The 60,948-nt window shown below is 34.1% G+C and overlaps 2 protein-coding genes across 10 annotated transcripts; one reads left to right on the plus strand and one right to left on the minus strand.

The window, feature by feature from the left end:
- Positions 1–32,167: 32,167 nt before the first annotated feature.
- LOC18422707 (uncharacterized) lies at positions 32,168–37,897 on the minus strand (the record flags this gene model as incomplete). The annotated part of the gene is made up of 5 exons (XM_006878571.4): positions 32,168–32,699; positions 33,192–33,328; positions 34,490–34,571; positions 35,441–35,518; positions 37,709–37,897. Coding segments are annotated over 5 exons (693 nt in total), but the record flags the coding sequence as incomplete, so codon positions are not given.
- A 12,184-nt stretch (positions 37,898–50,081) lies between these two features.
- On the plus strand, positions 50,082–60,556 carry LOC18422708 (pentatricopeptide repeat-containing protein At1g77360, mitochondrial). 9 transcript variants are annotated; one of them, XM_088860637.1, is made up of 4 exons: positions 50,299–50,456; positions 50,592–52,352; positions 53,013–53,076; positions 60,256–60,556. In XM_088860637.1, exons 2-3 carry the CDS (start codon positions 50,875–50,877, stop codon positions 53,068–53,070), a joined length of 1,536 nt encoding a protein of 511 aa, XP_088716763.1. In that variant the 5' UTR covers positions 50,299–50,456; positions 50,592–50,874; the 3' UTR covers positions 53,071–53,076; positions 60,256–60,556. The 9 variants fall into 9 exon arrangements, with proteins under 9 accessions (XP_020523564.1, XP_020523573.1, XP_020523586.1 ...); XM_088860636.1 differs by having other exon boundaries at positions 50,300–50,456; positions 60,146–60,556; XM_020667905.2 differs by having other exon boundaries at positions 50,082–52,352; positions 60,146–60,556.
- The last annotated feature ends 392 nt before the right edge of the window (positions 60,557–60,948 follow it).

A 60,948-nucleotide genomic window follows, 5' to 3' on the forward strand; every position in this document is an offset into this window, starting at 1 on the left:
TTACTATGACACGATATGTACATTAGCTAGCATTCGGGAAGCGGCCCTTTTGGATAAGAGTTTGTGACGTGTACAAATTCAGAAGAGATGATTTCCTGCAACATTGGACAGTGTTGGAAGGACCCATGGAGTATACTTCTGAAATGGGATCTAGACTTGTCTTCAGGGAGGGACCTGTAATCCATGGTCTAAAATCATATCTCATTCTCTTTATTGACTGACTTTGATAGTCCAATCATGAACCTCTACGAGAGTTTGTGGGTCATAGGAATTGTTGGTTCAGTTTGAGAAGATGCAGTGAGATACGGTCTCCGGTGAGGATGAAGTCCTTAGTATATTTATCGTAGTCCTAACTTTATGGATCTAATTTCTATTAAATCTTCTTAGATATGTTTAAATATATTTTATTTATTTTTTAGATAATTAAAATGAATTTTTAAACCTCTTTGGTATTTTATTTTATTGAGAAATGATTTTTAGTTAATAAAAAATCAAATTTAAGGATTTATTTTAATCAGAGAGAAAATTTATTCTATTTTATGAAATTATGTTTAAAGTATTTGGGAGGCTATTGGGGTACATTGGGCCCACCATATAATGGGGCGTAGGGCCCACATGGCCATGCTATGGGTGGAGGAGACTTTGGGAGGTGTGCTAAGTCCTTAGGGTAAGCTTGAGGCAAGGTATTATGTATTCACTTGGTTTATGCTGTCTTTATTTCATTGCATCTTTTATTTTCAGATCTGTATTTTTCTTTTTAATAGTAAGCAACTGAGACTTCTTGGCAATATAATTTGGTTTATATTGTATTTGGACACTTGTGAGTGACTCAGATGGCAGCATAATAATAAAAAGGTAAAAAAATTTAATCGGTGTTGATTTGCTTGGTCACATGGTCCACCTTTCATAATCTAATTGATAAAACGGGTAGGGCCCGTCTTTCCCTAATGAATTACCCAAAGAAACAAGTTTTATGAAATAATATTCAAAACCAACGAAACAGAGATTTAAGAAAAATATATTGATCATCTATGTCATACGAAAATAAACAACCTCTTCATATTCTATAATTGGAAATGAGATCTAAAAATACCACAGCCACAAGGTACATAAATATACCATGATTATTTAGGTAACCACCCTCTCAAATAGAAGGCATGCCACTCCTTTCGAAACACACGTGCTTGCACGTGCACACACACAAACCTATATATAGTTCTTCTCTCATACATCAGAGCAAAATATCTCCATTTCGCCCCACTGGCTCCGGGGAACATTCAGTGCTTTCCAAACAGCCGGAGACCCATCCACAATATTGTTCGCACATGGGGGGTGGTAGTCAAGGGTCGAATCGCACCCCATTGTCGAGTCACACTCGTTCACAACCTTAGCCCAGACACTCCTCCCATTGCCTTTAATCATTATGTTTCTCAGGCACCTTTCCTTGTGTTTGATCCATCTTATAGAAAGAGCAACCACAGGAGTATGGTCTGAATGGTACTCATTATCGGATTCCGCGGGGCCCCCGCCATCCCGCCTTTCTCGAAACTATGTGAGGATTGCACGTGTGTGGCTTGTGATAGGAGGTAAGCATGTGTATGTCATGTAAAGTTTGCCCGCTTCACAACATTCAAGAGTCATTCGCTTGGTTACATTGTCCTTTGGGTGGCTTCTTGTCTCTTACTTTGCCACCAGGCTTGCAAGTTTGCCCTCGTACTTGGGCCATTGTGATGAGCAAGTGTTTGGTTAATGGGTACTGGATGAATATATATATATATATATATATATATATATATATATATATATATATATATATATATATATATATATATATATATAGGGAGAAAGAATCAAGATAGTGAATCAGAAGAACTGTCACACTTGGATATTTCTTATGTTGTTATTTAGCACTTGAATATTACAAGTACTTGAATAGAAAATAAATGTAAGATTTGTGAATGATGCATGTGCTGTTGGAAATTCAGGTGCTTTTGTTTGGTTGTTGGGTCTATAATTTTCTCATTTCATTGACTTTTGAGAAAATTAAGTACATTCCATATTGGGGGGGGGTCAATTACAAAATGGGAACACGTTGTTACCAAATTGCAAACGACATCCCCTTTTGTCTGGTAAACCGAATACCGGATAGACGGGGTTTTTGCGTTTAAACGAAAAGAAGTTGTTGGGGGTTCAAAATACTGGATAGGGTTTTGGCTCCTTTTAAGCTAAAAAAGGCCCATTTTGCTACTTTACTGGACAGGGGTGCCTTTTTCTTCTTCTCTCTCACTCTCACTTTGCCAAGCTGAAGCCGAAGCCCATTCCAACACCATTTCCGCTCAATCTTTGGTCAAGTCTAAGCACAATCTTCTCAAACCTCAATTGAATCAGGTATGTTTGAGTGCTCCCGCGGATGTGTTCCTATGAAATGAGCACTAGGTCTCCGCCATGTCCCTCTTGGAAACAAGTTGTGACATCCTCAAACTAAGGATACCTCAAAATATATGGATCTAGTCAAACATTTAACTCAAATCTATTAAAAGCCCTTGATACCAAAAGATTGGCCATTTTTTTAAAATCAGCCAACGAACTCGAGATTGGTCGTAGGCCGATCCTGATTTGGCCTGATTCCCATGGTCATGTATGCAGCAATTTTTTTTGGGTACACTAATCAGCCGATTAGTGTACTAATCAGCGATTTGTTCTAAAAATTGGCCAATAAGTATTTTGTTACAATGCAGAGTTTGCAAAGCTGTCCTTATAACATTTTTTATATATTACTCTTTTTTTTTTTTTTTTTCCTGTTCTTCTATGGACACAGTTTCTATGCTGCTAGCCTATGGTTTCTAGGCGGCTAGCCCGTATATCGTAGAAATGTTGGCTTGGCAATAAATATATTTTTTAAATATAATTTGATCCTAATTTTTGGAGAATATATAATCTTTAACATGGAGATCATAAATATGAAATAATAATAATAATTTGAAAACTAGAAATAATAATTGTATAGATCTGAGAATATTTTGAACTCATAATTTAAGCGATCCCACTTTCTCTACTTTTTTCAAAATTAACTGAATTTTACGAAGATTTGAGCAGATCTCAACCCAGAAATCAACACAAATCTGAATATAAACATATAGGGCTCCAATAGGCTGCCCGTTTACCATAGGAGCGGTCACATGCACCACCAAAAGTCAAAAGTTACACGCACATCCTTAACTCGCCCTTGACTCGTCGGCCTCCATTTCTTCAACGGCTAATGATCGTGGATGTCTCACGCGAGCCATGCTCACAAAAAGATATCGAGCCTCGAGACCGACCCATACACATGCTCGGGCGAGAGGTGTGTCAAAGTGCGACATCAAGCGCCCGTACGCCCGTGTCGTACATGCATCATCATTCCCTTCGTTGTTCTTAAGAGTATAATGCATGATAATGTCTATACTTAAATATCACTCAATCTGCACTCTCATCTTCAACGTGGGACTAAAAACCCGTAACTTTCTCTTTTTACAAAACACAGATTAAGAAACCCACAAAAAACCATATTATTATTTTGAAATATGCAGAAGTATTTTTCAAAATGAAAAATACTAACACTATAAGGGCCCGTTTGGATACCTAGAAATATATTGTTTGTGAAATAGATTACTGGCGTAATACATTACTGCGTAATACATTACCTGCAAATGGATTGTTACTATTTGGGTAGTATTTAAATGTAACTTGGGAAATATACTGTTATTGTTTGGTTTTCTGGAAGAAATATAGGAAATGCATTACCAACATTTTACCAGCACGTGCCTATAAACTATCATTTCTTTCTTTTTTGTCACAAAATTTCACTAAAATACATAATTATCATTTCTTTCTTTTTTGTCACAAAATTCCACTAAAATGCAGAATTATCATTTCTTTCTTTTTTATCACAAAATTCCACTAAAATACATAATTATTATTTCTTTCTTTCTTATCACAAAATTCTACTAAAATACGGAATTAAAATCATCATCACACCATTCCAAAAATATTTCTAATAATAACATCATCACTATTCCAAAAAGATTTTCTAATAATAACTTGTACCATCATGACACTATTTCCTACTTATTTTACATGCTTTTGGCACTTACATGGAATCTAACATGACATTGGTTTCAACATGATAAGTCATTGGAACAATATGATTGGAATAACATGATTTTGTTACGATAAGCTTTATTTTTATTTATTTTTAATAGAAGTCTTTCAAATATCTTTCTATATAATTTCAAATAAAAAATAAATTTATGATACTAAATTCAAAATCTCTATGGTACTAGTAAAAAAATGGGAAGAAGTTTGATAAGCAAACTAAAAGGTTTGATAATTGCAGTATAAAATTTTGAGGTATTGGAGGTGACTAAAAATGTATGTTATTTCAATTGAGATTTTAGTAATCTCTTATTAAAATTATGTTGGGTGAAATTTTTTATTATGACTGTGTTGTGTAATTTATCATTGATTACTAATTTTTATTTTTATTATTTTTGTTTTTATATGATAACTGATAGCTTCAGATAAGGGTACGAGCTTAAAAAGTGAGGAATCACCTAGGCTAGTTATTACACGAAATTATTATTTTTTACCTATCACCGGCCGTAATGGATTTTTTAATATTTAGGGAAATTTTACATAATCTATTTCCATTTTTTTAATATTAAGTGTATCCAAACAGTGAAAATGTCATATTTCCTTGTAATCTATTGTTACGTAATAGATTTTCAAGTACCAAAGGCCTTAACGAAACAGGTACCAAACGCCCCTAAAGAAGAAATCGGAGCAATCTGTTGCACAGAAAGGAGTTCAGACCGAAACCGGAAGGTTATGTAATCTCCAACTGATCTTTGTACTTCTGGTTTCGTTATTCTTTTCATTGCGTTGCTATAAGCTAGGGTCTACAAGGATAAAAAGATTGTCCATACCACTAAGGATGTAATGCTTCTTTTTTTACTAGGCCTCTTTCGACCCAAAATAAAAAAATAAAATAAAAATGCCAATACCAACAAATTTTACCAAAATTAGTTGGGTGAGGTTTTGTATGAGGTGGCCACTTTATACTATACAAGTAAGGCACAATTCTAAATTTTTTTAAAGATTCACGATGGTTTGAAAATAGGTGTAGAGCCCTAATTATTAAATTTACAATTTAAAAAACAATGCAAATTGAGCCGATCTAAAAACATATAAAAATATTAAAAATAGACGGTCCAAATAACTTGTTATAAGATAAGCTATGCTTAAGACTTGAAATTCTAATGCTAAGAGCTCCTAAGCATTATACAATGTCTTAATGCCTATGATAATGGGAGACCAATCCTAATAATATATACTTATATCTAAAGTAGAAATAATTGTGTCATTTTCAGAGTATTGTAAACAACAGCTGTTGTTTTGAGAAAAAAAGTCTCCTTTATTTCTTTAATTTTTATTTTATTTTACTATTATTATTATTTATTTATTTTCTTTCTAGATCCATTTTTCCAGCTCGCTACTTTGTACCTTTTTATTGGGTAAATTAGTGGCTTCATTTGTCCTTTGCTATTGTTAGAGTACGGTAACGGACCAGCACAGTTTTCTAATCCGCGATAAATAAAGCAGAGAATAGAATAGGAGTAATATAAATAGTAGGGATGTTATGGCAACAACTAGTGAATATTTGTACACTACTAAAACTATTTATTTAAGGAAAGACACAGAAGTGGTTTCCAAAATGGGAATGGGCAAAAAAGAATGGTTCATATTCCCCGACCCTTGACCACTAATTTGTTAAGCCATTGAAGAGATAAAATAAAGAGCTAGTGCCAAACATGAGGCCCCCCAGTAAAAAGACAAATCCAAAGGGGATAGGGCCCTATGAAATGGCGTTTTTTTTCCCTACTTATTCGTTTTATTCCTTCTTACTATATATATTTGTGTTTTTTTTTGGACAAGAGATGTATATTTGTTATCACTCATTGAATTTAGTAGTTTTTTAATAATTTTGCCTCTTTTAGTTAGTATACTTCTTTAGTTGTTTAGTTGTTACGGTGGTGTTGGTATAAAAGGTAGAAGAACAAGAAAAAATGTATAAAGAGACCATTTACTTTTAGTATAAGGAGGTCGCAATGACTATTTCTCCTTTGATTTTATAAGGGACGGTGGTAAGTATGTGAATGACCTAACTCAAAAGTTTAAACAAAAAAAAAAATTGAACTTCATGACATACCTCAAATCATCAAATTTCACATTTAAAGGTTAGGAGTGATTGTGAACTCTTTGTAACAATAGTAAATCGTCTTCTAGTATAAAATCCCCTCAATCATTATTGCTTTTAACTTTGGGATTTGGGATGGTTTGGGTAGTGAGGTTGTAGTTAGCATAATGTCACACTTTCCAATTAGACCTCTTACCTACCAGGGGTCAAAAAAAAGATCTTTAAACTATGAATTATTAAAATATTAAATGAAGGGTATGATTTGTATAACGTTACAATAGGAGTAAAGTTGCAATACTCAAAATCATCCATTTTATTCGAACGGTGTAAATTTGACACATAAGTTAAGACAATGTTAATGCATGACATGTTTTTTAATATAGTCTCTAATCTACGCTGTTCAAAAAAATGGAGGTATAGATTACTGCAACTTTATTTCTACAAACAAGGGTGAAACCTTATATAAAAAATTTTGTCCAATGGAATAACTAAATTCTTTAATGGAATAACTAAATTATTTAATGTCTATATTTTGGGTGAAACCCGGGCTATGCCATGACCACAAAGCCACATTGTTTTGGCTTACATGAAATTTATTTTGTTCTTATTTATATTAATTTACTGAAAGGAAAATTTTATTTAAGGTTGCAACCTTATTGAAGTAGGCTAAAAAAATCCTACAAAAAATTGATCATCTCAAACTCGAGATGTGTAGACGTGAATAAAATAAGAAAGAAATCTACGTTAAAAAATAGTGCATCTTGTAACAAGTTATCTAGACCATCTATTTTCAATATTTTCATGTGTTTATTGATAGGGATTATATACAATGAGACCATTTACTTTGATACAAGAAGATCACAATTACCTAAAACAAGCTGATATGAGATTTGATAGCATGGGTGTATCACAAAGTTTGAAAAAATTTATGTTGAACTTTGAGCTTGGTCAATGAAATAAATGCAGCCACCCAATTCACAGCCAATGGTCAATATTAATTATGACCACCTTATGTCAAAAGTAAATGGTCTCATGATATACTTTCATTTATTAATATGTTCAATTTGTGTCATTGTTTAAATTTAAAGATTTATAACTAGGTATAAAAAGAGATATTCAGGTCATCATAAGGTTTTCGACACACGACATCTCTAGAAATTTTTTTATAAATTTGTCTTACTTCTAAAATATAAGAAAACAACCATATTCAAACCTCACCCTAATTAACTAAAGTCAAGACTTGCATGATTTATTTGTGTTTCTTTTTTCCTCTCATATGTTTTTTCTGCTTATATTTGTATTTTCATTGCCATTTGATTAGAGTGAGCACTGTAATTCGTCGAGAGGAATATTCTAAAGGGTATGGTTTGTATAAGGTTTGAACACTAAACAATCCAATTATAGTGTACCTCCAAAGCACATTCAAATATGTAATTTTGGTTAAAAAATTTCAATAATATCCTGAAAAACTACTTTACATCTAATTATAAAATTTAAAAATAAAGAATGGATATAGATCGAGAAGATCTATGAGCACATGAAAATCTTGAGAGTGGATGGTCTAGATAATGAATTACAAAATGTACCATTTTTTATACTTCAAAATATATCTTTTCTTCACATCCGTACATCTCGAGGTCAAGATGATCAATTATATGATATTTTACCATCAAAGCAATATTCTTCGATGGATTTTTTATACGTATTGCAACCCCCTTTTTTTTTTTCAAGGGGTAAGTCAGTGGGGGAAAGGCCCCTACTAACGGAAAAAAAGTCCGGTGGACGAGAACGCCAAACAATGGCTTGTAAACGATATGCAGCTCTATTTGTAAGAATATCAGCAACCACGTTGGCCTCACGAAAAAGTAGATAATGGACCACTCACGATTTAAAAGATGTTGTTTGCAATATGCTACAATCGTATATAACTTCCAAGAAGACCGATAACATTCATAAATAACATTAACAAGCCATGTTGAATTACTCGCAATCCGAAGAAACACTCTAATGGAATGGTCAGAATCAGGCATTCTTCAAAGGCAGCAAATTCTGCATAATTATTAGAAGTGATTCCAAAAGGTTTTGAAAACCCTGTTATAAAAACACCATCACAGTCTCTAATAACACCACCCCCACATGTTGGACTTGGTTTATGCAAAGAAGCCCCATCAATGTTTAGCTTGAAGTCATTAAGGCAAGGAAATAGGAAATGACCATGTTACCGGGATAGCACACTGGCCCCACTGTTGATACCAAGTGAACTGTATATTATCAATAATCAATTTTTCTGACAAATGAAATGCCCAGGATTTAGCATTAGCAAACTCTTGAGCATGAAAAAATGTATTGCAACCTTATATAAACTTTTTCCTTATTGAAAAAGAAGAAAAACCAAAAAGAAAAAAGGAACCGCAAGTTGAAAGAGAAAAAAAAAAAGAGAGGTAAAAGGGAAAGAAAAGCTCTTCCCCTCCATGCAACCACACGTGCAAACCCCTTACTGAGACAAAAAAGGTCCATATGCACACCCTACCGGAGAAACATTCGTATTGATTTGAAAAATAAGAAATATATGTGGAAAAGGGAATTTTCTCCATCCGTGTGCTGAGCACTAAGGAAATGAAATAATAATTGTTTAATGACTAATATTATTATTTGAATATTTAGTCTTTAGATGGACGTTGTTTAATTTTTTTTCACTTTTTTGGGGCCTATAAAAATCTTTAGCTGTAAAAAGCCTTTTTATTACAGTATAATGGAATCGTTGGGGACAAGCTGCCGGCCAATCCACTGTTCTTTGTATTACCCAAATATTTTAATTTTCGTATTTTTCTCAAAATTGGAGAACCTTTTCTGGGAACAATTAAGACGGCCATCAAGAATTCCAAAGATTGGTTGAGATCAAGATTTTATAGCCTGGGGATCGATTCCGAGTCAGCTTATCCAACATAACCGGTTTTGAGTCAAATTGTTGCAAAATACAATGAAAAATGAAATATTTTTGTAAAACCAAGGAAATTGGAGGTTCTCTGATTTTGCTTCAACTAGAATTGTCCCCAACCCAATCTGAGCCAACTCGAGTTATTCTGAGCCTCTTTGGTTAAGACAAAATTGCCTTTGCATCTGAGACGTCCACCTACGATCAGAACCACCAATTCCGTTGCATCTGATTAGGCCACATGGTCCACGCGGCTCATGCCGATGACTATGTGGGGATTGCGATCGACCAGCAATGGAATTCATGATGTCTATAAAATAGTCAATGCACTTCAATTACCTTGGCTTTTATGATGTCGTTTTCAATATTAGCTTTTTTTAATCATAGTGAACATTTTATTTAATGGCTGGTTTGGAAGCAAGTACAAAAGAGGATTATTCTTTGTGATTTGAAAATCTGTTGGGCAAATATGGTTGGATCCCAGGAACTAGCTTGGTCTAAAGCAGCAGTATTTAGCAAAAATACACTTTCATATTCCTATCACCATTATTTTATAAGTAATGCAACTTTTCTTTTTATTATTTATTAATCACTAATGGGAAACAAACAAATTGCCGCAAATACGCCTAATTGAAGTAAAATATTGATGACTGTGTTTAGAGCTGGCAGAGTCCGGCCCGGCCGTACAAAAGTGGAGCTTCGGCCACGGATAGTGGCCTGAGGGCCAAACTCGGGCTACTACTGGCCTGGTTCAGCCTGCGGCCTTTTTTTTTCCTTTTTTTTTTCTTCTATGTTTTATTCATTTTGTTTTTGGTCTGGCCTAACATGTCCAGGGCCTGGCCCTAGCCCACTCTATGGGGAGAAGGGTCAGACTAGGGCCAAGGCTGGTGAGGCCCAGACCCGGCCCATTGCCACCCTTAAGCGTGTTTATCTATTTGTACAAGAGATGAGCGGTTTGGGGCATAGTTGATGAGGTTGGCTATTGGTTTAGAAACTTCGAAGATATAGAAGTTATGCAACATTACAATGGGATTGTTTACAAAGAAATCATTTACCTTTTATACAAAGAGGTCAAAATCATCTTTGTTTTTTAGATTTCGAAATGGGTTGTTGTAAGAGTGTCATTGATTAAACACAAAATTCCAAAAAAAAAAAAAAAACTATGAGACTTCGTAACTCACCCCAAATTATCCATTTTGATATCTAATGAGTAGGGATAGTTGCCACCTCCTTGTACAAAAGGTACATGGTCTCTTTATAGACAATATCATTACAAATTTAGTGGTACGTCATTGTCTTTAATAGAGTTCTATAAAGGAAATATTTATTAAATTGGGTGGAAAATAGTTTCACAAATTTACAGCGGTGTGCTTGACTATAGTGGGATGATTACCCAAGGGAAAATATGCAATGACGACTCAAAAGGCCTTGATTGATATTTCATTAAATATACGGTGTAATAACACACCATATGACAGTTATTGAGACAACTTGTTTTTGTGCAGTACTCATCCATAAACCTTAATTAACGGTCAATAAATGTTAAAAAGGGCAACTACGTAAAAGAAAAAGGAATGATCCTTGGTCTGCCACAATTTCTTTTAGGTAAGTCAGAGGTGTGCCACAATTGAATTTGTTCTGTCCCTTTTATATACGAGTTTGTTGTATTTGATATCCTATGATTACCTAGGCAAAATATGGTAATTTTTTTTATGTAATTGTGCTCTACTACTAAAAACTTCTATAGAGGGAAAACATATGGTCCGCCTAAAGGCGGACTAGGGGTGGCGATAGGCCTAGTGGGCCAACTCGACCCGGCTGGTCCAGCCCTAAAGCATTTGCCACAAAATGTGGCAGGAGGGCCTGGCCAAGGCCGGGGCCACCACATCCTGAGGACTGAGTTGGGTTGGGCTGCCAACTTGGTTCAACTCGACCGGAGCCCTTTTGTTTTATATATATATATATATATATATATATATATATATATATATTCTTTTCTTTCAATTTGGCCTAGCCCTAATAGGGCCTGGGCCTTAAGCCTCTTTGGCCTTAACAAGGCCGGGCTGGCCTAAGCCCTATGGGGATCAAGGTTGTGCTAGGGCCAAGGCTGGCCTGGTCCGTTGCCAGCCCTAAGGCAAATCAGAATAGTACCTATTTTTTCCCATTTTGGGGCATACACATCCTCTTGGTATAGATCAAAAAGTTGATAAAAGTAGTTTTTTTTTCCCTTTTTCTTTTCTTGGAGTTTATTTGAGGAAAGGGCAGGTTGGAGGGTAGAGAAATATAGTGAATATAGACCATCAATTTCTAAAATAAAAAATATTTAAAATTGAGGCCTTAATGGAATTTGTTTAGGGATTGTGAAAGTTAGACCTATGTGATCTTTTTGTTGAAAAATACAATTGTTTTTTTTTTTAAAGATAATAATCACCCTTTTTGTATTTTGGCAAAAGGAACACTTACATATGGCTTTTTTTTTACAATCAATAAATATTTCAAAATAAAGTAGGACAACAATAAAATAAAACTCAATCACTTGATGCCATTTTTAGAACTTAACATTATGCTTGAGAATATAAAATAAAAGAGAAAAGTAAGTAAAAGAGAAGATGTCGAAGATTACCTCAACCAAAGATGCCGAAGACTATCTCAACCGGGCTTATTATACCCCCACACCGAGTCACCACATCCAATGGCTCGGGATCAGCGATCTAGCTTCAATCTCGAACCGAAAAAGCTAATTTCGGTCAAACTAGGTAACCACGTTTAAATCTCTACAAAACCCTAACTCCAAAATAATTAGGCTCAAACCCTAATTTTCCCAACTCTTAAATTAGGTCATGAGAGAGAGGGAGAGTCTCCAAGGTTGGGGCGTGCCTTAGGGTTTCTAGGAGAGAGAGAGTTAGAGAGAGAAAATCAGAGAGGAGAGAGAGGGGGTGGCCCCTAAGGAGGAGAGAGAGTTTATGGGAGGGAGAGATGTGTCGAGATGAGAGAAAGATCACCTATATTTATAGTGAAATTTAGGTTTAAGGTTTCTCATAGTTTGCCTATTTCTTGAGATTGAATATAGACCGTTGATCAAGGTGACTTGTGGGGTGAGAGATCTGAGCCATTTATTCCATAGATGGGTCATCAATATTATGAAAGGCATATGAACCATTATCCCCCATTTCTTAAACCATTTTTCCCATCAATATATTTAAATAAGTTAAATCTATTAAAATATCATGCATTACATAAAATTGCATAATCCATCTCATATATTCCATAAGAATATATCAAATAATATCCAGTTTATATATACCATCAATAATCAAGATAAGATATGGTCAATATTTACTAATCAATATTTGACCATATGCTACAAGATATAGTTATCATATTTAATAAACTTGAACACAAAGCAACAAGAGAAGGTATCCAAGGGTGGGGTGTGCCACCCATGTATGGCATGTGAGGGCCGCACCTAATACCCACATGGTGGGCCTATGTGCACTATAACCCCCCATGTATTTTTAATAAATATTTTAAAATTAAACAAAATTAATTTTAAAATATTATAATTTTATAAATTAATAACTTCATTTTTATAAGTCCAAAAATAATAAATAAAATATCAAATGACTTATAAAAATTTTAATAATAAATCTAAAATAATTTAATAATAAAAAGAAAACAATTAAATTAATATGATGGGAAGTGGATCTATATGGTTCAGGAATTCAATCAACGATCACAGGGTACTCAACCTTCAACTATGGACTACAGACCACACTTGTTTTATCAAATCGACCCATTGTTTTCCATGACCCATAGTCTAAGCAGTGGCTCATTAGCGAGTCACCAAAGTCTGACCTATACACCAAGGGGTTGCAATCCATGTTTGTGGATTACAAGTCCTCCCCTAGAGACGAGTCACAGTCACCCCGACCTGATGCGCCCACAGCTCTATGGTGCATAGGGGTATCTCTCTCGCACATGCATACGCTTCACCCAAAGGTGGATAACTGGTTTATCCAAACGATCTATCAATATATATGCCATGTGATGGAACATGGATGAGGATTTGGCCCCCATCTCTGTAGGCCTACCATCGCACACAAGGATCACACAGTCCCTCGGCTCACTCATCCAGGCATAAACTCCGACTTCATCAACGGCTAACCCAAAACCATTCTCGGTTTATTTTTTATACCCAGGTACCTTAGGTTTTCCAACCAACTGGCCTAGATCGTCAAGCACAGTCTGGTATCAGAAAAAATGATTTGCTTAGTATGACCCTCTAAGACCACACTCCCACTGAGTTTATGTTGCACTATAATAAATGCTTTTCATTACACACTCATTAAGCCTTTAAAGGCCACATAAACCCAATCGATTGTATATTATGAGACCATTTATTTTTTGCATAAGAAGATCACAATCAACTATAGCCATTAGATTTGAAATTTGGAGGCAAAGCATAAGTCAGAGAGTTCAAGAAAAACTTTCTTGAACATTTTCCTCAATCATTAGTGCATCCCTAGCCGTCTAATTTCATATCTAATGGCTACAATGTGGAGAAAGACAGATGCCATAATACTAGAACAACCCACTTTTCAATAATATAGTAATGTCACACTAGCTCAAGATCCACCACTAACGAGATAGAAGAAGAACAATCAAGATAAGGTGATAGAAAAATAATCTCTCGTTCAATGATGAAAAATGAGGTATACAAAAGCATTAGAAACGTAATACATGTAATCTAATTTTTATACCACACGTATCTCTTTAAATAGATATTTTTTACAACTATATTTGTTGCAATAACTACTTACTAACAACAATAACTACTAATCATCTAGTAGTTTCATAACTTCTCATTACACAAAATTACAAATACAACCTCACTACACCCTTCAAAACTAAATAACATAAAAATTAATATGATTTTTAGAAGATAAATTTTAACGATTTTAACATTTTCCCTTAAAGTGATTTTATAGAAAGAAGATCATGCCTAGCTCTTAAGTTTGATGTGATTGTATCCAATCATTTGATGGGCTACCAATGAGATTCTCAAATTCTACCAAAGATAGCTGCGTAGCCCACCCTTGAATAAAAGTGACATAGGGACTCTCTTTAGCTCACGAATGATGTGTCACTTCAATCATGCCTTCGAAATAGATTCTTCCAAATCAACAAGAGAGATCCTTGAACAAAGATTATCGATCTTACTGAAGAATTAGGAAATAGAAAAATAGCCTTGAGTTGAGTTCCCAACTCAACACTAAAATCATTTAACCATCCATCCAAATCGATCTTCTTCACCAAGGGAGTCAAGAAAATATTAACACCTCCCTTGTGGCACTGATACCATGTGGGGAAAGACAGATCCCCTAATGCCGGAACGATCTGCTTCTCAATTAGTATAACAATGTCATACAGAATGAGACACACCATCAAAGAGATAGAAGAAGAATAATCAAGATGAGGTGGAAGAAAAATAATTTCTCATTCAACGATGAAAATGAAGTACACAAAAACATTAGAAACTTTTTTTTTTTTTGGGGTAAGTAAAAGTGTTTTAAACTTGAAACATATGACTCAATTTCCTAGCGGACACCTCCTTTTAAATAGATCTTTTTTACAATTATATTTACCATAATAATTACTCACTTACAATAATAACTACTAACCATCTAGTAGTTCTATAATTTCCTATTTCAAAAAATTACAAATACATCGTTACTACATCATTCAAAACAAAATACAATAAAAACTAATATGATATCTAGAAAATATACTTCAACCGTTTTGATTTCATGTGTCAAAAGTCAATAATCTCATTATATTCTTGCTCATTTGTTTAACATCAAATATTTAAGACAACCTCATTATCACTAGATGATATTTAAAAAAACAAAATTGAATTTAGAAAAAATTAATTTCGAGAATTCCTATTCAAAACTATTTTTGCATGGGTTTCTTTAACGGGCGAAGAGGATGTTTATGGCAAGGTCGAGGAAAAATAATGCCCGTGATCCCCGAATATAGGGGAATGTGGACCAATCATCCGCATGGGGACAAACTAAACAATCTCCTTTGCCAAGAGATATTCTACTCCGTTGCGAGTATATTGTCCATTTGCTTACTTGGATAAAACCTCTCTAGGATTAGTTTTAGGACCCAAAATTTGGAAAAATAGCCTCTTTAACACATAGATTAATCTCAATAATAAAAAATAATTTTTAGTTGCACTTTCTAAACACTCTAAAAAACTAATCTCAATATCGAATAGAAATAATCCAATTTCTAGAAGGTGAGATCTAAGCGTTAAAAAACTCAAATTTTTTTTTTGTTAAAAAAATAAGCATTTAATAATTGTAATCAACCCCAAATAGTTGAAAAAAGGCTCTGGTGAAGATGACGAATCATTTAGTGATTTTACAATGATTACCTAAAATTTTAAATTGAAAAAATCCTCTCAAGTACGTCATCTGACGTAAGGAGTAGAAGTAAACTATGCTCCTAAGGGAGCTTACTATACTTGTTCATCGCCTTTATTTAGAATGTACAAGAGTTGAGTTATCTATAAGATGATTTTTTTTTTTTTTTTTTATGTTTTTAATTTTTTTTATAAATTAGTCACCCACTCTACTTTTTCATGTATTGCCAACTATTTTGTTTTTGGAGATGTCTGATTAACACAATTGGGTGCATACACAATTAGGTGGTTACACAAAGATTGGAAGCTATGGCCACATCATTATGTACTCTAAGGGAGATCATGATATTCTATGTGGTTACAATTCCATCCAGTCTAGGCACTTGATCCATTCAAAATTTATAAAACCATCACAGCATCAAATAGTGACCAGTAACTTCAAAATTCGAAGATATTGAGATCCAATTATATATGTTATTTCACTTATTTACCCTAATAGAAAATTTTGAAGAATGTATTTGGGCATGGATGTTTTCTGGAATTTGTTAGGAGCAAAGAAGAGAATATCCTAAAATGTGAACGTCAAAATGTATCAATTAAAGAGGTTTCGTTTTATATTATGAGAGCGTATAGTATGCTCCAGCGGGAGCACAGTTCACACTTACACCCTTTAGGACACATTTCGTAGGTATGATTTTCCTCAGAATGTCATCTTACACATATTTGGTATCCAACAATACATATAAAAAAAAAATTCATTATGAAAATTTTTACCAAAATTCAAGGAGAAACTATACCAAATTTTAGATAGAGAAATCACCTAAAATTTTTTAGAGAGAGAAACTATCTCAATATTTTTGGAGAGAAAATAGTCTAAAACTTTAAATTTGATATAGTTTCTTTTCAAATATTTTGAGATAGTTTCTCTTTCTAAAAATATGAAATTTCAGATAATTGAAAATTTCTCTCTAAAAACCTGACCATAGTTTCTTTCTCAAAAAAATTTCAGGTAGTTTCTCTTTCTAAAATTTGATATAGTTTCTCTCACTAAACTTTAAGATGCTTTCCCTCTCTAAAACTTAAAATTTGAGAAAGTTTCTCTAAAATTTTGAGATAGTTTCCTGCTCTAATTTTTTTTAGCTAATTTCTCTCTCTAAAACTTGATATAGTTTCACTCTCTAAAGTTTTAAGATACTTTCTCTCTAAAACTTGAAATTTGATATAATTTCTCTCTATAAAATTTTTGAGATAGTTCTCTCTCTAAAAAGTTTCAGTTTGTTTCTCTCTCTAAATTTTGATGAAGTTTCTCTCTCTAAAACTTTAAATTTTAGTATTATTTCTGTCTCTAAAAATTTTAAGAAAGTCACTCTCTAAAAAATTAGGTAGTTTATCTCTCTAAAATTTGATGTAGTTTCTTTCTCTAAAATTTTAATACACTATATGTCAAAAGCTTAAAATTTCAGATAATTTCCCTTTAAAAATTTTGAGATAGTTTTTCTATCTAAAAATTTAGATATTTTATCTCTCTAAAATTTTATGACACTTTCTCTATCTAGAACTTGATATTTAAGATAGTTTATCTCGCTAAAAATTTTGAGATAGTTTTTCTCCTTAAATTTTTTTAGATAGTCCTCTTTCTATACTTCATATATCTAAAATTTTAAGATACTTTATCTTTCTAAAACTTGAAATTTTAAGATAGTTTCTCTCACTAAAAAATTTCAGATATTCTCTCTCTAAAATTTGATATAGTTTCACTCTCTAAAATTTTACAATTCTTTCTCTCTAAAACTTGAAATGTTTTGAGATAGTTACTCTATCTAAAAATTTAGGTATTTTCTCTCTCTAAAATTTTAAGATACTTTCTCTATCTAGAACTTGATATTTAAGATAGTTTATCTCGCGAAAAATTTTGAGATAGTTTCTCTCCTTAAAATTTTTTAGATAGTCCGCTCTCTATACTTCATATCTCTAAAATTTTAAGATACTTTATCTTTCTAAAACTTGAAATTTTAAGATAGTTTCTCTCACTAAAAATTTTCAGATATTCCTTTTTCTAAAATTTGATATAGTTTCACTCTCTAAAATTTTACAATTGTTTCTCTCTAAAACTTGAAATTTGAGATAGTTTTTCTCTCTAAAAAATTTTAGGTAATTTCTCTCTAAAATTTGATATAGTTTCTCTTTATAAAATTTTAAGATTTATTTTCTCTCTAAAACTTAAAATTTGAGATAGTTTATCTCTCTAAAATTTTAAGATAGTTTCGCTCTAAAAATTTCAAGTAGTTTCTATCTATAATATTTGATATAGTCTCTCTCTTAAATTTTGAGATACTTTCTCTATCTAAAACTTAAAATTTAAGATACTTTCTCTATCTGAAAATGTTGAGATAGTTTCTTTTTTAAAAATTTTCAAGTAATTTGTCTTTCTAAAATTTGATTAGTTGCTCTCTTTAAAGTTTTCATATACTTTCTCTCTCTAAAAATTCAAATTTGATATAGTTCTGCGTTCTAAAATTCTTGAAATTGTTTTTCTCTCTATAATTTTATATATCTTATCTCCCTAAAATTTTAAGATACTTCATTCTATCGAAAATTTACAATTTGATATAATTTCTCTCTTTAAAAGTTTTGAGAAGGGTTCTCTCTCGAAATTTCTTAAGTAATTTATCTCTATAAAATGTGATATAGTTTCTCTATATAAAATTTTAAGATACTTTCTCCCTCTAAAACTTGAAATTTGATATAGTTTCTCTCTCCAAAAAATTTGATATAGTTTCTCTCTCTAAATTGTTTTAGGAGTTTCCCTCTCTAAAATTGATATAGTTTCTCTTTTTTAAATTTTAAGATATTTCTCTCTCTAAAACTGAATATTTGAGGTGGTTTTTCTCTCTATTTTTTGTGAATGTTTTGGAATAATTCATTTTATTTAATAAAGAGAAAGGTTTCTATATTTCTCCTACAGCATAGAAGTTCTATCCTCCCCCTACCATCCAGCCATCCAATTTTGATCAAGAAAGCCACTCATCATTTGATCTTAGATCCGACGTCTCAAAGTATTTTAGTTTTTTTATACAATTTGTATGTAAATGAAATTTGGTACGTGCCATCTTCTCATTGGGGTGCACCTATAAAAAAATATTAAAAATATTTTTTTCAATAAAATATAATGACCAATATACCCCTTGAAACTTTCAGGGGTATTTTGGTCATTTTATTGAAAATATTGTTTTATATTTTTTGCTAGTGCGAGTTTAATAGAGGAATGTCAAAATTTGGCGTCAAAATAGTTTATAGAAAAAAATTAAAAATAAAATAGTATAGAGATGTGTCATTGTGATTGGGGCAATCTTAACCCTCCATTCAGAATGGACGGTTGGATAAAGGGGGGGATAGAACTTCTATGTTGTAGGGGAAGCATAGAAAGCTTGCCCCTTTAATAAATTGGGCAGCTCTGGTGTGTGAGAAGTGAAAATAGTATTCTCACAAGTTGTATTCCCTCTTTCATGCTTACACAAAGCAATGTTTGGAAAAACCTAATTTTTTTCTTGGTTTTCTATACCCATATTTTGGCCCTCTTTTTTGGTTATAGAAAACGTAGTTATGTATCCAAAATAGTTAGCTAAACATGTTTTTATGCAAGATAACCTGGGTATACAAAATATGGTTTTGGCTACCCAAGGATCCAAACGACACCTAAGTGTAACAGTGATTTCGGTTTTCAACTGAAATTTTGGAGACCACCTCAAACAACTAGATGATTATAATCAAAATGAAAACATTTGAATTTTGAGTTTTCTATCCAGTATGCAGAAAATCAACTCGGCCAAGGTACTTGGTGCTTGGCCGAGACGAGTAACTCAACTGAATTAGGTACACCAAACAAAAAGAAAAACAAGCTAGGGTAAAAAACCTTTAAAAATAAAAAAAAGTTCGAAGGATTAACAGATCACTTGAGGAGATTGAATAAGATGAAAATAGAAGAAGCTATAGAAGATGAATTGTTGCAAAAGTGGATATATAGCTTGAATATTTCAGAAAATTTCAAAAATGGGAACCGTTGAAAGTTCCCAAATGATATTAGAAACTAACAAAATCTTTAAAGAGGTATTTCTAATGTAGTATTTTCTTCTTCGTATTTTTTTCTTTCTTTTTTTTTTTTTATTTGGGCCCGACGAGTTGTACAACTAACTTGAATTCAAATATAATGGTCAATGATAATTGTATCCTCGCTGTATGAAATCGCTGTATGAAAAGTAAATAGTCTCATTACACAAAAACAACACCTGAGGTTTTATAAAATTTGGTAATGCACCACAGTTTAACCACCATCAGAAAATACAATTTTGGCACCAGGAAACCTCATTATGGGTTGTTAATAAACTAGTGCCAGAATTTGAAACTTTAAAAATAGCAAGTATTTTGGCATATCTGTGAAGCATGGACGATCCAAGAGAAAAGTGGGTGCTACAAGATGAATCATTTTAGAGCTTGAAATAATTTCCCTCATGCTAGACTTATATTTGGTCCATAGTTGTCATTCTAGGTATACTTTCTATTTCTAGGTAATTAGTCGCCCTCTCTTAGATGAATTGAAGGCTTCAACAAAATTTTCATGAGGATTTGATATCTATTTTACTAGTGGAGGTGACCCCCTTTTTTGTCACTCCCTTCTAGAGATGCTCGCTCTCTCTCTCTCTTTCTCTCTCTCTCTCACCTCACTTCCCCACCTCAAAGAAATGTTCTCTTTCTTTTCTTTTGTCTTGTGATTTTTTTTTTATATTTTTTTTAATCTTGAACATTGTGCTAGGCACCTTACCTCTCCATGTTTAATGTTTATTGGTGAGATTGGTTTCTCATTCATGACGTGGGACCCACTAAACCTGCATAAAAGCAGCTTCAGCATCACCCACAGCCACCAGTCTCCACAAAGACACTTCAGTTGAGATTTCTCTGACCCAACCTTTGCTCTCCTTCCCCCCCCCCCCCCCCCCCCCCCCCCCCACCCCTATTACTCTTCTTTGTAGTTGCATCATACATGGCTCAACCCTATAAACCTCTAAGCTTCTCTAGGGCCCTTGCCCTAGTCCCCCTTTTTCAGCTTCTCATCATGGCCCATGCAAGAAAAACATTAGGGGAGTTCAACTCTCCAGCCATGAGTAAAGGTCACTTCTCTAGGCCTCCCCTTCCTATAAACTCCCCAAGCCACTATGTTGCTAAGCCATCTTCATGGAAAACACTCATGGCTGAAACTTCAATGGAACTAAAGAGTGACGATCTCATTTTCGAATCTCGAAAGGACACCCCTCCCACTTCTCCTGGTCATAGCCCTGGTGCTGGACATGATAATCCTCCAGGCCTACCAATGAGTGAGGAAGTGCATGGCCAGCCTTGACAATCTCCCATGCACCGACCGTTGTAGTGCCGGCATCTATATACTAGATGATTTTACCATTACATAGTGTTTCTTTGTTCTCATGTTTCTCTTTTGGAGTAGTTCAGTTGGGTTCAATCGCAAAATCTCGGGGTTGTGACGAACACGCCCCCTACTTGAGCCGTGGGATTGAACCCAATGCACAGGTCTTGAGGGAGATGATAATAAGGTTTGAATGTAGCTTGGAGTTCTTTACTTTGGGAGTGGTTATTGGAATGAAGTATTTCTTCCTCCATTTTACTGCAAGATGGAGTAGGAACTTGAGTATGGAAGTGAAATAGATAAAGGGAATCAGATTTGAATAAGACCTTGGTAGATGGCTTGAAGATGGAAGAAAAGATAGAGCTATAGAGTGAGCTTGTTGCTATAGAGAGTGCTCTTCTTTTTATTCCTTTTCTTCTTTTTTCTTTCTTTCTTTTTCTTTTTCCTTGTCTCCAAATTTTCGAGGTCTTTATGCACTTCTCTTTAACTAAGTTTTAGATTTCATGAGATATTTTTTCTTTGTGTAAACACTTTGGTGCACGAGATAATGATTCTAGTCTTGATAGTTTATGGCCATGTGGGGCCTCAATAGATAAGAGTAAAGAATTGAAGTGCGCCGGTTAGGGTTGGGGAGAGCAATTTGTTTGTCCTGGTTAGGGCTCAAGTTGTAACTGGATAGGCATCTATCCACCAATTCCAACTGTCCCTCCTCCTCAATCAATTATCCTTTTTTTTTTTTCTCTCTCTCTCATTTCACAATTCTAAATTAATATTGATCCTTCCCAACCCTAAAATATTATGGTTGCTTATGTTCCAGCTATAACAATCTCATGTATTATGAATAAAAATATATAAAATCAGACCATTTACCTTTGGTACAAGGTGGTCACAATTAATCTTGGCTATTGATGTGAAATTGGGTAGTTACATTGACCAGGCTCAAAGTTGAAAGTAAAATTTTTCGAACTTCGTGACACATCTAAGACGTTAGATTTCTAATCGGAGGGTTCTATATAATTGTTACCACCTTGAACCAAAAGATAAATGGTCTCATTGTATACAAACCCATTCTAAATATGTTTAAGCGCATTTAAATGTGGGAATGGGTACAAGGCTAGGTGGTCAAGATGGTGAATCGTTATAACACGACGCCTTGAGTATCATTTTTACTACCGATAGAGGACCCAATCTCCACTAAAAAACAATCAGTCGTGATAGCTATTAGGAGTAGGGTTTCATGGAGAACAACATGTTAGGTTTCATGAAAAATGTAATGCCTTAAACTCTTACAATGACCTAGAAATTTATTTCCATCTTTAGTTAGGAAAAAGTTCCAAAAGTGATGCACATGAATCATATATATAAACATTTAAAAATTGTGCTTGAAAATCTTAGAAAATAGCAGTCTTGATAATATGTTACAAGATGCATTATTTTTTAACTTAAAATCCTTTATATATATATATATATAGGAAAAAAATAGGGTGTACAGCCTAGCTTAGATACGCTAAATGCGCCAACGGCCTATATTGAATTTGGGACGATATGACGATCACGGATGTCTGGTAGTATTTGAATTTTAATTTTTTTCTAAAATTTTAAATCATTTAAAATTTTAGGTGTGTGTTCATCAAAAATAGGTGAATATTCAAAAAATATTAAAAAAATATTTTACATGAAAACAATTGACCAAAATACCCCTATAAAGTTTGGAGGTATTTTGGTCTATTATTTATTTGCAGATAATTATTTTATATTTTTATTAGGTATGTCTTGATGAGAAGAATATATATCTAAAATTTCAAGTGATCTGAATTTGTAAAAAAAAAATTAAAATTCAAACACTACTAAACATCTGTGATCGTCAAATCGGCCCATATTCAATCTTGACCGTTGGCGTATTTAGCTTATTTAAGCTATGCTACATACTTTAGCTTTATATATATATATATATATATATATATATATATATATATATATATATATATATATATATATATATATATATATATATATATATATATATATATATATATATATAAAATGTCGAGATGATTGATTCGAGGGTTTTTTTACATAAAAACAATCATTTTTGTTGGGTTTTTAAAGTGCGCCTTGTACAAACTTTTTCCGTGCTAAATACCTTTCAGAGGTAATTTGTTTGGGAACATATAATACGAAATCTAATTTAAGAAAGGCAATTCTCCTCTTGATAGATACTTTATTTTGGTTCAAACTTATGGCATGTTTGGTTCGCATGAAAATGTTTTCTTTCACATGAAATATTTGATCATTGCGGTCAAGTGTGGGAGTATTTTCATATCAATTTTTCTAGTTGCATATTTTCACACCAATTGACAACTAATTGATGTAAAAATCACTTGACTGCATGAGGGAATTTTTTGATGTGAAAATGATTTCTAGAAAACATTTTCACAATAACCAAACATGTCATTAAAGAGTAAATATTTTATATGTAATTAAAGAGAGATTCACCTTATTTTTAGTAGTTCTCTTCATCTCAATAATCAATCCCTCCAAAAAAAAGTTCAATTTAAACTCTAGATATAGTCAAATTGAATCCCTTTCTAAAACGAATCTAGACCATTCATTTTGTGAATTTCAAGATCTTAGCTTTTATAAACTCAAAATCATTTTTTTCTTTTTTAACATTGTTCATCTAATGATGATAAAGCCATCAAAAAAACTTGAAAATAAAAAAATCTTTCTAAAGTCTAGGTCTAAGCATCTCACCAAAATAAACAGTCTATGTTAAAAAAATACTTTCTAGGTTGTGTTTTCAATTTTGTCTTTTTTTGTGATTGTTCATTAGAATGAAAATAGTTTATATTTCAAAATTTGGATCAAATAAATGACCATAAGAAGTTATTACATCATATTACTGTACAACGATTGCATGAAATCATTACCCTTTGGAGTATTATTAACTTTATTGGAGATATAACTCCTAATCCTCAAAATTTAGGGAATATATTTTTTTGGGAAACAATTTTTTTTTTTTGCACCTTTTTGAGATTTTAATCACTCTAGTTGAATTGGGGATGGTACGATGCCTCTGGCAAGGAATACCTTTATGTTTATTTTATTTTATTAAAGATCTACCCACTTTTACTATTATTTCTTTTAGATACTTCAGTAATACAGATAGAACCTAAGATACAGTGTCTAATCTCAACGGCTAACCACTCAAGCCCAAACTTGAGTATAAACTGTAAATTACACGACAAGGCATCTGTCACCCGTTACAACTATGGACGGTGGAGATGAACGCATTCCATGACGACATGCATTTGTAAGGAAACAGTTAACTGAGAAAATATGGCAAAATGACATGCTTTCTCAGTTGCCACATTTTCTCATGTTCAGGAATGGGGAAAAGCAAACTTTGAGCCTGTATTTCTTTGCGTTACATGCTTTTACCCAAATTTTAGAGAAAATTGTAGCACTCTACTTTTTCTGGAAAAGGGGGGATACGTTTCTTTTTGATTTCTCTAACCTCATGATCACTCTTCCATCTCAATCTCTTTGCCCAAGCCTTTGGCCCCAGCTTTCACAAACAAGTTGCCAAACAATAGTTCTCAGCTTCCGGCTCGGGGTGGGGTTTTTACTCGTACCCTTTTCTAAGGCTTCCGTTTCTGATAGATTCTGTATAAAAATAATTTTTTCCAATTACTACACAGGGCCAAATCTAAACAACTTTTTCAATTACTGCACAGGGCCAAATCTTTGTGGATGCCGCACTGGTGACTAGTACTCTCTCTGTATCTTCCTCTATTTTATGTCTCATCATTAGCGTCTTTTGCTTTAATCCCATGTTTTTGGGATTCATAATTAATATCTTTGACTTTATCTTTGGAATTGTGTTTGACATAAATAGAATGCAACGTACATTAATAAACCAAATATTTGCCCTGGCAAACCTAATATGGACACATTTTCAAAACTTGGTTATGAAGCTTGTGTTGTATGGCCGCCACCGTAAGGCCAATGGCCAGTGTGGAAATTAAATAAGAAGATGCTTTAGCAATGATAAAGATGATTAGGGTTTGATACTACTTTTAATTCTTTAATACAATGTTTTAAGTGGCACTAGAGATTCCTTTAATATCAATAATTTTATGCTTAGTAAGGGATTGGTTGGTTCAAAGCATTTTAAAGGCAAAGGCCTTTCTCACTCTACTTTCTTTCGAATTAAGCCTCTTACTCTAACTTATCGGCTTGATGATCACTTTCGAAAGGAAAATATACCATAAAAAGAAGAAATAAAGCAAAAACAAAAAAAAAAAAAAGTAATAAACACATATGGACAAGGTTTCTACGAGTCCTAGGACAACACATGGAGATACACTGCCCCTCTTCTTTAACTATTTTTTAGGTGGAATTTGGACCTGAAGTTTTAGATATGTAGAGTCTCTAACGTGGAGATCATTAATATGTACAAAACGAAAAGAAAAAAAACTTAAAAGTCATAAAGATAAATTTGGGGATAATTTTTTAACAGTAAGATTTTATTGTTTTAGGAGGGACCGCATCTTCCCATCCATCTTAAAAATAGATGTTTGATGGCTCGGGGGACCCAAATGTAGAAATGCGCCCTCCAACTCATAGGCTGCTATGGTTATGGTGTGGCTAATTTTTGGAGATAAATATTTTAGGGATGAGTTAGAAAACATGGAATCTTGATTCCGGTCTCTTCTAAAGTGGTAAGACCATTGCTAGATATGGGATGAAAGTTGTGAGGCCATCTAATCAACTTAATGTCCGTTGGCATTTTTATAGGAGTTACACATGCAACACTGATCATGTCTCCAAAGGCTTTCTAGCATCCAAGTGATAATTATCTTCAATAAATTGAAATTATTTTTATTTTATCACAATGAACCTTTTGTCGATAATTATTGATTATGTCCTAGTAAAATGAATTTTTCATGATATTTTAAGACGCCCCTTTAGTAACATGCAAAAACCTTCATGCAATATCGAAGCAAAATTAGCAATTTAAATCTAAAGAAACATGTATTTTACCAAAAAGTTGCTCATCTTTTCCTTGTTATGATTTTTAATTAAAAATATATGGTAAGTTCGTGTTGATAACTTGATTAAGAGATAGAAGATTATCGCGAATGTGTGCTTAATGTATAAGGAAGATGGTGAGTCAGGAGCCCATTTGTTTATTCATTGCTCATTCATATCCAAAATTTGGTGACGGTGTTTTCAAATGATGGAGATAAATTTAACATTACCGCAATATGTTTGGGAATTGATAACTCATGGATGTGCTTCTACCGAATGGTGTATCTATTTGGAACATCTTACGAGGAGTTATCTTGTGGGAAGTCTGGTTGTAGAGAATCAAAAGACATTTTGAGTTTTGATAGGGTGTTAAATAATATTAAACTATCTATGTGTTCTTGATTGTATGTTACAAAGGAGGGTAAAGGTCTGTTTAACGTTGATATTATTATTAATCTTTCTAATATTTTTAAATTAGATGTGCCTAGACATAGACCATGTGCCAGATGGATGTACCACTATACCAAGGTTGCTTCAAACTAAATTTTTATGGTAGCTCAATAGGTAATCTAGGCCTAGCTGGTTTTGGTGGGGTGGTTTGAGATCGGCAAGGGAATGTAATTGTTCCATATACTAGCCGATATAGGGTAACTACGGCCAATCGTGTAGAATTATTAGTTCTTTTCCATAGTTTGAAATTATTAGTGGAGAGGAAATTTGGAGTGGGTTTTTCTGTTAAGGGGGATTCACTAAATGTTATTAAGTGGTGCAATAGCCTTTCACATGGCAACTTAAATTGATCGGTGTACAAATTTTTGACGTGATGTCCTCATTGACCTTATCTTTTATACATGTATGTAGGGAGACCAATGATATAACCAATGGTTTAAAAAGCGGATCGGTGACCCGGATCGGGCACCTCAAAAATTGATCCGAATCGGTGAATCGGTGATCCGGATCGGGAATCGACTGAAGCAGTCGGAGTAAAGCTTCAAAAAAAATCCGAAAAAATTATTAAAATTCATTATAAATGTTGTTTTTTAGGAATCCAATAAGAAATGAGGGTACTACATTATTAACTTTCATTTTTCTTCATCAATTTGTGAATATTGAGATGCTCTTTCCCTGTATGAACTTATGTTGACCATTAAATTTACATCACACAAAAGAAATCATAGAATTATCATGGATTAAATATATAATCATATATGGACTACAATAAAGAGTAGACTAAATCGATGAAAATTTGGCCACTAAAATCTCGAATTGGCGGAAAACCCTAATCCGCTAAAAAAACCCAAATTACTAACTATAATATTATATACCAACAATATTTTATAATTATTTTATTATATAAATAATAACAAATCTAAAATATTTTATAATATCATCTAATTTAAAATGTATTATCGACAACTATAAGAAAAATAGTACACCACATTATTTATAATACAAAAATTAATAAATAAAATAAAAGATTTGGTTATCAATGTAGAAATTATTAGAATGCGTACCAATTTTCTTTAATTTTTTAGGTTTCTAGAATAAATTAGTGGAATAGATTGTTAGTAGAAAGAGAGAGATTTTCAAATGGCCTCATTGTATGAATCCTATCTTTAAATTAATACTACTAAATTTATGTTAAAGACCATCTTGTTATAAAAATAAAAAATATAATTAGACCATTTATTCCTAAGTTGTATGAAGAAATACCTTTTATTTTTCTGACAAGAAATACTTATTGTGTTATCTTTTTTTTTTTTTTGCAAGAAAAATATGATACTTGTGGGTTATCCTTGTTTTTTTTTTTTGACAAAAGAAGAAGATGTTGTACTATATTTTATTTTACTCGTTGTATTACTTTTTATTTTTTTTTACAAGAAAAATAAAAAAATGATGCTGCCAAAGTACATTTTTTTTTTTTATGTTTTTTTGTTTTTACCTTGTATTTTTTTTACAAGAAAAATAAAAAAATGTTGTATTATCGTTTTTATCTTTATCTTAAAAAGCCTTTTATTTTTTATTTTTTCTATTTTTTTACAACAGCATTTTTTGCCTTTGTTTATTTTTTTTACAACAAATTGTATTTTTTTTACAAGAAAAATAAAAAAGTGTTGTATTATCTTTATCTTGAAAAGCCTTTTATTATATATTTTTTCTATTTTATTACAACAGTATTTTCTGCCTTTGTTTATTTTTTTGACAGCAAAATTGTTTTTGTATTTTTTGGTTGTGCGCTAAGGAAGAAAAATTTGTTATGCGCTAAGGGGTTCGAACTCAAGACATACACCCAAAATTCGATGTTGTCAACCAACATGACCACGTCGCCACATGTGATTCTTTTAGCTTCCATAATAATATCTATTCAATGATATTGCTTTAATGACTTTTTGTGGGAATTATCCCACATCGAAGGATGAGTGTTGCTTGGTTCTCTATAAAGTCTTGCGTATTAGACTTTCTGTTGCGCCTGTAGAAACGTAAACCCAAAAAAATATCGGTTTTTTCTGTGAGACTTGCGATTCACTATTCGGAATCCCCCGGTTCTCTCTGGATACGGCCGATTCTCGGTTTTTTCGTGGAACCGGCTCGGAAGCAGGCGATTCCCGAATCGTACCGGGCGAGTCCGGCTCAACTCGACGAGTTTTCAAACACTGGATATAACATATTTATTGGCTAAAAGGGTAGTGGCTTTGGTTTATTGGCTAAAAGGGTAGTGGCTTTGGATTCTTTAGTGGTCTCTGATGATTTAAATTCCCTTATGTACTTTGCAATTGTTCTTAATAAATTACAGAATTTCGTCAAAAAAAAAAGAAAGTAAAATGCTCAGTATTTATAGAAATTTTTATAAATTCATATTTAAAAACTAGAAATCAGTTGTAAACTCTTGAACCATACATCTATGCACACAAAATTAAAATTCCTTAGAAATGTTAAAAATAAATTACTGCTAAAACATGAAAACTTAATTATAAAAATTATTTGAAGCTTTATATTTTGAATTCTTTCTAAAACAATATCAAAATCATTCATGGATACAGTTTCCAAGCATTACAAGAAATCATGAAAAGGTAGAGATGGAAAATAAAATTGATATAATTTTTGAAATTTTTTAAAATGCATAATTAGAAACTAAAAATTAGCCTTAAACTTTGTTTTTTTTTGCGTGATTCGGTGGGGAAGACAGATCCCTACTCATTTTCTCATACTGATTAGGATTTTAGGATTTTTGAAGGTGTCAGTGGGTGATTAGAATCCACAATGTGGTAAGTAGGTATGAGGGTGCTACCACCATGACCCAGCTTTCCTAATAAGCCTTAAACTTGTTTTAAGCATAAAACTTTATGTACTTAAATTTATACGTTCATTAAAAATTGGAAAAATGAAATGGAGCTGGTTTATGTTTCTTTAGTCACGGCAAAATTGTAAGCAAAATAGTAAATCAGTCATAAGTATTTTTAGAGCACAAAAACTTTTAAATTTAAATTGATGTAGATAAAGAAAAACTCACTATGCATGTATGCCGCAGTTCTATTTTCATCAATAAAAATGGATAAGATTGTAATAGATCACTTTAAGAAGCATGAGAACAAAAATATGGTTCTTTCAAGATGATTGTGAAATTCTAATGACAAAAAAAATAAATACTGAAGGCCCTTTCAAAATTAAAAATAAAAAAATAAATTGCTGTTGGAAGCTCAACTCTTATAGTGTTGTAATGAATGTAACATATTTTAGTTTAAATGTTTAAAATTTTGTAATAAAAAGCTCTAGTATATTTAAAATTCTTGAAATTAGTTATAAGCAGTCTCAAATATACGAATATAATAAAAAATTCATAAAAATTATTTATTTTTCAAAAGTAAATATCTCTTTCCCTTCAGAATAAGCTTTCCATAAAAATACTCTTTTTATTTCCAATTTCTATCGCGCAGTTTACATGTCCCTTGAATATAGGGATTTCACGTCCCTTCATAATTGGCTTTCCCTATAAATACTCCCATTTCTAATTTCTCTTTCACGGTCTACATATCCCTTGGGATTTCACGTCATTTCTATATCTTTAAATGTCTTTCACAAGAACACCATAAACATTATAATATACATAGAGATATTGATAGAAAGTCCTAATAACTAATAAAAATAGGGAATATATCGAGATTAAGAGATTAATCTATTCAGGAACAAACACCCCAACTCTAGGACTCCTCCCCCTATCTTTTCAGCTATTATAGGCCCCTTTATTCTTTTCAGCTATTATAGGCCCCTTTATTCTTGTAATGTGTGTAATAAATCAATTCATTTTACCAGCACGAGGAGCATTCAATTTAATTCTCATTGCATAGTCTCTCAGGTGGAAATATGGAGATCTTTCGGATTCCCCCTTAAGACATATTGGTCGGCCTTGGTTTTTCGGCATCTCGCGGCAGCGAGAAATAACCCTTTCTTAAAACCATAGTGCTTTATAGGATAAAGAGAAGAAAAAGCGTACGTGTGAGGGTGACCCCAATGCGCTGCTAGGAAAAGGGCCGGGTGGCGTTGTGTGTGCAGTTCAAACCACCAAAAGAAAGTGGTGTGAGGTAAGGCTTATCTCATTTAGTGGGGTCGGGATACACCCGAACATAGATCCCTCTTAGATCACTTTGGAAAGCCCCTGGCTGTTAATTCAGATTGATTCCGGCTCCCTTGTCCTTACACTTTGCTTTCATGAACGCACTTTTAGATGACCTGGGGTGATGACCCTTTGTTTGTCTTTGTGAGAGTTTGAGAGTTGTGAGATTGGATTTGAGGGGCCCTGAGAGAGCTTAAGGGTTTTAAGGGAGAGAGCTTAAGGGTTTTAAGGGTTTAAGAAGGCTTGAGACGACTAAAGAATTGGAGGGTTTAAAAGGGCTCGAATTAAGAAGTCAAGAAGGGAAAGAAACCGCTCCTTAAAATTTGCTAGCCTTCCCGCGTCATCTACACTAGAAGGTAATATCAGCGATAAAATAAAAGTACTAAACACGAGGCCTAGATACTCCGAAGGCTAGTCAGGGGGTTTACCCCACGAAGGGGAATTAAACCAAGAGTAAGCCTCCTTAAGGAGTGGTGGATGAAGTAAGAAGAGAAAAAAGAGAGAGGGAACCACTCGATAATCTCAAAGAGTATTCTGGTGTAGCCTCCCCTAGAAGGCTATGACGGAGACTTGAGAAAGGCGCTATAAGCAAAAAGATGACTTTATGTTGTCATGTCTTGAAATTCAGCCTGTTAAAGCACTCAAGGCTCATGAAATCATAGTTCATGACTTCCAAGAAAGTCATGGCAATCTCAGTTCTTTCACCACCTTAAATTGTTGAAAAATGTTTGGGTGAAAAGGGGTAAAAAGGAAGTACAATTTCAAAAAATTATAGCTCAATCCCTTCTTGTTTTTGGGCATGCAGGAGTGCTTCTCAAGATGACATTTGCCCTCTTCGATACTATATTTGATGTACATAAGAATGACAATTCGTCCACGATGTAAAGGAAAATAGAAAAGTCCCTTTTGATGTTCCAAAACTCTATGCACCCGAGCTTAGAATACACACTTGACACCATAGCCTTGATGTTTTACGGATAGAAAAGAGACAAAACCGAGTAGAGAGAGAGTTTGAGTTCACAAATATGCTCCAAAGAAAGGTGTTGCAAGTATTTGTAAAGAGACTCGAAAGCCTAAAAATAGAAGTAGTTACTTGCCCACCAACAACTATAAGTTACATGTACTTTCTCATTTAGTATTACAACCAAATAGCTACAAGTTATATGCACTTAATGGATTACATGCACTTTGTCATTTAGTGTTACAACCAAATAGTTACAAGTTCCATGCACTTACCGAATGTTGTTACTAGCCTGCCTGTGCGTCATCAAGGGCCTTTGAGCCCTTGCACATGCGCATCAAACGCACGCTGCTCCATCTCTCTCACCTTTGTACGAAGAGTATAAGGCATAAGAATGCCTACTCTTAAATACTGCTCAAATAACTCTTTTTTGTTCAATGTGGGATAAAAACCCACAGCTTCATCTCTCTATAAAAACCAACTTAGAAAAACCACAAAACCATATTGTTGTTTTGAAATACACAGGTATTTTTCAAACCAAAAATACGAACAATTGACAGAGTAGACTGATTTCAATTAGGTACATGTACAAATAAATTCTTGAGAAAGCATATGGCCACATTCTAAATAATTTACAACTATTTACAGCACAATTATCTAGGGCTTTAAAGAGAAACCCAGAGTGTCCATACATACTCGATTTTCAGGGAATTTTCATTAGAATTAACAACAAAATTAACTTCCCCTTGGTACACTTCAACTTCGATCAATGGCTCCTTATTCATTATGATCTTGATTCTCCACATTTTCTAAGATAGGCCTCTTCAGATTTGAATGTCGAAACCTCGATTTTACGAACTGGTTTGTTTCTAGACAGAATTAAGCTTCGACAGAAGTAAAAGGCATGAAGATGATAACAAAATGGAGGTACAAAAGTAAAGCAAGTCTAGAGGAGAGGTAATGGCCACTTTCTTACTCTTCTCAAACAACCCAATAAGGAGAATCATCACTATAACATGTCCAACCTTAGTCTTTAGTTCATTTATGGATTCAATCTCCAACCACTTTGGCCTTTCCTGCACAATGTATTTGGAGAGTAAGCGTTTAGACTTAGACCGAATACTACGTCTGGCTTGGAGATCAGCTAGACACAGTTGAGAAAATCGTTAGGATCATCCAATACCAGGATGACCGATACACGAAATTTTCGATACTGACCTGAAACTTTGAACCATGACACAAAATGGATGATTAAAGATAGAATTGGTAACTGAATGCTAATTACATAGTATTTCAAGTGTAGGGTAAACTTCCAAAAGTGCACCCAAATATTGATTTGAAATGAACCGCTGAAGGTTGCATTAAGCAAATGCTTGTCAGCTCAACTTTACTGTTAGTTGCTAAATTCAAAGACTGTCCAAAGTTTTTTTTTTTTTGGTTGTTGTTTGTGAAGTGAAAATCATTAAATGAGCCTATAACCTTGAAGACTGAATAAGCTGTACGGTGGAGAAGAGTAAAAAAAACACAAAAAACAAATAAAGTTCTTCAGATGGACAAGAGTGAAAAACCTTAAGTTTGAATAAGCCGAATAAACTTGAGCTGCAATTCGCTGCTGAAGAAGCTCTTGAAACCTCGAGATTGCTAACAAAGAGTTCGTAGAGACCCATTCCAAAAATAAGCATTACCGTACCCAACAAATAGACATCTGCAAATTAAAAACAAAACATAAAAAGGAGGGAAAAAAAAATCAGCTATGACATTTAAATGGAGATCATATACAAGGATACGCGTGAGACATTCAGCTTTGTAAATTACGTAAAAAATAAAATTGGGCACTTTTCTCACCCTAATTTTTCTATTCCTATGCAAAAACACTAGGGAAAAGTGCCCTTAATTTTCGTTAGACTACTTGTTCCCACAATTAAACAAAAACACTAGGGAAAAGTGCCCTTAATTTTCCTTAGACTACTTGTTCCCACAATTAAACAAAAATACTGGGGAAAAGTGCCCTTAATTTTCCTTAGACTACTTGTTCCCACAATTAAACAAAAACACTAGGGAAAAGTGCCCTTAATTTTCCTTAGACTACTTGTTCCCACAATTAAACAAAAACACTAGGGAAAAGTGCCCTCAATTTTCCTTAGACTACTTGTTCCCACAATTAAACAGAAAGGATGAGTAAAAACATATAGCTTCACAAGAAGTATTCATTTATATTTGAGTTTCACAAAGTGCATAATTTTTTGCATGGTCTATACTTTACATTACAGATGGTTTATCATGAAGGGACCAGCCATCAAAACCAGTCCAATAGCCAATCAAACCAGGTGGATTTGATTTCAAAACAATAAATTATAATTTAAATGTGATACATATTACCAAAACAAATTTGTCCAAGTCAAAAGTGGCAGCCTGACCTGCCAAAACTGATCCAATTAGTTTTGATTGGCTTTCGATCAAACTAAAATTTTACTTTAGACTAGACCAATCAAGGCATCAAGCAACAGTCTGTTCAATAAGACCATCTGATCCCATCTAATCTTAATAATTATAACCTTAAATGTGTCCTAAGAAACCTTAATTATCTGTCTTATGTGTATCACAATGATCCTTTTTTTAATGTATCGCCACAAACTCTAATCTCTCTCTGTTTCTTCCCCAGCCTCCACACACAAAACTGATCCTCCAAATTAATGGATTAAGGTAATAAGATGTATGTGTAAACCCGGATAACTTATCCTAAAGCGTAATATCCAATAGGACAATGTCCTTTAGTATCTTCAATGTATCTTGCAGGGTCATATCTTAAATTAATAAACACCAAAAAGAGAAGAAATGGGGGAAATAATGTAATGCTTCAACTCACCAATGGCTTCAACCAGCAACAAAATAACCTTTCCACTTCTTCCAATGAATTCCTTAAAAGAGCTGGCCACATAAGTGCTCCCCTGCATGCCATAAAACCAAGTGCCCCATAAACTTCAACCATGGGGTATCTGGTCTTCATATAAGGATCTTTAAAACAAAAATTATAATTTTAGGAATGTAATCATGTAAACATGTTGGTTCTAGGCCAGCTGACTGACCATTTTGCTGCCCTAACCGGTTTGGCTACCCTACCCGAGGTTGGGTCCACTTCCGGTCAGGTCCACAATACACATGAAAAAAATTCCCAAACCCTTTCCAATCTTCCTTGAAAAAACAAAAAAAAAGCATATCAAATGATAGGATAAGGAAAGATATTCATTTAGAATTATCGAGGAAATCATAATGAGGAGTATGTGCTCTGATTATGTATTCTCAGTTATTCACCCCAAAAATAAAAATAAAAATTGTTTTTTCAGGTTTTTTATCTATAAATCAGTTTTTCTCTAGATTGATCTTATAGGTGAATAAAGACGATTTAACGGATTGGGTCCAACAATTCCCTTTAACATGGTGTTTTGCCCAACATATGAAGTGTACAATTTGATGTGGTTGGAGTATGAAATATTTTTTTCCAAAAAAATAAAAAATAATAATAAGAAAGACGACATCTAGGAAATTTCTAAAGATAATTTGTAACATAATAACTCCGTCTTGGCTGACCCTCTGGCAGTCATGTTGTCAACCTGGGTAAGGGATGAGGGTTGTATCAGGTACAACTATCGTAAAACTTTGTTGTAACTTTCTATAATCCACCATAGATAAAGCAGAATGACAGAACATGATTCATATAGTCGATCCCAAATAGTTTGGATAAGGCTCTTGTGATAATGAATTTGGAACACAATAATAGCACTCCACCATAACATAAACTAAATAATTTGACCATTACCTTGATGAAACATAATAAAGATCCGCACAATGAACCAAACACACCAAAAAGTGTCAAGAACCTGCACCGATAAATGACCTGAAAGTACAAGAAATGGTTATATAAGGTATTTGAGATGCTATGAAATTGTTGGAATAGGCTTGTTTTGTTTGGTCACTAAACTTGTTTAGTTCTACTATTGTTATACACTAGTGCATGAACAATTCGGCAAGATGTTTGGCCACGCCCATTAAGTAACTCGTTTTCTTTGAAAACCACCACAAATAAGGCCCCTAAATCCATTTAAGCTCACTACAATGATTGATTTGTTTTCTCTTCAAACTCTTTTAATGTTAGTCATAATACACCTGCTTAGTGATTCCAAACTCAACCATCAGTATCAAAGAAAATATCCTACTCACAACTATGTTGTCGTCATCGTACCACAATTGGTACTGAGGGTGTTCCTACTTACTAAACTTTATGGTAACAGGGTAAAACATGTTATTTTCATATTCTAGTAACTTCATCTGACCTTTTAGCCTAGAAATAAGGGAAATCTACAAAATGTTTAACAAATATGATGAAGTTTTACCTTTGGAAAGATGCAAACTATTTTTATCAAATCTCTCTCTCGAGAATGGGGCTGGGGTCGTGATGGTGGCATCACTTGTGCCTCAGCTAAAGTGTAAGTTTCTATTCTTACCTAACGCATTCAAAAACCACTAACGATTTCAAAAAAAAAAAATAGATACAATGTATTACTCAAAAAAAAGAAATCTCTTTCCCTTTCTCTTGTGAGAAGATGAAAGTATTTTTTCAAATCTCTCTCTCTCAAATATATTGTACCTTATGTGCACCAGAGTTTATGCGTTAGTGTGTGCATGCCCTGTGCATATGCAAGCACCCACCCTATGTGCACCAGAGTTTATGCATTAGTGTGGGGCATGCCCTGTGCATATGTTCGTGCTTGAAAGTGAGAGAGAGAGGGATCTATATGTGTGTGCCTTATATGTTCATGCCAGAGAGAGAGAGGGACAGAGAGATTGGGAATCTTTATGGCGATTTTGGTTCGCGTGAAAATATTTTCTAGAAAATGTTTTTATGTGAAAAAAATCTCTTATGTAGTTTGGTGTGGGAATATTTTCATTTCAATTGGTCTTAGTGCATCTTTTTACACAAATTAGCAACGAATTGATGTCTAAATATTCCTACATTTAACCACATATCTAAATATTCCTACACTTAACCACATGTGAAAATATTTTCTGAAAAAGATTTTCGTGCGAACCAAATGTACAAGAGAATGCAGTTTCATTATTTTTCAAAAACAAAAAATTGCATTTTCATTAACTTTTGAGATACAATCAAAAGAAACAAAGCAAAGCTAAAACGAATTGCATTTCACACAAAGGGGGATGTTGCTTAGGGTATTAATTAGTAATTAGCAAACATTTATATAAGGTGTCAACTTTATAGTGTAGAAATAAGGTACACATAAAAAACTTACACAAAAATGTTATTTTGACATTGAAAAACTTTGTAATTGATCGTCTCAATATAAATGTCTATGCAAAAAAAAAAAAGGATTTTATGTCATAGAAATTATACATCGTGCAACACATTTTCAAAAAAAATTAGTATTCATAGATCTGCTTGATCTATACTATTTTTAAAGTTTTAAATATTATAATTAGCTGTTAAAATATATTTTTAAAAAATATATGATGAGACTATTTTCCTTTGGTACACGATGGTCATAATTAAATTTGATCATTCCATATAAAATTGGATGGCTGCATTTATTTCATTGGCCACGCTCAAACTTCAAAAATAAATTTTATTAAACTTGGAGACACAACAACGATGGCTGCATTTATTTCATTGGCCACGCTCAAACTTCAAAAATAAATTTTATTAAACTTGGAGACACATCAACGCTATCAAACTTCACATCAAACGGTTATAAATAATTGGGACTTTCTTGTCTCAAAGTTAATTGGTCTCATTACATACAATCTCAATAGGTTTTTAGATCATCATGAGTGTTTCATGTACCCTTCTTTTAGCAAGATTTAAAAGTATACCTTATTTTGATTGTTTAAGGTTGAGACCTTATACAAATCACACCGTCAGAAATTTCCACAACTTTCAAGGCTAAGATATCTTGTTACTTATAAAAAAAAAATTATCCTTGTCCAATTTTATCTTTTGCATATGAAAGCTGTTAAAACCATAATAAAACATACAGAAATTTAAATGAAGAAGGCAAATAAAAGGAAAACTTACCTTCTCTATGAGCACTTCCAGGAGTGGATAATTTTCCGGCAATGAACTGGAAAAATCGGCCTTGTGTTGGGCCAAATCGAATGGCTCATTACGGGCATCTCTCTCAGTGTTATTCGAGTATTCCGATCTAGAGCTTGACCTTATCAGATCGAAAAACCATTTTCCGGTTTCCAAAATCTCCAAAACCTTTTAGCACTCCGATACCGTAATCTAAAATTTGTAGTTCTACTGAAATAAGCTGGTGAAATAACACGGTTTCCAGTCAATATTCGAGGTTTCATAACTCCTAGATGGAGTCCTTTCTACTGAGAAACCAATAATCAGGAATTTTCACAAACATTTAGCGGGTAAATGAAGGAATTCCAAGCAAGAAATGAGTAAGGAATATTGGCAAGGTCCAGAAACTCTGTTGGTTGAAGTTGGGATTGAAAAGCTAACATAAGGGCCACTCTCATAGAAACCCCCCTTCCCGCTCCGCAGGAGTTTACTGTGAATCTACTCCCTCACTGAAGATACTTATTTAGGAAATTTCTTCGGTTTAAAATTTGGAAAACGTTTATATAGAGGCGAGGCTCTAAATAATCAAATTAGAGCTCAACTCCAACGTTTCACTAGAAGAAGTTGTTTTGATGCTCAAATATCCTCAAATTTATCATCTTGACATGAACATAAAAAAAAAAAAAGGATTTCAAATTTTAAAAATAGTGCATTAATTTTCAAGTTTTCATAAATCTATTAGGTCTATATTATTTTTTAAACTTTAAATTTTATAATTAGAGATGAAAATATATTTTAAGGCTATCACAAAGATTTCCCGTATTGAAACTACATTTCTCGATACTATTTGAAGATGGGCTCTACTTTGATTGTTTACCGTCTCGGCTCTATATAAACCGCCCCCGTAATATTTTGGGAAAAGAATTATTAGGTGATGATTTTCGAAAGAAAAAATTTTGAATTTGGAGTTTTGTCTTACTGAAATCTGGCCCTTCAAAATTTCAACCGTCTCTATTCAACCTCTAGGCGTTACTAGTTTTCTAGAGCTTATTTCGGAACTTTGTAATTATCGATATGAAAAATTTATAAATTTCGAGTCTTATAAATAACCTAACTTGCACATTCTTCTTTAAATATTTAAAACCGACTAGATTTGCATAGTTTCAAATTTCGTTGTAGAAGCAAAAATATCGACGCTTTATTGCTTTTTTACCTTAAACCTGGATCTTACGTGCACCGTCGATATTTTTCAGTTTGAAGTTAATATATTTTGGTGGAAAAAGCAAGGCCTCATCATTTGATATTTCCTGGTCTAAAGATGGGGATGTTAGTTTGCCACGTGTTCGGCGATCGCTAATTGTAAATCCAATCCCATTACTTCAACATAGAGCACAGAGTAGAGGAAGGCACTTGAAAGGCCACTGGAAAGCAGTGATGTTACCTCAATGGAAAATGGTTTGATAGGGCCGCTGCCCTATCAAAATAAGCAACGCTTCATCTCATGACTCCTAAAAAAATTACCCTTTTAAGTGTAAGGTTTCAACCTTAAACAATCCATTTAGGGCGCACCTTCAAATTCTATCATAACATATAATTTTGATGTAACATATTCTTAACATCATCTCAAAATCTATTTTTAAATCTAATATAAAATTTTAAATTTCAAAAATAATTAAAATCAAGTTGATCTATAAACAAATGAAAATCTTGAAAATATACGGTCTAGATAATATGTTGTAAGATGCACCTGGGGCTGAAAATCCTTTTTTTCTTTCATAGTCATACATCTCGATGTCGAGATGATCAATTATAAGGTTTTTCAAGATTAAAACAACCTTTACCAATAGATTTTTGAGGTGCATCCGTAGTTCTACATTTTAAGGTTGCAACCTTATATAAACTTTTCCCATCTTTAAATGGATCATCTCAGCTTTAACATTATGGTTATTAAAAAAATAATAAGATTTCAAATTCTAAAAAATATTGTATATTGCAACAATTCATCTAGAATATCCATCTTGCCCTAAAAGTATTATTCTAAGATAGAAAAGCACCTCAGATATCCACAAGATCTGTAAAAAAAAAAGATTTTGTTTTTTAATTTTATTTTCGTGGTCGAAAATTGATTTTAGAACCATGGAGGTTTTTTATGTCGAAAGTGCTCTCTAGATGAGGATTTGAGTTGAGGCTTTATTTTGTTTTCCATAAAGCCTAGGCCCTATAAAACCTTCATCCTCAAGTGGAGCATATCGACGCAGTGGTTGCAGTGTTTTAAAAGCCGTTGATTTCTAATTTAGGTTGCGATTAAATGGTTTTTGAAATAGGTAGCCCACTTCATCCCAAAAATCGTTCTTACATACATTTATACGGGAGTGATTTCATGCAACGGTTGTATTATAATATCAAAAAACAATCTTCAAAAATCATGTTATGGGCATTTGTTTGACCTCTTTAATACATACTCTTTTCACTCTTATAAACAATCACAAAAGATGAAATTTTGAAAATACCTTGTAGAAAATATATTTATTTACCCCAATTAATACAGGTCATCCATTTTGGTGAGATGCTTGTATCTAAGCCTTAAAATGATTTATTTCCTTTCCAAAAAATTTGATGACTTTTTTTACTATTAGAAGAACAATGATTGAAAAAAAAAAAAAAAGTTGATTTTGCGTTCGTAAAGGCCTGGATCTTAAAATTCACCATGTGGATGGTCTAGATTCATTGTTGGAAGGGACTCATTTTGAGCATATCTAGGGTGTAAGTTAAATTTTTCGTTTTTAATTATTGATTATTAGGATGAAGTGAGGGTGCATGCAATTTTTTGGATCATACAAATGCTACAAACATAGTTTTCTAGAAGTGTAGTTGATTATATAACAATGATAAAAAATTATTCCTTTTATATATATATATATATATATATAGAGAGAGAGAGAGAGAAGGAGAGAGAGAGAGAGAGAGAGAGAGAGAGATTTCCTAAGCTATTAGCTATAATTAATAGTATAACTTATTAATTCCCAGCCGTCAGATCTTTAACGGGTAGTTCAAAAATCATATGACTATCTGAATTTTATTCTGTTTTTTAGAAATTATATCACAATGAAATTTTGGATATGTGTACTAAAAAATAAGGCGCACAATGAAAAAATATAAAAAATATTTCATAAAATATAAAATCATCGAAATGCCCCTGAAAAATGACAGGGGTAATTTGGTCATTTTAAATTATTGAAAGTAATTGTTTTATATTTTTATATGTTGCAGAATAGTGTTAGGTATAAACACCCGAAAGTTCATCTAAATCTGATTTATATATATATATATATATATATATATATTAAAATAAAAATGGTGATATGAATTTTAAACCATGTAATGAAAGAACTGATGGATGGGACCTAGTAGCTTATACTATTCATTATAGCTAGTAGCTTAAAAAATATTTTTCATATATATATATATATATATATATATATATGGAAAAATCTTGGGTGAGCCCACTAGCTCATGGAATAGTATATGCCCAACTACCCAAATTGAACACGGACGTCTGGTAGTGTTTGAATTTTAATTGTTTCTCTACACATCCAAATCACTTGAAATTTTAGGCGTGTGCTCTTCTCATCAAGGCGCACCTAATAAAAATATAAAAATAATAATTCATGAAAAACATTTGATCAAAATACCCCCGAAATATTTTGAGGGTATTTTAATCAATTTATTTCATGTAAAATATTTTTTTGATATTTTTCAAAGATTCACCTAGTTTTTATGTACACACACTCTAAATTTCAAGTGATTAAAATTTGTAAAAAAAAAAATTAAAATTCAAACACTACCAGACATCCATGATCGTCAGATTGACCCAAATTCAATCTGGGTCGTTGGGCTCATTTTTTCTTGTGAGCTAGTAGGCTCACTCTAGAATCTTCCTATATATATCATTATCATCAACATGAGTCTTATCCCAACTATTTGGGTTGACTACACAAATCCTATTCCATCCAGCTTTATCAGGCTTTATTTATATAGAGTATTTAATTTGGATACAATGGGGTAACAGTCACTCTTGTCCGTCAGATTTCAAATCAAGTAGTTATGAGTGTGTCATTGACTAGACTCAAATTTCGATAAAAAATTTCTTGAACTTTGTGCATACTCCAAGCCATCCAATTTGACATGTAATGGCTAGGAGCAATTGTGACCTCCTTGTAACAAACATAAATGATCTCATAGAATACAAGCTTATAGTTTCATAGGTCCGTTGTCTAATATTGTCATAAGTGCCTATTTGACTTTTTATTTTATTTTTTTTATAAAAAATAGGTTCCCTCTAAATCCTCAACCCTTAAATCCTTATTTTAATTTTAAATTTTTTTAACACTGATTCGAACCCATCCATACCCGATCTGAATGATCAATCCAGCAATCTAACATGGATATGTGGGTGAATGATCTACCCCACTGATCTGGATTTTAAAACACTAGATGGGTGGAGGCATAAGGATTTGCAACTGATTGGAGCAATTATTGCCCTTAAAAGAGAAGTTGTAATTGGTGAGAGCATGAATTTGGGAATTAAAACATTGTCTTTGCCATTATAATGCCAACTACTCATCCCCCTTAGAACAAGTTTTGGTGCTTTATAATTTCCAATGTTATGTTTCTGAACAAGAGTATACTTATTTACAACGCAGATCAAAGAGATCTTCAGAGGAGGATCCTTCGGATCTGAACCACAAACTGATTTTTTTAAGAATGATAGAGGGGAAAATTCGAATTCTGTTATGATGTTAGATCTACTAAAAAATGAATAGATCCGCTTTCATATCAGTGATAGAGCCAGCATTGATCCAAAGACACAAAATATTAAATGAAACGAAAATAAGATATTAGATCTAATAAAAATAACTGAAAAAAAAAATGAAGATTATGAAGATAAGGAGGATACCTAATAGGGCCAATTGGCCCGGCAAACCTGAGGCTTCGAGACCCCGCCTGTATCAGAACCGTAGCTGAAATTTCCATTGTCGATCCTCCATATATCTCTTCAAAGTTGACTTAAGCCTTGGCTTGGTTGAATGGTTTTCTTGGATTTGATCTAATGGCTAGGGCTAGGGTTTTTCCTGAATCTAGGGTTTCTCATAAGTTTTCTCTCTGGTCTATAGAATCTCTCATTTTCCAACTTTTTTTCTCTCTCTGATTTCCTAGGCTAATCATGTCTAACTCTAAAATAATACCCCTCTCCACCAAAAGAGGCACATAAATGTGTTTTATAGACTCAAAACAGGGTGTAGAATGGATAACTGCTAAAAATTACAAGATTTGAAAGGATGCAAGATCACAAGATGGGGACCATGGATTAAGGTGTTTTATGGTTCGAGGGTTTTCTGAAATATTGTGATCCTAAAAGTAGTTTAAGATGGGAAAATCATAAAATTTGTCAGTTTTAAAATGGGATGTCTACAGTTGCCCATCTATGGCACTCCACGTTCTTCAAGGTTGGCAAAAAATTAGACACTATTTGATACTCCTTGTCCTTTGAGGGACATGTGAGCACGAAGATACTACATACATTTTAAATTATCTAATGTCACGTGATCAGAGAGCACATAAACTTTCCCTTCAAGACATTGCACTTCCCGCTCACTCACCTAGGGCATTTTCATCCTAGGGTTTTCGGTTTGAGATGTTCTGGTTATTTACCAGTGATTTACGCAAGCTTGGAACTCGAGTTGGATTTTTTGGCCATGTCACTTAACTTCAGGGGTTTTCACAATTCAAATTATTTAAACCTTGTATTTTTCTTGATCTTCTTTAGGGTTTCCTAAGGTCTTCCAAAGGTTTTACATGTTTAAGAAACTGTTTACCCAGTCAATTCTGAAGAGAGAGATGAGGCGGCAATGAGGTAGCATCATATACGGGTGTCCAAGCTCTTTCGTTTTAAATGATATTTTAGCAATTTTAAAAATAAAGAGAGATTTGAAATAGAACCCAGAGCTTAGACAGGTCACGATTTTAACAAAGAAATTAAACTATTTTTAAAACACAAGACATTTATTGAAAATTTTGAATTGAGAAAGATATTTTGAAAAAAAAAAATTTAGTTCACAGTTTTAGCTCCTACAACCATAGAGCCATCTAAGCAGTTTAACGTCATACAGCAACAGACAGATACGCCCAACCCTTTACGTCATACAGGACTAGACAGATACACCCGACCTTTTATGTTGTACGGGGTTAGACGGATACATCCGATCTTTTATGTCATACGGGGCTAGACATTTTCTGAATACACCTGACCTTTAACGTTATATAGGGTTAGACGGATACACTAGACCTTTTACGTCATACAAGGCCAGGCGTTTTCTTAATACACCTGATCTTTTACGTCATATGGGGTTAGACAAATACAACCAACCTTTTATATCATATGGGGCTAGACATTTTGAGTTGAAATGTTGTTGGCAGTTTAGACTCGTGCCACCAAGGAGCAAAATTCTTTTTTTTTGAATTTTTTTCAAATGAAATATTTTTCTTTTGAAATTGGTTGGCAGTTTAGGCTCATGCCGCCAAGGAGCATTTTTTAAAAGATAAGTTTTGAAATGAAATTTTCAAGATTTTTTTTAACAAATAAAAATGTGCGTCTTACAATTGAACTACTTGTGACCCCTTCGGTGGACCCTTATATGAGCTTGTCGGGTCCTTGCTGGGATCTTCGGGACGATGAATCATTGAGTGGTCCTTTATCTTCCAACCTTAGCTTTTGTATTTTAATTCAAAAGAGAGTTCTCTAGAGTTTTCGAGTAAACACAGAGTCTTGGAGAACACATGATACTGCCCTTGAGTGCTCAAAATATCTTTTAATTTCCAATTTCGTTCCTCTACCACCTACCTTTCGAAGTCTAGATGATCAAGGTCCTTAATCATGTTCTATGAGGCTAAGGCTCATTGATTTATATATATATATATATATATATATATATATATATATATATATTGATACTATTTTGACTCAAGTAAATGACTTTAGAGAAGAGACGAAGAGACATGAATTTCCCTTTTTTATTTTTTTATTTTTGTCGCCCTTGGTCCCTTTCAAGTGTTAAGTCCGGTAGCTTTTTTTCCAACACTTGCCATTCCTTTCGGATTTTCAACCCATCAGATTTATTTTTTATTTATATTTTATCGCCCCAAGGTCCCGTTTGCCTTTTTTTTCAACTTTTGGGGTTCCTTTCGGATTTTCAATACAACGGAATTATTTTTTATTTATTTTTGAAGAAAAGTTCGATGGCGAAGGAGAGGAGGAGGAGGTGGAAGAAGAGTCACTGGTGCCCTCTTTCTTTTCTTTTATCTCTGTTTTGTGTTTTTTTTTTCATTTTTTGTGGCAATTCACTCTAAGATCATGTAGGAATTCGATCATCTTTCCCTTATCCAAGTGGCAGAGATGTTCTAATATCAGTTATCATCTGATTTCCCTAGTCTTAGGTTGATATCCAATATCTTTTTGACAATGATTGTTGAATTTTCGTTGAACTTTTCTTTTGAACTGCTCTACTTGAACTTTGATTTTCAGACTAAGAAGCACTCTCAGTTTCCTAATCCCTCAATCTTTTGCTTGGACAGACGTGCTCATTAGGTTTTCCCCGTTAACCGGATAATTTATGTTACTCATTAAGCGTTAATGCCTTTGGAAGTATGAGGCGTGAATGCCCCGTTTGGTTATTTGCACGGGGTGAGTGATCATCCAACTCCTTTTCGAATGTCTCTCTCATTCTAGATTTTGTGTTTCTTTTCAAGAATTAATTCCGTAGTAGGCTCATTCTTAGTGCTTAAGCTCGGGTGAAACTTTCGTACAAGGCATGTAACTGAGTTAAAATTAAATGACCTTATGGCATGTTGGGACTTAAGAAACAATGACTCAATCTCATTAACTGCCCTGATGTGCCCACTTCATGAGAGGAGATGTTGAGTAGTTTGATGGGGTTGCGTTAGGAACTTGCTCATCATCAGATGGATTCCTTTGATATGGGGGTGCTCCGACAAAGAGGTCTTAATTTTATTTTATTTTTTTGAAACGAAGAAAATTTTTCTTTTAGCCAAATATTTTTTTTAAAAAAATAAATTCATAGGGGGTTGGTAAATTACAAGAGAAGAAATGAATTTTTTTTTTCTCTCTTTTTTTTGTCCAACAAAAGAGATTTTTTTTTTAATTCTTAGGGATGTAGTAAATTACATGGGAATAAATGTTTTTTCTCTTTCTTCTCTCTTCTTTCTCTTGCTTCTTTTCTCTTCTCACTCTCCTTTTACTCTCTTCACTCCTCTCTCTCTCTCTCACAAGTCTAAACTCACACTTAGGGCAGACTCGGCTTCCTTCCCTCTCTCTTTCTCTCATCTCTCTCCACCCCCTCTTCCCTATTCCTGTACCTTGCCTATTCGCCCCTATTCTTGCACCTTCCCTATCTGCCCCTATTCTTGTACCTTCCTTATCTGTCCAAAATCCCGGACACGCACCATAGAATGGGTCCAGCTCTCTTTCCCCTCTATCTCTGTTCGGAGTCCCGGACCTACACCATAGAGCAGGTCCAGCTCTCTTTCCCTTCTTTTCCCTTCCTCTCTCACCCTCTCTCTCGTCTAGAGTCTCGGACCCGTACAATAGAACGGATTCAGCTCTCTTTCCCTTCCATTCTTTCTCACTCTATTACCTCGTCCAAAGCCCATACCTGCACGATAGGCGGGTCCAATACTTTCTTTCCTCTCTTTTGTCCTTCTCTAATTCCCCACCTCATCTAAAAGTTTAGACTTGCACCTAAGGCAGGTCTAGCCTTCTCTCTCTTCCTCTATCACTCTCTAATCTCACCCCGAAGCCCGAACTTGCACCATAGGTTCGTCCAATTCTCTCTTCCATTCTCTTCTATTATCTCTTACTCTTATATCTCACCCGAGGCCCTGACCCACACCATAGGAGGGTCCAACCCTCCATCTCTTATTCTCTCATCCTCCCTCACCCCCTCTTATCCTGCTGAGCTCAGACCCACACCTAAAGTAGGTCCATCACTTTCCTTCTTACCTTCTCTACACACCTTGAGATATACGAACTTGCACCATAGGCGGGTCCATCTTCTTTTACGCCTTTTATCTCATTTCTCTCTCACTTTGAACATTTCCCCTCTCTCTTTAAATCATATTTTGACTTCTCACTCATTTTATTTTGTTTTTGTTTCACTGATTATTCATTCTCTCTCTTAACCATCAGCTTGTACAGTGTCGTTGAGTCATAAGAGACATAAATCGTCTTGCACTCGATCACTCAAGTTGAGGTCATCCTGAGCTAGCTTTTCTTAGAGTTCTAACCCTTACGCTACTCTAACCACTGGGTCATGCAGTGTTTGAGCTGTGAGAGATTTTTCATCTCTTTTGCTCTCACTCTCTTCTCTTCCCTCACTGAATCACTTTTAGGGGGCTCTTTGGGTTAGTGACATAGTTATAGACTCAGTATTGTAACTCCACTTTACAAATCTTTCAGGTACCAAGGCTTTGAGCTTGGTGCTTTCCCTTGTCTCCGATAACACCTATTAGGAGAGGTTACACCTGGAAGCTGCTCAATTCTCCGGTCATCCTCTTTCTCTTCTTCCATTTCATCTTCGTCTTCTTTTCTCTACACTAAACTCCCCATTAATTCACTCTTATTCTTCTCTTTCTTCTCTATCTTTTCTTCTTCTTCTCTATTTCTCTAACCCCTAGGCTAGATTTCACAATCTACCATATAATTACCAATAGGAGAAGGTCCCAAAAAGGTATACACTGAGGCCATTTTTAGTGGGTGGATCTGAATGTTGTGTAGTAAAGTGAGGGAGCTGACTTCAAATCGCGTTGCAATGACAATCAGAGGGCTTTTGAAATGATCTAAGAGGGTGAATCGCTCAGACGCTTCCCTTGAATCCAAACGACGAGGTAGGTTCTCGAACCCTTCTTTGTTGATTAAAATTTCTCTCTTTGTTGGTTCACCGATACACGTGGGCTCGTGGTTGTTCGAGAGATGATTCATCCGAATGAGTCACCCATATTGGGCTGACTCGAGACGACGAGAGGTCAAGCCCCACTACTTTTAAAAGTCAAAACTCTTAGGTTGATGTAAAAAAAAAACAAAAAAGTGCTAGAGATTCATTTTATTGTCATGAATTGTATTTTAAATTTTATTTTGACTATAAAATGAACTTAATAGTCAACAAACACTTAATAAAAGACAAATTCTCAGTATTTACACACTTTTGATACGATAATGAACAACCACAATACAATTACCACTATTTTCTTTAGAAACCTAAAAACTAGATTTTTAAGAAATTATAGTTATTTTTTGAATTTTTTTTTTCTCAGATCAGCTGAATTGGCCGATTCTCCAATCACAATCGGATCCGATATAGTTTTTGGGTTGGTTGATCCAGGTCACCAATTTGTTTTTTTAAACCTTGCTATTAATTGTCACAAAAAATTAAAGTGTTGTGCGGTGATGAGTTGATTATGATCTTTAAAGGTAAAACATATTGATTGTAGTTCACAACGATCAATTTTCTGAAGGGTCATCTTTTCTTTTTCCTTTCCCAATAATATAACCAATAAAACATTTATATAACAATGAGCAAAGTCATCAATCATATTAATAAGGAACATAATCACCAAGATGATACCTTGGCCAAAAGAGGCACGCTTCTTTAGATGAGGGTAGGTTATGCTTCACCTAGCCCCTGTTAGTTTCTTTCTTTCCTCTATGATAACTTCCTTTTCTTTTCTTTTTCCCTTCTTTACTTGTGTTTTTTCATTTCTTAACGTTATTCTCTTAAAGTTTTAAAAAGTAGATTGAAAACTATAAAAGTATTTATTTTTTTACAGGTAGGTCATAATCACTTTTAACCATTGGATACGAAATCCAATAGATTAAAGTATGTCACAATTAGTGTAGAAAAAATTGAACCGGAATGGTTACCAAACATGGGGCAGGAAGCGGTTACTCAGTATTAACTAGTAAATTGGGGCCTAACCGGTCAAGTCTTGAGTAGTAAAAACAAAGTATTAAAAAAAAAAATACAAAAGAATCCAATAAAATATAAAAAATATATTTATAGCATGATTAGACAAGGCACATCCAAATGAAATTGAAAATTAATGAAAAATAGATTTTAATGAATCTATTTGTACCGATAGGTATTTTTAATTTTTTTAAAAAAAAGACAGAAAAATGTAAAAATAAGTATTAATGACTAAAACAATTTACAATCTTTGTCAAAATGATGAAAATCATTAAAAAATGCATTACAATCAAAATCCCTTATTCTTTAATATTTTATATATATATTTTTGAATTTTTTTAAAATACCCACCTGATTCACCAAAACTGGCTAAAATCGAACGAGGCCGTTACGATTTGAACCGCCTAATTTTTTCTACACTGGTCACACATTTAAAACAAATGTATTTTAGACCTTGTCTGAGATCCGTCTTAAACAACAATAATAAAATCTAACCCATCTTTAAAGTTGAATTAGGGAAAGAAAGGTACAATCTCTCTCCAACGGCTACTCTCTCACTCTCTACTCCTCTCTAACATGAAGTTGTTAGCAATTACGATATTCTGATAACTTGGTTGAATTCGCAATCCAACGTTTTCAAACCAAGCTGGTTTGGTGTTGTCAAACAAATCAAATGGACTAGAAGAGGTTGTTTTTTATGCCAAATATGTTTAATTTCATCATTTGGATATCAAGATGCATGCATGGGCATAAGAAAAAAAAATGAATTTCAAGTTTTGCAGATAATGCATCTTGCAAAACATTTTTGGACAGTCAATTTTCAATATTTTCAAATTTTTTTAGACCAGCCTAATCGACATTATTTTTGAATATTTAAATTTTATAAATAAAGATAAATATATATTTTAAAGCTATCACAATTATTTTTGCAAACCACATTTCTCAACATTATTTGAAGGTGCGCTTTCCTATTTGTTTAGACCCACGGCTCTATACAAACTACACCCTTTAAACGATCTAATTAGAGCATTATGGGTGCAGTTTGTATAGAGCCTAGGCTCTAAACGATCTAATTAGAGCATAGGCTCTAAACGATCTAATTAGAGCATACCTTCAAATAGTATGGAGAAATACGGTTTCAATATTGGAAATCTTTGTGATAGCTTTAAAATATAGTTTTATATTTATTTACAAAGTTTAAAGCTTCAAAAATAGTGTAGATCCACATATCTACAAAAACTTGAAAATCTTAAAAATTGACTATACAAAAATACAATACAAAATACACTATTTTCAAAACTTGAAATCTATTTTTTTCTCATATCCATGTTTCTTGATGTCAAGATGATCAATTTGAAGATATTTGAGCATCAAAACAACTTTTTCTAGTTAAATTTTTTAGATCGGCTCATATAGAGCCTCGGCACTATATGAACTTTTCCCTTTAATTATAGGGTTTTACATTGACTGTTTTGTAATTTTCACGGCTATATTCCATTTCTATTGATTTTAAGAAATTTTCTAAACTTTATAAAGATTTTGGTTCGCAAAGTTCACTGGGGGTTTCAGAGACTTGAGTATTTAAATTACAGTCAATAATGTTTTAGGCTTCTAAGTTTACCATTTAGCCAACGATCAATCTCTTCAGTTCCTACTGTAACCCCGAATTCCCTGTTTAGGGTTTTGTGTTGACGGGCATTTGGCTCCTCTTTTAGGTTTTTGACACGTTATCTATCCATTAAAATTCAATTTGTGCAAAATTCGAACAATTTTTGGGTTTCCAATTCATTGTTCTGCTATTGGTTTATTGAATTTCATTTTTGTTTGCATTCTGATTCATTTTTCTCTAGGGCTTTGACACATCTTCTTTGTCTTGTGGCGTCTATTTCTTCAAATTTCTGAGGCAAAAAGATGGGGATGAGGGTTTTCAGTATATAGTCTTGGATCTAATACATGTTTCCCTGGTATGTACTTTCAATTTATGAGAGAAATTTAGGGATTGGTTGATAATTTTGAGGATTTAGAGCTTTTTGATGCAATAATGGGAAAACTGGTGAATACATAACCACTCATACTCAGCATTGAACTAGACCTACTTCTAGTGACTCCCATTTAGGTTTTCCCCATTCAGCCATGGCTGCTTCCTCTCAAAAGCCAGTTACAATCCCTTCTATACCAACCAAGCCTGCCTCATCCACTGTTCCTACGCCCCCAACTCTCCGACCACCCCCTGCTTTCCCTTCTTACTTGAGCAGCCCAAATATCCACCTGAAAATCAAAACTCTCTGTGAAATCCTTGTCAAATGCTCTGTTGGAGAGGTTGAAATCGCTCTGTCGAATTCCGGAATTCAAGTGAATTCTGAAGATATCGAATCCGTTCTCCGCCTCTCTTATGCTGCTCCCACTGCTTGTGTGAAGTTTTTCCGATGGTCTGGTTTTCAAGCGAAGCCAACGCCGTATGCCTGGAACCTATTGGTCGATCTTCTTGGAAAGAATCGACTTTTTGAGGCAATGTGGGATGCCGTTAGGTCCATGAAGCAAGAGGACCTGCTATCTTTAGCTACATTTGCCTCCATATTCAGCAGCTATGTTAAAGCTGATAAATGCAGCGAAGCGATCATGGCCTTTGACATAATGGACCGATATGGGTGCCCACAAGATGTTGCTGCTCTAAATTCTCTGCTAAGTGCTATTTGTAGGGACAATGAGACGGCGAAAGCTTTGGAGTTCTACGACAAAGCTAAGGAGAAGATAGTGCCAGATGCTGATAGCTTTGCTATTTTATTAGAGGGTTGGGAGAAAGAGGGCAATGTGGTCAAGGCCCGACACACTTTTGGGGAGATGATAATTAGGCGCGGTTGGGATTCGAAGAACATGTCAGCTTATGATGCCTTCTTGACTACTCTCGTCAAGGGTTCAGAAGTTCAAGAGGCCCTAAAGTTTCTCAAGGTGATGAAGGACAGGAAGTGTTTACCAGGTATGAAGTTTTTTGAGAACACCATTGATATTCTGATCAAGCAAAATAATCCCAGTGATGCTTGTTTGCTTTGGGAAATCATGGTTAGTAATGGAGTACTCCCCAATTTAGTTATGTATAATGCCATTATAGAGTTGCTTAGCAATAACAATATGGTCGACCCGGCTTATAAGTACCTCGATGAGATGGTCTATGATGGAGCTTTCCCGAATTCTCAAACTTACAATCTTATTTTTCATTGCCTGGTCAAGAATAAGAAAGTAAGAGAGGCCACTAATTTCTTTCATGAGATGGTGAAAAATGAATTTTACCCCGACCCGCAAAAATGCACTTTTGCCATTAAAATGTTCTTTGAGGAAGATGACCCAGAAATGGCAATCGAGATTTGGGAATGTGTTTTTGAGAATGAGATACACCCAATGGAAGAGAGTGCAAACGTATTGCTTGTGGGGCTTAGAGATTACGATAGGCTATCAGAGGTTAAGAGGTTCATGGGGAATATACTTGACAAAAAGATCAAAGTAAATACCTCAACAATGAGGAAACTAAGAAATGCTTTTGTGAAGGCAGGAAAGGAGGATACGTATGATTGGATAGCGAAAAGGTGGGGAGCTCAGTGGGAGGATTCAAGCCAGTGAGATTTCCATTCCTGTTTCTTTGACAACCTTTTCTTTTTTAAAATGTTTTACATTTGTAAGAAAGCTCCCATTAGAGAGATTGGACTTGGATCAAGAGCTGATCTCGGTTGAAGGTTCAATCCAGAGAGTACATCAACAGTTAAAGAAATACATGCAGTATAACGGCTTTTTCTCGTTCTCCTCGTTGTGTTGCAATAAATGTCTCTCTCTCTCTTTCAGCGGTACCTCCCTACTTCTCTCCTCTCTCTCGCTTTCTGTGGGGTCTAGTATGTTGTTTACTTTTTTTGTTTTTTCTCTGTGGATTTTTTCTGTTCTTTACATGTTGGCTATTTTTATTTTTATTTTTTTGTTTTACTTTTTATTTCTCTTCTTTTCTTGTAATCTCCATTACTAATTCTTTTTTCATAATATTTTCTCTTTCACCAATTGATTTGTTCATGTTATCCAAAGTTTTTTTCTTTATTTTTTCTGGATTTCTGCCTCAATTGCAAAAGTTGATTGGAAATATCACAGTTACTGATTTTTTTTATTCAGTTTCATAATATTTCTATATGTGTTTTTTTGACTGAGATACTTCAACTTACAGTTCGCTTTTTTGCCTAGCCTTCTTTTTTATCTTTCCTTGTGTGGCTTTTTCTTCCGATTCTTGTATGCAGGACCTCAACGTATCTTCTCTGGCTAGAGACTATTTATTCAGTGGTTGATTTTCTTTAGTTTCGGGTGAGATGCTTCATTGTTCATTTCTTTCATATAGTTTTTCTGTGGAAACCCCTTGGATCATTATGAATGATATAGAAAGAATAGGTAAGATCTAGTTATTATGTTCATTTTAAGCCTTATCTAAATGTTTGCAAAGGGTTTCATTTAAATCACAGTTTGCTCACATGGAAATGATCCTTCAATCGTCCTATTCTACTTTATACAGATGCAAACCATTCAAAATGTTGGTAGGTATTGAATCTTTAGACTAGCTTAAAATTTCATTGAGCTTTATGAGTTTGTTTGTTGGTTTGATTGGAGGCAATTTTGTTCCTCGTTTTATGTTTCCTCTAAGTTTTTGCTTTATGCTCTCAGTTTCTCATTGAACTTTCCTCTGTACCCTTCGTGCTTTTCTAAGTTTACCTTACATTTTTAGCTGTGGGAAAGATTTTTTTCGTGTATTTTTTAAGCATTTCCCCATTATTTCTGGTTTGTGTTTCCACATCTTTTGTATTGTTAACTTCCCAATGAAATACAACTACAATAATGTAAAAGATTTAATAGTATTAAAATTTACAAATTTTTCTACTAATACAAGTTTTGGAGAGAGGGATGGAATCTGCTCATTCTCTTCTATCAATCCTCTCTCTGGTCAATGAGATGGCATCCTTATGGGCATTCTTAGATACACATAATGGTTCACTTTTCTTGTCGATTTCCTCCATAACATCTATGATATTTTAAGGTATCATCTCTTTCCTGATCAAGTGACATTTAATGAATCACCTAGAGGCCCAGAGAAATATTGAGAAAGAAATGTTAGTGCAGTCAATGGGCTTGTGCTTCCCTTCGAAATCACGAATACTCTCAGAACCCTACTCTGCTTTTGAGAAGCCCGCTTTCCTGTGCACCTAGTAGTTCTACAAATACCATTATACCTGACTACATTGTTTACTTCTGACTTGTTGAACTTGCCATTTTCATTCCATGCCTAAGTTTGTTTATTATGTGTGGAGTTGGAAGAAGGTTTGGAATACATAAAACCTATAGATCTTGTGGCATGAAAACAATGAAACCCACATATCCCACTTGGTCAAATGCGAAGACAAAGGCAAGCAATTAGACATAGGGGATCTTGGGTTACGTTTGTAAACAAGGCTTCTTCCAAAACCTCTAGATCTTGTGGCATGAAAATAATGAAACGCACAAATCCCACTTGGTCAAATGGGAAGACAAAGGCAAGCAATTAGACATAAGGGATCTTGGGTTATGTTTGTAAACAAGGTTTCTTGGGTAACTTCCTTCTCAATTAGATACCATCCCAGGGATTTTCAGGCCCAAGATGAGGCTCTGCTGCAGTCCATTACATCAAGAAGGCCTCTATGGCCTGCATGGAGTCTTGATAAGTTTCTCTCAAACAAACTTCTCCAGCAAAAGGGAATCATGTACTTCACACTGTTTAAAACTCAGGAAGTTAACTTGGAACTTATCAAGTTGATTCACCTTGGGAAGTAGCCCAAATCAATTCTCCTGGGACTCCAAGTTTCAAGACTCAGTTGAGTGTCATGAGTTTTTTTTCTTCTTTTGGAAAGACTGGATAAGTCCTACTGAATCTTTGCGGTCTGTCCAACTTGACTCAACCCAGAAACAGGCTGAGTCCCAATTCCTGCTGACCGCTGGTGCGAAATGGTTGTTTCTGCTTTTGTAGCCAGCCCAATGGGGTGCTAGAGTTGGAGCCGATTTTGTCGGTAAGGTCAGACTTTGTGGTGTCTAACTGTTCTTGCCATATTTTGGGGTCTTCGAGGGAAGCTATTCCAAAGCTATCATTGTCAGTGACAGAGAGATTTGGTGACCTCTTGGTCTACAGCTCATACGGAATTCAGTGGATTTACTGTTGGAGATCATGTGCAAGGTCGGAAGATGGCATTGATTAATATTACCCTCCAAACCTCTCTTCACGCTTCCTGGTGTTGTTCCTCAAATGGATCCCTGAAGCTCAACTGTGGAGAGATTGCAAACTTGGTCATTCTGGCAGAGATGGTGCAATCACAGATTGCTTATGGACTCCCCAGATTGTCTTCATGGGACTTCTGCCAAAGCTAGCGCTCCTCTAACTAGGTTTTGAGTGTTGCTTCCAACTTTTACGTGCCCGCTAATAGTGGAAGGGGTCATCTTCAATATCGAATGGGCTTGAGGTGATACTTCTTAACTATGGAGGATGGCAGATCTCACGAAGGTGACTTTCAATATTTGCAGTTTGGCTTCAGTCTCATTCTGCCATACCTGTGAATCACCCAATGGTGTGGGAGACTCACTCAAACTAGTTTTACTAAAGATGGGGATGGACGCCTTATTTTTGTTTTGTTTCTCTTTTCTGTAGAGACTAGAGAATGATTAAGAGAAGAAAAGCAGAAAATGTGGGTCTCTTGAAATTTGGTTTTTCCTAATTCCTAGTGGTTTATGAAAGTTCCTGCTCTTGTGTGCTAGAAGACATGTCTCTGGGGCAAGCCAAACACCCCACAATTGAAGGAAGGTTGGGTGCACTTTCTAACAGTCTAGCAGACCTCATATTGCAAAAATACTGCTATTTGGGCCTAGTCCAATGTGACCCTTAACATGTATAATGGAATATGTGCTGAATCCACCAGTGGTGATCATCTGACAGACCAGCAACGACGTGCCTGACGTACTGGTTTTGACATTCCATGTTGAACCTATGGCAATGAACAATTCAAGTCAGTCTAAAATCACTCTTAAAAAAAAAAAAAACCTCCATCACAATGACAAAAGGATTCCTAGAATAATCTCACAGAGACTTTGCAGAGTTAAAGTTTAATAGCTGACTATTTAAATATCTTTGGAAATGGTAGCATATCACCAGATATTCATACGTTAGACAAAAGGCTGTAGTCATTTCAATGTTCTCCATATGCTCATGGTTGATACTAATTTGCCTGAAGTGGCTGGGAGTATTTTTATGGAAAACTAAATAAGCCTTTTCTTGGGAAGAGTAACATGGCTACACTTTGTATAATGTATATACCTGCAGTCATTTCAATGTTCTCCATATGCTTATGGTTGATACTAATTTGCCTGAAGTGGCTGGGAGTATTTTTATTGAAAACTAAATAAGGCTTTTCTTGGGAAGAGTAACATGGCTACACTTTGTATAATGTATATACCTTTTATTTCTTTGATATAACAATACCTTACAAAATTTCCCCTTTTGCTGTGATTGATGATGTTACAACCTTGGTATCTCCTGGTATTAGCCCTGTGGGAATTCGATCGAGGATGCAATGATTGTTCGACAAAAATATATTGAGTTGTAAAGTATTTCACCATTGTCCACTAGTGGTATTATTTATTTGAAATAAATAAAAGTCATGGCACTGTCATTGGTGAGAGTGAATAATATTTTGTATACTTGTTCCGAATTTGTGGACTTCAAATAGTTTCTCAGTAACCTGTCCTAGAAGGGAAATCTATACTCAATTGCCATGAACTTGACTGTGTAATGAAGCAATGTTTGAGTATGAGGACTTGACATGATGGATGGGAAACGATGTGATTCAGAACATGAAAAAGTACATACATTTGCCTATAGACATATCACCAGGAGGCAAGATTTTCTTCATCAAAAGGAAATTACTTTCAGTGAGTATATTTGGAAAATCTCAAGGTGAAAAATCACTCATCACTGTCATCTTTCTTGTTCTTGCTTGAAACTACCCTTCTTCTTTGTTATTAAGTATTTCATGTGCGGAAACTCTAGGACAATTTCTCTCTGTCTCACTGAGAATATGCTCTGTTTTCCTATCGTTGTTGTCTCACCATATTTGCCCGGAATATGCAACATTGTCTTGCATGTGTTGGGACTGGATTGTTTACTCTTTAGCTCTCAATAAATGTAAATTAGGGTTCAACAAATGCCCCTAACATGATTTTGGAGGTACATTTCATTAAATTACTATGACAATTGCATGAAATCTCTCTCTCTCTCTCTCTCTATATATATATATATATATATATATATGGGAAAATATCTGCTCATACCAAAATATCTCCGTACGCCCTCTTTTTAGGTTTCATTTCTCAACAGACACAGGGTTTAAAAAAGATATCCTTTTCTATTCCTTTCTAAACCCCATCTCTCTTTGTTTTAGTTTTTTTTTTTGGGTTGTTTTGTGGAGTTTTATTTTGTGAATGTTAGGCAAATGAAGTTGATAAACTAACTCGACTCATACATTCAGCTTGGTATTTAGACACACAGAAAGAGAGGGGGAGGGGGGGGGGGGTTTAGAAAGGAATAAAAAATTATGTCCTTTTTACTTTTATTTTGGCTAAAAAGATGTGATCAAAAGGGGTATAGTTGGTCCAGGGGTTAGAAGATGTACCATGTGGGAACCTTATGCCACATCAAATCTTGGGTCAGTTGAGAAATGAAACCTAAAGAGAGGGTATATGAAAATATTTTTCATATATATATATATATATATATATATATATATATGGGAATGGCTCGCATACGCCCACTAGTTGAGAAATGAAACCTAAAGAGAGGGTATATGAAAATATTTTTCATATATATATATATATATATATATATATATATATGGGAATGGCTCGCATACTTTTATTTTGGCTAAAAAGATGTGATCAAAAGGGGTATAGTTGGTCCAGGGGTTAGAAGATGTACCATGTGGGAACCTTATGCCACATCAAATCTTGGGTCCGTTGAGAAATGAAACCTAAAGAGAGGGTATATGAAAATATTTTTCATATATATATATATATATATATATATATATGGGAATGGCTCGCATACGCCCACTAGCTCATAGCTACATATGAGTCAAACAGCTCATAGTCAATTTAGGCTGATCCAATGATCACGATTGCACTCCATATTTTAATTTAAATTTTTTCTATAAATCCAAATCACTTGAAATTTTAGGCGTATGTTTTTTAAAAATAGGAGAATCTAATAAAAATATAAAAAAAATAATTTGTAAAAAATAAATAAACTGACCAAAATACCTCCAAAACTTTATAGGGGTATTTTGATCAATTTATATTTTACGAATTATTTTTTTAATATTTTTATTAGGTGCTCCTTGATGAGAAGAATAGACACCCAAAATTTCAAATGATTTGGGTTTGTAGAAAACAATTAAAATACAAAATGAGGTCGTGACTATTAGATCGGCCCATATTGAATCTGGGCCATTGGGCTCATATGTAGCTGTGAGCTAGTAGGCTTACGCCAGCATTTTATATATATATATATATATACAAACCTTTGATACAAGGTGGTCACAATTAATCTGGACCATTGGATGTGAAATTGGGTAGCTGCATTTATTCACCAAGTTCAAAAGAAACTTCTCGAGCTTTGTGAGACACCCAAGCAATCAGATTTCACATCAGAGGATCATAAGTAATTGTGACCTCCTTGTAACAAAAATAAACAGTTTATATATATATATATATATATATATATATATATATATATAGAGAGAGAGAGAGAGAGAGATGCTCATACACAATATACCATATCACACTGTCCTCACCTCAGATGGGAATTCAACTTAATCTATTATATTATCTGACATAGATATTAGTATAATATATTGCCCTATTTATAAGCTTGTGTGTAGTTGTTTATGGCTTGAGTCATCTTGTTTATGGGCTTGTTTAAGTAACCAGGCCAAACCAAGCCATGCTCAAGCTGGTTGGTTTAACTGGAGTCATGCTCAATTTTGTCACAAACTAAGCTTGAACAAACCTAAGCTTGTCTCGGTCCAGCTTGTTGACACTCCTATGACCTGTTAATCCCCTCTTAGTTTAGGAAAAAAAAGAATACAACATGGTTTTGTGAAACAGAGATGTTATAGGCCCCAACCATTCTGACAGCACACATTAGCTTTATCTAGTTTTGGACAGATTATGATTGTCCTTGTTATATCTAGCCCAAGTTTCCTCATAGGAACCCATAAATCTGGGGAGTACCAGGTTAAATTGGTCAGCCAAGGCAATTTGTTTGTTGCAAAGGTCAATTGATGTGTTTGAATTGGGTTCAACTTGTCGGAAATTTTAAGGATTTCATTCTTACTAGTGTATGACATGTTTATAAGTAAATTTTGTGTAGTCTTTTTGCAAATCAATAGCCTCTAGTTCTCAGAAATAGCTACATAATTTGCATCTGAGATGAAACCTAGATTACATATATTAGAATCAAATTTTTTGGGAATGAATTTTTTATTCTATGATGGCATTTCTGTGATGACCTCACTTTGCCTGAAGTCTCTTTGAGTGCATAGGAAAACAAAATGGATGCCCTAGCATTAAGCTGTTAAGCTGTGCACCTCTTCCCATCAAATAGCATTAAGCTGTTGCTATTTATCATTGGGAGGCCTGAGAAGAACTAGAAGAATATCCTCAAGGCTTGTCAATAGGGCTCTTCTACCTTGATTCAGTCAAATCCTCACAGGCCAATCAAATGTCTTTTATCAACTCTGTAAGCCTCACACCCTCTATGGCCCTGCATTTATAATAAAATTGCTATCCAAATTGTACTTCACATGGGTTGCCCACCCATTAGGCTCTCAGCATCAATATTTGTATTTCATTGCATGCTATTTTTTTTTACTTTATTCAATTGGTTTACCTTGTCTAACATTGGAGAACTCCTTTCGATCCAAGGCCCATGAATTTCCAGAATCCATGGGATGTTCTCTCAAAGTACACCAACAATATGAAAGCCACGAGCAAGTCTAGTGTTTATTTATTTCCAAATGCCCCAAACTGTGTTAATGGCACATAATGGATTTACAATGACTCTGGCATCTCCAAGCATATCTCAAATAGGATGAGGAAGTAATGCCTCACCATTGGAAGTTTCTGGTTTTTTAACTTTGGTAATTACATCTGGAATACAGGTGGTTCGAGTGTTCATGATTTATCATTATGTGGTCCATTCTTTTAATACAACTCAACCTTCATTACTCCATTTCTTTATATTTGAAATGTTTTTCTCCCACATTATCAGAATAATATGGTTCTCATACAAGTTCTGACTACTTTTCAGGTTCTCATGAATTACAGCCATTGGCTTTGTTTCTACTCATGCATCGTTGCCTGTTCTTCGATTTGCACTGGATTTGTCTCCCTTTATGAGATTTCTTAGCTAAATTTCAGGTTTGCAAGCACAGGATAATCTTTCCAAATTTGAACCGTGAAAGTGGGACCAGCTATGATCCAGATTGGCTAGGACATTGATCCATTAATTATGTTCCTCATTCCTCTTTCGTGATCAGTTAACTAGTTCATGTTATAGGGATTGGCAAAAAGAGATGTTGATATAGTAGATTTGAAATTTGTGTTGTATTAGCAAAAATATGAACATTTTGTAAGAAAATATTCTATGAAACACTGTAAATACAATGTAAGGTACTGGACATTGCTCATTTGTGGTTATACCTTTTGATAGATCTCAAAACTGAATGTTTCAAACAAATTCTTTGGAATGGATCTAGGAGTATTGCCTGCTTGTAGGAACAAGTGAAATTTGGCTCAAGTATCTCTTATTAGGAATAATGAGAAAATTACAGAAGTTATAGCTGACTTATTTCATTTGCCTTTTATCTTGCTTGGAAGACTCGAGGAGAAGCTCATAGGTCCAGCCACACCAGAACTGGCCAAAGGTAAGTGTGTAGGAGAGAGAGAGAGAGTGAGTGAGTTGAAATGTATATGGAAAGCCTATCTTCAACACGTTAGTTTCTTTTCTTTTGTTTTTTGGGAGGGTGGTTAATTCAGGGGGGAAGACGATCCCTACCCGTTTTTTCCCTTTCAATAGATTGGGGAGTTACATTTTGAAGGTGTTAATTGGGG

The sequence above is a fragment of the Amborella trichopoda genome, chromosome 3 (genome assembly GCF_054954075.1).
Source record: "Amborella trichopoda isolate Santa Cruz 75 chromosome 3, AtrichopodaSantaCruz75HAP2 v2.0, whole genome shotgun sequence".
Classification (NCBI taxonomy): domain Eukaryota; kingdom Viridiplantae; phylum Streptophyta; class Magnoliopsida; order Amborellales; family Amborellaceae; genus Amborella; species Amborella trichopoda.

What these genes read in the sequence shown, in the direction of transcription:
- LOC18422708 (XM_020667905.2), top strand. Translation starts at nt 50,875, where the DNA reads ATGGCTGCTTCCTCTCAAAAGCCAGTTACAATCCCTTCTATACCAACC. An exon ending in CAGTGGGAGGATTCAAGCCA is followed by an intron (nt 52,353 to 53,012) that starts GTGAGATTTCCA and finishes TCTTGTATGCAG; the next exon opens with GACCTCAACGTATCTTCTCT.